We start from the raw sequence: 52461 nt of genomic DNA, 5'->3' as shown, positions 1-52461 counted from the left end.
AATGGAATGGAGTCCTTACAGGAGGCAGGGTGTGAAGAAGTGTAGTCGAGGTAGCTGTGGGAGTCGGTGGGCTTATAATGAATATTAGTAGACAGCCTATCCCCAGAGATGGAGTCAGAAAAGTCGAGGAAGGGAAGGGAAGTGTCAGAGATGGACCATGTAAAGGTGAGAGAAGGGTGGAAATTGGAAGAAAAGTTGATGAAGTTTTCCATTTCGGGGCGGGAGCACGAAACGGCATCGATACAGTCATCAATGTACCGGAAAAAGAGTTGGGGGAGGGGGCCTGAGTAGGACTGGAACAAGGAATGTTTGACATATCCCACAAAAAGACAGGCATAACTAGGACCCATGCGGGTACCCAGAGCAACACCTTTTACTTGAAGGAAGTGAGTGCAGTTGAAGGAGAAGTTGTTCAATGTGAGAACAAGTTCAGCCAGGAGGAGGAGGGGGGTGGTGGATGGGGACTGGTTGGGCCTCGGTTCAAGGAAGAAGTGGAGAGCCCTCAAAGTGTCCTGGTGGGTGATGGAGGTGTAGAGAGATTGGACGTCCATAGTGAAGAAAAGGCGGTTGGGGCCAGGAAACTGGATATTGTCAAAATGACGTAGGGCATCAGAAGAGTCACGGATGTGGGTGAGAAGAGACTGGACCAGGGGAGAAAAGATAGAGTCGAGATAGGAAGAAATAAGTTCAGTGGGGCAGGAACAGGCTGAATCAATGGGTCTGCCGGGACTGTCCTGTTTGTGGATTTTAGGAAGGAAGTAGAAGTGGGCTGTCCGGGGTTGCGGGCCTATGAGGTTGAAAGCTGTAGACGGAAGATCTCCGGAGGTGATGAGGTCAGTGACAGTCCTGTGGACAGTAGCTTGATGTTCGGTGGTAGGGTCATGGTCCAGGCGGAGGTAGGAAGAAATGTCTGAGAGTTGGCGCTGAGCCTCTGCAAGGTAGTCGTCAGTACGTCAAACAACAACAGCACCACCCTTGTCTGCAGGTTTGATGACAATGTCGGGGTTAGACCTGAGAGAACGGAGTACAGTAAGTTCAGAGGGAGACAGGTTAGAGTGAGTAGTGAGGGCAGAGAAATTGAGACGGCCGATGTCTCGCCGACAGTTTTCAACGGAGATCAAGAGTGGGTTACAGGCCAGAGGGAGGGGTCCAGGTGGAGGGAGAATGTTGAAGACGGGTGAATGGGTCTGCTGGTCAGGGGGAGGACTCTTGGTCATAGAAATGAGCCCGGAGGCGAAGGCGACGGAAGAAGAGCTTAACGTTGTGCCGAGCGCAAAATTCATTGAGGTGGGGCATAAAGGGATAAAACTGAGTCCTTTGCTGAGTACAGAACTTTCAGCATCAGAGAGGGGAAGGTCAGAGGGTATAGTGAATACATGGCAAGGGGTCAAATCAGAAGGGATGGGGTCAGAGGGAAGTGAAAGGGAAGAAGGATCTGGAGAGACATTAGTCCCCATCAGCTGCTGGAGTTAGCATTCCTTAATACCTGAAAGGAAGAAAAAAGGTTTTTTGTTAATGCGATAATAAGATGAAGGATGAAATGAAACTGCAGAGTAGAACAGCTTTGAGATAAGGTGAGGCAGTGCTTCTGGAGAGAGGTCCAGTGTATACACGTGGCAGCGCATGGCACTGAGTGTGGATCTTAGGATGCGGCAAGAACAGCAGTCCGAGGAACGTTGTATTTCTCAAAGACGCCTGTAATCCTGGGTGGATTCATAGAAACATAGAAAAATAGCAGGAGTAGGCCATTCGGCCCTTCGAGCTGGCTCCGCCATTCAATACGATCATGGCTGATCATTCAAACTCAGTACCCTGTTCCCGCCTTCTCCCCGTATCCCTTGATCCCTTTAGCCCTAAGAACTGTAATATGAAGGATGAAACTTCAGTTGGAATCCACGTGGAATAAGTCGGAGCCCAGTTGCTGAGGAAAGAGATGTGGCTGTGAAAACGAGTTTTGGTAGACACTTTATCAAACACCAGGGGGGAAATAGAAAGCAATGATGGCGAACAAGATAAAAGAGACAAATGAAAATCCCGTCAGAGAGAAGAGCAGAAATTCTTCAAGGTAGGCATTCCTGGAAGAGAAGTAGCAGTGAATTAAACACTAATTTCTAATTTCTAAGGCACACAACCATGATTCTTGAGACCATAGCAGGAGATATTCCCTCAGCTATACAGGCATCTTCAACATGCTAATATAAAAGCAAAATACTGCAGAGGCTGGAAATCTGAAATAAAAACAAGAAATGCTGGAAATACTCAGCAGGTCTGGCAGCATCTGTGGAGAGAGAAGCAGAGTTAACATTTCGGGTCAGTGACCTTTCATCAGAACTGGCAAAGGTTAGAAATGTAATAGGTTTTAAGCAAATAAAGCCGGGGGTGGGGGCGGGGAGCGGCAAGAGATAACAAGGGAAGGTGTTGATAGGTCAGGGTCACAGAGAATAACTGGCAAGAAGGTCATGGAGCAAAGGCAAACAGTATGTTAATGGTGTGCTGAAAGACATAGCATTAGTGCAGAGAGGGTTTTAATGGACAGAAAAATGAACAGCCCTGGTCCAAAGAACAAACATGAAAAAAACAGTGGGCAGGCACATGGTAAAAAAATGAATGATGAAACAAACTAAAAGAAAAAGAAAAAGCAAAAATAACTGAAAATAAAAAGGGATAAAGTTGCCCAGTTTCCAGACCTGTGGAGAATCTCAGAATAGTATCCACACATTGATGTGCAGCATCATCATGCAGAGGTGGTGTGACCTTGGTACTGCGTGCATGCCCCACACTATCTGTTCTTGTTACCCCTTTTCCATGTATACTTTAAATGCCAGTGAAGTGGCTGGTTAGTTATTTCCGGGGGGAGGTTATTCCAGTCTGTTATGGCGTTTGGTACATAGCTATTCAGATATGCTTCTGTGCGAAATTGGAGAGGCGCAAACCAGTTGGTATTTGCCCTCTGCAGCTGACTGCTTGTTTAACATGTGGTGGAATATCAATAGCAGCATCATACAGTCATAGAGAGATACAGCACTGAAACAGGCCCTTCGGCCCACCAAGTCTGTGCCAACCATCAACCACCCATTTATGCTAACCCTACATTAATCCCATATTCCCTACCACATCCCCACCTTCACTCAATTCTCCGACCATCTACCTATACTAGGGGCAATTTACAATGGCCAATTTACCTATCAACCTGCAAGACTTTGTCTGAAACCCATGCAGACACAGGGAGAACTTGCAAACTCCGCGCAGGCAGTATCCAGAACCGAACCCAGGTCGCTGGAGCTGTGAGGCTGTGGTGCTAACCACTGCGCCACTGTGCTGCCCGTAGTGAACTGCTTTGTAGAACAGCGAAAGCCTACTTTTAGTTGTTGCAGTGTCAGGAGTTCTGCATAGATGTAACACTGGATGTTCTAGCATTGATGTTGAAGACCATGCTGCAGGTCTTTGAATCATTTCCAGTTTGTTTACAAGGTAGGCTTGGTAAGGGTCCTAGAGTGTTGCTGCATATTCCAGTTTGGGACGTACCAAATTTTCAGCATTTTCTGTTTTCATTATCGTTTTGAACTTATACCTCTCAATGGTTAGAAAAAAAATCCAATGTACATTATTGGAATAGATTACAGCGAGAAGGCGGGCTGAAGCCATGGAGGTATGTGCAAACAAGTCTCTGGAGTGTGGCTTGATCCATAGCCTTTTGACACAGAGGTGAGTGCTATCAGCTGAGCTGGTGTGTTTGGCAGGGAGGAGGAGGGTTCTAAAATGACGTCATCGACACGGCTGTCGTCACAATGCATGTGCGTGTGACGTCACAGGACCATTACGTCAGCGTGACGGCGGTTTCCTTTGTGGGAAGTGGGGGAGGGGGGGCCGCCGGACGCAAAGAACAATCAGTGTCAGCGACCGAGGGAGAGGGTAGCGCTCTGTCTCGTATTCAGGTAAACGAGGCTTTGTTACCCAACTCGAGGCCTAGTCAAGTAAGGTTTGAGGCGAAAGGAGCGGCTGGCTGTTGAATTACTGAGAGGAAAATATCGCTGGTTCATTCCGGCTGAGCTGCCCGTCGCCATGGCTGCTGAACACGTCATTTGAAGAGTCGGGTTCTGGACGTTGCTCGGCCGAGGGGCGAGCCGTGGACGCGCTTGTTGAGCCGCTGCCTTCATGCTGCAAGTTGGAGAGCGGCCAGCCCTGTGCGATCCCGCTTCTCGTAATTAGGCCTCGCAGCCTGGGCCGAGGTTGGCGGCCGCCCCGGCTGGAAGTTGAGGCTCAGCGGGTGAATGGGATTAGCCCAGACCAGTTCGTACTGGCTGATTGGAGGGACGGGAAGTCCCGCCCTCCTGAGATGCGTTGATTGGAGGTTGGTACGGGAATGTCTCACATCAGTCAGCTGCGTGGTGCCTGATTGGGTGACGGTGCTGTCAGTATGGCGCTGCTGGTGCCTGGGGCTGAGGGACATTTTCTGGACATTCCCCATTAATGGTTTTTCCTTGTTCTTTGTTTCCTGTTAGGGTTTAAAGTTGTGTTGTCTCTATTGTTTGGTCTGCAACTGTTTAAATATTTTAGTAATCAGGTTATTCCGATTTCTGTCCCTCAAAACAGGAGCTCAGGACGTCAAAAATGTTGATTGTTCAAGTCCGTTGGTGTAGGAGACTAGCTAAACAGATTATTGCTGCCTGTTTTTCTTTGAGCCATTTGTGGTAATTGTTTAATTGTGAAGCCAACAAACAATTGATCGTTTGTAGGGATGAAAGTACAGTTTGCTTTGCAAATTAATTGTAACAATTTTAGCGACGGGAAGAGTATGGAGTTTAAAACTTCTCTCGTGGCTATAGTTTTGGCTTGTTACTGAAGTACTTTTCTGACCTTTTATGTTTTAGGCATTACTAAGTGATTGCATGTGTTGCAATGAATGGCAATTGAATTGCGCTGGCTTTTTGACACTAAAGTGGCTGTCAAGTATAGGTTCCACGAAATTGTTTGTGTTTAGTTACTGACTTTCAGATCTAACATTTTGAGGACTTGGAGTTTAAAAGGATTTTCTCTTGTATTGCCAGCACTGTAATATGTATATACTTATGGTTTTGAACTCCTCTTCCCTCCCTCTACCCCCCGCCACCTACTATGAAAAATAAATACAACTGTCGCACTTCTCAATACTAAATACCAATCCTGATATTTACATCACTGAATAGTTCTGGAGTAAAGTTTAACTAAGTCACTAGCTCAGATATGCACCAAAAGTGTCTGTAACATACTTCAAATATTAATTTCAGGCCATAACTGCTGTCCTGAAGTTTTTATGAATTCTTCCAAGGAAAACAGATGCAGATGGTTCTCTAGTCTTGCAGCTAGTGATGTATTCATTACACTGCTGAGAATTGTAGAAGTCACAGTTAATTAAACCTATGGTTTTGAGATTTTTGAGAACCATTTTGAGTCCTTGAAGATCCAGTAGCACTGTTGTCAGAATTGTTTCATGCATTGGTGAGGATGTCATTGCAGTAGAGAGGGTACAGAGGAGATTTACAAAGATATTTCCCAGGATTTGTGAATTTTAGCTTGGGAAAGATTGGATAGACTGGAGTTGTTTTCTTTGGAACAGAGGAGGCTGAGGGGAGATTTCTTTGAGGTGTATAAAACTGAGGGCCTAGATGGATTAGATAGGATTTCCCTTAGCAAAGAGCACAATAACCAGGGGGCATAGATTTAAAGTAGCTTGCAGAAGGATTAGAGGTGAGTTGAGAAATGTTTTCACCCAGAAGTGGTGATAGTCTGAGAGGGTTTTAGAGCAGCAACACTCATTGCTTTCAAAAAAAAATACTTGGATATGCACTTGAAGTGCTTTAACCTATACCTTTAGGGGAGGCAGTGGCGTAGTGGTAATGTCACTGGACTAGCAATCCAGAATCCCAGGCTAATGCTCTGGGAACATGGGTTTAAATCCCACCATGGCAGCTGGTGGAATTTAAATTCAATGAATATATCTGGAATTAAAAGTCAGTCGTAGGAATGGTGACCATGAAACTATTGTCGATTGTTGTAAAAACCCATCTGGTTCACTAATGTCCTTTAGGGGAGGAAATCTGCCATCCTTACCTGGTCTGGTAGACATTCAACTCCAGACCCACAACAATGTGGTTGACTCGTAATTGCCCTGTGAAATGGCCTAGCAAGCCACTCAGTTGTTAACGGCAACTAGGGATGGGCAACAAATGCTGGCCTTGCCAGCGGCACCCACATCCCATGAAAGAATAAAGAAAAATACGGCTATGTACAAAGAGTTGGAAAGTGGAATTAGGCTGGGTTGCTGTCTTTCATCTGGCACAGACAGAATGGCTCAAATAGTTTCCTTCTGTGTTGAAAAATTTCTGTTTTTACCAATATAAGCTGTTGAAAAGCTTGAATTCAAGCCAGTAAGCAATAATACTTCAGATAGTTGAAGTCTTCACTTAATCGCTACCACTGCTAAAATCAATGTTTCACTTGAGCTGAAACTGCTCCCTGAATCAATCCACATTTGAATGAAGAGTTTGATTGTACAACTACTTGTATTTATATAGCACCTTTAATAATAAAACAACTCAAGGTGCTTCACTGACATTATAAAACAAGATAATGACATCGACCACAAAGAGTAAGGCAGATGACCAAAACCTTGGTAAAAGAGGTATGTTTTAAGAAGCATCTTAATGGAAGAAAGCGAGGTAAGAAGGCAGAAGGGTTTAGGGAGAGAACTCCAGTACTTATAGTCGAGGCAGCTAAAGACATGGTCACCAGTGGTGCAGTGATTAAAATCAGGGATGGTCAAAAGACCAGAACTAAGGAGCACAGCTATTTCAGAGGATTGTGGAACTGGAGGAGATTACATATGTAGGGAGGGTGAAGCTATGGAGAGATTTGAAAACAGGGATGAGTACTTTAGAAAGGAGTAGTGATGTATACTTTTTACAGTATAATATACAGTGCAGCTTATATGAACATTTCACATGCCAGTTATTGCTCTTTACTGAAACCCTAGTGATGAAATTGCAATATTATTGCTGTGTTCAGAAGAAACCTAGTCATGTTGGTGATTATAGTGTTTTGGTTTCGTGACAGTTTCTTTTAGGTCATAGAGCTGATTTACCTTTTAAGAACCCACTTAAAATGATGTCTTGAGCTGCTTTTTTTTGTTTGCAAATTCATTTTTTTTTTGTTCACAGCCATTTAAATGACAGGCAAACAAAATAATTATAGACAGTCTTTTCTGCAAATCAGCAATGTGTAATTTGGTTCCTCTGTGTTTTGGCCTTTCTTTAAAATAGTGTAACTTTCAAGTCAATTTGAGCATTCTCTTAGTTCAATGATTGTACAGGACAAAGAACTTTGGAAACTAGTCTAAAATGGTAACTTTCTGATGGAGCCAACTTACTGTGGTGACGTACACATAAACCTGATTGAAATACTAAGACTGATTAGAGTTTCAATACAAGGCCTTGAAATCTATGTCATAGTTATTTACAGCATAGGAGACCATTCAGCCCATCGAGTCCATGCCAGATAAAGTGAAGTACTAGACTCGTTTCCAAAGTTCTTTTGTCCTATACCATTCCTGCACTAAGAAAATACTCAAATTGACTTGAAAGTTTTCCTATTTTGAAGAAAAGCCAATACACAGAGGGACCAAAATACATACTGCTGGTTTGCAGAAGAGGCTGCTATGTATATGTCTCCAAGAGTTTTGTTCCCCACCTGATAGCAGATAGCTATAACTTTGATGTATAATGTGTCCAAAGCATTGAAGCTTAAATGGGCTATTTGTGCCCAGAAACTTTCCGTGCAAAATTATAACTGGCTCTTGAAGCAACATTGATTCTGAGTAAATAGTATTTTACATCGAGCCTTCAGTATTCAAACGCAGGTTCAAGTAAACATTTTCCCCCTTACTGACCACATTTGATGCAAATACAAGTTTACCATACAATCTCTCCTGCTGCCTGACTGTTTCTGTGCTGCAGATTTGGGGAAGGCGAAGAAAGCCACCTTGTTATGGTTTTCTCCTTTCCTACCTTTTATGGTGCAGAATCTTATTGGAATATAATTCTGTAGGTGCCAGCAGTAATCTTGTATCATGGCAGCCACAACTGAGACTGAGCCAAATATTGCCTGTATGTAGGCTTTCCAACTGCAAAGGCTATGGGCCCTGACAACATTCCGACAATAGTACTGAAGATATGTGCTCCAGAACTAGCCACACCTCTAGACAAACAGTTCCAGTGCAGCTACATCACTGGCATCTACCCGGCAATGTGGTAAATTGCCCGAGTATGTCCTGTACACAAAAAAAAAGGACGCATCAAACCTGACCAGTTACCACCCTATCAGTCCACTCTTGATCATCAGCAAAGTGATGGAAGGGATCATGGACAGTGATATCAAGTGACGCTTGCTCAGCAACAACCTCACTGACGCTCAGTTTGGGTTCTGCCAAGGCCACTCAGCTCCTGACCTCATCACAACCTTGGTCCAAAAGTGGACAAATGAGCTGAACTCCAACGGTGAGGTGAGAGTAACTGCCCTTGACATCCAGGCAGCATTTGACCGAGTATGGCATCAAGGAGTCCTCGCAAAACTCGAGTCAGTGGGAATCGGGGAAAACTCTCCACTGATTGGAGTTATACCGAGCACAAAGGAAGATGGTTGTGGTTGTTGGAGGTCAATCATCTCAGTCCCGGGACGTCACTGCAGGAGTTCCTTAGGGCAGTATTCTCAGCCCAACTATCTTCAACTGCTTCGTCAATGACTTTCCCTCCATCAGAAGGTCAGAAGTGGGGATGTTCGCTGATGATTGCACAACGTTCACCATTCTCAACGACTCATATACTGGAGCAGCCCCTGTCCATATGCAGCAAGACCTGAACGACAGCCAGGCTTGCCTGCTAAGTGGCAAGTAACATTCGTGCCACACAAGTGCGAGGCAATGACCATCTCAAACAAGAGAGAATCTAACCAATCTCTCCTTGACATTCAATAGCACTGCTATCGCTGAATCCCCTACTATCAACGTCCTGGGGGTTACCATTGATCAGAAACTGAACCGGACCAGCCATATAAATGGTGTGGCTACAAGAGCAGGTCAGAGACTGGGAATTTTGTGGCTAGTAACTCACCTTCTGTCTCCCCACTGCCTGTCCACCATCTACAAGTCACAAGTCAGGAGTGTGATGAAATATTCTCCGCTTACTTGGATAGGTGCAGCTTCAACAACACTTAAGAAGCTCGACACCATCCAGGACAAAACAGCCTGCTTGATTGGCACCCCATCCATCACCCTCAATGTTCACTCCCTCCACCAGTGACGCACTGTGACAGCAGTGTGTACCATCTACAAGATGCACTGCAGCAACTGACCAAGGCTCCTTCGACAGCACCTTCCAAACCTGCGACTTCTATCACATAGATGGACAAGGGCAGCAGATGCTTGGGAACACCACCGCCTGCTAGTTCCCCTCCAAGCCACACACCATCCTGACTTGGAACTATATCGCCTGCTGTTCCTTCACTGTCGTTGGGTCAGATCCTGGAACTCCCTTCCTCGCAGCACTGTGGGTGCCTCTACACTCCAAGGACTGCAGCGGTTCAAGAAGACAGCTCACTACCTTCTCGAGTGCAATTAGGGATAAGCAATAAATGCGGGCCTAGCGAGCAATGCCCACATCCCACAAATGAATTTTTTTTTTTAAATTAACTGCATAGCAGTCAGAAATGAGAATCCTGGATTTTTTTTCTTTAAACACTGAAGCGAATTGTCATCCCTTTGCTTCGCAGACCAATATTAAGCCAAGGGCCACCCTATTCTCTATTGACAATACCATTCAATATAGAACCATCAGGGGAGAAGTTATTTACTTTATTCCGGAAAACTTGAAATTACAAAGCTTCTCGCTAGTGACTGTTGCATAGAATAGTTTCTGGTCATTGGTGTTGAAAACTTGGACACCCTATATATCCATATATTAAATGTTCACTAACCATGTGATAGCTTCATTTGGTGACAGAAATGGTCTCCAGAATCTGGGGGTTGGGGATTTTCCACTTGAAATATTTCTGTGAAGACTAAATTATTTTTCAGAAGTGATGTTGAATATTCTGTGTATTAAAACTTATTGGGGTTTGAAATTTTACTTTAAGGGCTTTTGCTTTTGGTAAATGATATTTCAAAGTATTTTTCAGTAATGCTGCTTGTGAATCTGAGGAGGGGGAGAATTAATGAGTTTAACTTGAGCACTGCTCAAATTACTGAATTGGGATTATAGTAAAAGCAAAATACTGTAGACGCTGGAAATCTCAAATAAAACCAGAAATGTTGGAGATACTCAGCAGGTCTGGCAGCATCTGTGGAGAGAGAAGCAGTGTTAATGTTTCAGGTCAGTGACCATCAGAACTGAATTAGGATTGTTCCTTTAATTATACAGAACTTTTGCATTGATGCTGTTGGGGTAGTGAAATCTGTCTTTCATTACGTTATGGACCTGATTCTATGTTCAGAATTGTGCACGCTTGATAGTTTGGTTACCAAATTTTCCCAGAAGGCTGGGGAAGATCATATTGGTCATTGATTTGGAAGTCAGGGATGGCACTTTTAGTCTGTCTGAGAGAAAAGGCACAAGTAAGTATGCTAGTTAAAGCTAGATGAAATGGGTCATGACATTTGTCCTCGAGAATGTTGCCTCTCTTTCTGGGCCTCACTACCATATTTATAATGCAGAATTATTGCTGAAGTTGCAGCTCCCCAAGGCAAATGGAACAGATTAGTTACACAACTTGCTGTTGCTTGCAGTTACATAGATCAAAAAGGGGTCTGTGCTCAGTAAGCTAATCTCAGTGGGGTTCCTTGGCTTCAAATTGGTCAGAATGTGTATGTGTCACACACCTTCCTTAGTTTTACAGAACTTCTGTTATAGAAGCTGGGTCTTGAATGCCATTCGGCAATCCTGTGAAATAAATGGAATATCAGTTAAATAATAAACCACAGATGACGACACTCCATTCTAACATGAGATTATAGAAATTATAACATCTGAATCTTCTGTTTTAGTTGTAGTAACCATTTAATTAGAACAATTGCATCTCTCAGCCGTTTGTATGTAGCAGGTTTGATTGTAAGGAATTATGTCAGATATGACAGAGCTCACAGTGAAACTCCTTCAAGAGCAATCTTCAGTTGGCAAAAATGTGTATTGTTGATATGAATGGACTGAAAGAAATTGCAACAGTGGGGGAAGAAGGGTAGAACATGTCCTTCCAGTCAGTCAATCTGTGCGCGTGTGGAATACTTGTAAGAGTGTAAGCATATTTAATAAACAACCAAATGGGCATAGTAGTTTTGGATTTTATTCCTCTTTGAATTTTTCTTACTGTCAACAAAGGAGCACTTGACATCCAGTTTATGGATCAAGTCAAGTTTAATAAAGGCCAGAGCTAGATGTAAAGTAAGACTTTTTTATTTGTATTCTGTGAAGAAAACTTGTTGCAAGTCATTTTTCCACTTCCCACACCAGCTAATTTCTTTTTTAAATTGGTTTTGAGTGAGTTGTTGATTTGTAGAGTTTTATGTTGCCCACCTTTGACTCTGACCCACCTATGCCAGCCAAGATCTTAAAGCTGCCAAAACTCACTTCCTGTAGCACTTTCAAAACTAGTGGGGGAGAGGAATTGAAAACAAAATGCTGGACATGCTCATCAGGTCTGTCAGTATCTGTGGAGAGAGAAACAGAGTTAATGTTTCAGGCCGATGACCTTCATTGATCTGAAACGTTAACTCTGTTTTTCTCTCTCCACAGATGCTACCAGACCTGCTGAATATTTCCAGCATTTTTTGTTTTTATTTCAGCATTTTCAGTATTTTGCTTTTGTATTATTGAGGAGAGGACCCTCTCAACCCGTGAGTCTGGGTTCAAATCCAGTTCTATTTGCCTCTTTCAAAACATGTTCGTTTTATTGCTTGTAAATTTATTTTAAAAGCTTATGAAATTATTCTGGAAACTGTTAAGTTCTGCTTGTTGTTCATAGCCTTTTATTTTATCCCCTTTTGTGTCATAAAACACTGACTCATAACTAACACTGCGAGGTAGAAACCAACCCAATTATCAATGGACTAGTAGGAGTGTGATATACTTATGGACCACAGAGTCCTGTTCCAGCACCAACCAGTGCTCCCATGTATGCGTAAAGGAACAGTAAGTCCTTTTCATAAAGCATTTCCTTTGGCAGAGGAACAACTTCTGTATTGCACTTTAGTTCAGCAGCCTCAATACGAGCCTTAATAAATGTTTAAATATAAAATTAAGGTAGTTATATTGCAGTGTATATCAAATTAAGACTTTGAAATAAGCCCCACCATTCTAGGTACAATTGGATGAACCATAAAACTGGGAAAGGTGCAATAAGAAACTAACGTGTTTAATTTCTGCATAAACCCTTAGCATCTTGTATCCATTTGGAAATACCTCTTCATGGACAGCAGTACTATGTTTAGTGATTAAAGTTGTTTTAGAATTAACATGATTCCTAATCTTCCCCCTTGTTCCCATCTACACAAGCACTGCAACACTCATGAAAATCTTGAGCTTCTATGTAATAATTGTGTTGCCAATAGTAATTCTTAAAGCCAGGGTCACTTAATCCAAACTATCGTGCAAACTTGAAATGAATCTATTATAAATTTACTATATTTGTATATATGGCATTCATATTTTGTTTTGTTTTAACGCATGGTTGCTGAGTAATTAAAACTTAAATAGGACTGCATTTTATATAGGGATAAAATGCTATTAAATGGGAATGAAATTGGAATTCCCTACTCGAAAAGGCACAGGTTTATCTGGAATCATTGATCGTCTTGTGTCTTGATTTACCTGACTTCTTGCTTTTTGCCTTCAGATTATTTTGTGTCTAATTTTTCCCATTTAACAAGTACCATAGTGTGAAAAATAAGCAGAATTTACTGTTATTTTCTAATCTAATGTGTCTTTCTAATGCACGACAATAAGTAAAAATTGCAGATTGCATCCTGCAGGTCAGGCAGTATCTATGGAAAGAGGAAGGCAGGGTTAAAATTTCATGTTGAAGACCCATTGTCAGAGGGCAGTTCAAGTCCTGGCACAGGCACTGTTTAAGAAAATAATGCTCTTAAAACAACTTTAATTGATGTCTGTGTGTTCTTTAGTAAACTTTGTGATTTGTTTCAAGTAAACTCCACATTTAACTTGCATTCATTCTGCAAACTTCCATTTATGTACAAAGTACAGTAATGAACCTAATTAGTTACACTTTATTCTGGGTGGCTCAGTCACAGCACTTACTATGTACATGATTAAATATATTGGTTCTCTTGACTTCTATAACATTATATATTCTGCTGAGATGATAAATATGCAATTAGATGCTTTCTTCGCTTGCAGAACTGAGGGGTTTTTCAGTCTAACTTTTGACCAGATTCAATGGTGGAAAGTGTCCAATAGCAAAGTGATTTTAAGTGTTCATATTACAAAAACTGCAAATTCTCTATTTTCAGTCTGTTTGGCTCTGTGGTAACACTTGCCTCGTAGTTGGCAGTGCAGGTCATTCTCAATTCAGGGCTTGAGCACATAATGGAAGTGCAGTACTGAGGGAGTGTTGCCTTAAGTACAGTTATGAAAAAAGTCCAATGGCACTATTAAAAGAATGGGGCTGTTACAGTCAGTATTTATCATTCAACCAGCACCACCAGCATTAACTTGTTATTTGTTGCCATTTAATATTTGAAGAATGTTGCTGTGTGCATATTAGCTGATGTGTTTGCCTGCATTTCAAAAGTAATTTTGTTGACCATGACGTGCTTTAAGGTAACCTGATAATGCACAAAGTGCTTATATAAATACAAGTTAGTCCTTTTGAGCTAAACTACTTTTTCAGTCCTCTAACATTTTGAGTCCTCTAACTTGTGCAGTCTCCAAGTTTTCGTAAAAGTCGGTACAAGCTGGTATCTCTTGAATACAGTAAATGCTTTTCCTTTTTTCTTCCCACTCTAAGTGTTTCTTTCTGCAGTCTAACCTTGAAAGGAAGAACAATTGCCATGGTACTTCACAATCATTTGTGTGTGGGAGAGAGAAATGAACAGCAGTGAGTTGCATGAGAAATGCCAAAATTTTGTTTTCCAGGACTTTAGATAGTGCCCAATTCATGCCTTGAACTTAGTTTTATGTTGATTCCCTTCACATCCCTTGATTGCATACAATTGGTATCCTTAAGGGTGAAGTTGATAGTTCATGCACTTCAGATCTATGTTTGTTTAGTAGTGCAGTAAGTTAATGAGATTAGATCTGCCAAGTTAAGTCCTTAAAAGCTGCTGAGTTGTAACTTTGCAATTTTAAAATTCTGCCTGCGAAGTGTTGAAATATTGGCCTGAATTTTGAGGTAATAACAATGGCAAAACTCGGTGTTTGCCGTTGTTACTCCTCTGAGACTGATGGCGACTTCTAGAGTCCACACGTGCGTAGTTAAATGTAGAAATCCAGAAGTTGCTGCCAGTGATTCTGCGCTTCTCAATAGGGTGCACCATGGAAAACCATCTGTGTGTCTCCCCTCCCCACTGCCACCATCCCCACCAAAGACTACAATCAAATAGAGATGGCTGACAAGAACTTGCCATTTTACACTTAGTCTTGCTGTAAAAACCCTTGAGAAAGCAACATCTTTTTGAGTGAGGTGTAACTGGGTTTTTAACAGCATAGTAACTTCATAATTACTGATGGTGAAACGTCTCTGGCCCTGGAAAATTAATATATTTGTAGAATGTGAATGTCAAATTTCTCCATTATGATACCACATTTTAAATTTTTTCAAGTTTGATATTTCAGCTTTTACTTTATTTATTTTGCTCGGAAAAATTTAATTGAAAATAATGGATAATCAGTGTATTTTACTTCCTGATTTGCTATCTATGGGAATACTTCAATGTGATTGGCTGTCTACCCTGCTTGATTACATCACTGGTGCTGGATGTCTGGAGATCCCCTCGATTAGGTGCCAGATTAAAACTAACATCGGGGACGGGGGAACCCACGCCGCAGAGATTGCTAGGTCTTTGTGGGCAGCTTTAGTAGAGGTTAGCGCTGAGCGCCATAACATCACCACTAACCACAAAGTCTGGGCCAACAAGTTAAACCGAGGTTTGAATGAGCTGATTCTTGAGATTGATTGTGATTGAACAGTGGAATGGTAGTCACATATGCTGTACCAGAGAATAGACACTACAGTTCTTTGATTTTAGCTTTGCCATAGAGGGAGGATACTGAATTCAGTTGAGAGTTGCTTATTTTGGGGATATGAGCATTGCTGGCAAGGCCTATCCCTAGCTGCCCTTGATTAGGTGGGCTTTCTTGATCCATGACAGTCTGTGTGAAGGTGCTCCCTGAGTGGTGTTGGGTAGGAAGCTTCAGGATTTTGATCCAGTTACAGGGAAGGAACAGTGACTATATGCCCAAGTTGGGATTGTGTGTGACTTGGAGTGAAACTTGAGAGGTGGTAATGTTCCCATGCACTTTCTGCCCTTGTCCTGCTGGATGGTGGAGGCCGTGGGTTTGGGAGTTGCTGTCAAAAATACTCCTTGAAAAATGTGAAGGGGCAATCAGAAGGCAAATGATTCCGCCTACTATCCACAGACTAAGAGCAAACACTAGCAGATTTTTAAAAAATGGTCACTGTGCCTGCTGCTAAGATTATGACGGTCCTTCATACCTGTGGGATTTTGCGGTCAGCAGCACAGCAATGACACTGACCGCTAATATTGAATAAAACTCTGCACTAACCTACTGTGATCCCCGTGGCGACAGTTTCGGTTGCCTTGAGGGAGAATTCCCTCCTGGCAACGCTGTGTAGCACAGGTAAAAACGGCAGGCAGTTGTGGCATAACTTAGTCACTGCACCACAAAAACTGTACAAATCAGGCTGCTGTAGTAAAAGGGCATTGGAAAATCAGATTTAGTCAGCATGGTTAATTTTACAAAATTAAATTCAAATATTTTTGAGAAGTACAATAATTTTGATTATATGTCTGAAATCATTTTATCCCTTATGGTTTAATAAAACTGTTATTTGATAATGTTAATCATCTTTTGTGCTTCCCATGACATTTGTTAACTTTATGCAGTTTCAGTTTGGGTTAAGGTTAATGCCTTTACCCGCATATAAAGAAAGACTACACATGAATAGAAGATACTAGTAATTGTTGCCTCATGAACTTTTGTCTCAGTTGCCCACCTTGCACTTTAAGATTGCTTATTCAGAAGGCATTCTTCTCATCTCACTTAAGGCTAATGCTGTTGTTCTCTTTGCCAGAATTGACTTTGAGTATGTTGCTTTTGTGGCGTCAGTATACTTTTTACACTGAGCGGGCGGGGTGGTGATGGGAGGAGGTGAAGGGATGGTGAAACTGGTCATATGTGTTTCACTGTTGAACAAGCTACTGGGTCACCCCTGGGGTGTTCAGATTTAACTTGCTAGTAATCTCTCTGCCTGTTACTAATTTTGTAAATTTTAGTATCAAAAGCAAAACTTTTTTCTGTTCCCCTTCCACATAAACAGTCACACACAACATCTTCCCAAAGTTTTTGCCTTTGTTCCAGATGTTCTCATCCTGATTTGATACGAAGCATTAAAGACCAGTGATGTGGTGCATCACGTCAGTATAGTCTGCTGTTAATTCAAAACAGATTTTTGCCCTCCCAAAAATTATCCAGTACTTGAAATTTAGCAATTTTAATAAGACAGCACAAGAGGATGTTTTTGCATGATTTCTATTTGACTTAACAGATAGGTAAAATTAAATTTTGAATTGAGAAAATAAATTATGATTATGTCCTTGTGACATCGTAAAGTACTTCGCAGACAATGAACTGCTTTTAAAGTGTAGTCCCTGTTGTAATGAAGACGAATGTGGCTGCCAATTTGTGCACATAAATATCCCATCAACAGCAATAGGATAAATACCCAGAAAGACTGTTTAGTAGTGTTGGTTGCAGGATAAATGTTGTCCAAGAGGAGTAAACTACTCTAGTGTGTTTTGCCAGGGAGTTTTCAGGTGAAGATTCCTAGCATGGAGGGTCTGAGATTTCTGGTGTTAACTAGTTGCAGGCCAGATTATTTTCACTGTAGAAAGAAGATAATGAGGATGACCACCATGGGCACTCCCTCGTCCATATCCTAGCGACGTAAAAATAAATTCTCAAAACAGGGAGCAACTTGGCTATTTCTGAGAAAGGGGTGTTGGTGCACAGTTTAGACAGGAGAAAATGTTGAACCTTCTGAAAATGCGGTATTTATGGAGAGTAAATTTGTATCCCAAGGAGTTTTTGTATGACCCAGAGTACTACTTAGCCCTTGACTGTGCACAGTCCAAAACAAAAATTCAAAAGAGCTTTAAATGTTTCTCCCCAGCGCTGTGAAATTCAGCAAGGGCAAAATTGTCACTGTGAATATTTTTGAAGAATTTATGCACCTATTAAAGCTGATATCTTGTTGGGATTGGTACATTTAGCAGTAAATTGGTGCAACGGAGTGTTACTGGATCATGTTGTCAGTTGGCAGCCCATAGCGTACCTGTTTCTTTGTGCACTATGTAAATGATTTTCTGAGAATGGATTGTGTGTAGCACCACTGTGCTGCTGTATTAATAATTTTCTAAAATTGCTTGGAGCAAAGGTGCAGTAAGACTCACCACTTTCTCAAGGGCAATTAGGGATGGGCAATATATGCTGGCCTTGCCAGGGACCCACAGCCCATGAATGAATAAACAAAAAGCACATTTAACGAACTTCTGAAACCATTAAGCCCTGAAGCTTTTTGTGAGTATTGATGCTGTTCAGCTGTGGGGTCCATCTATCTCTCCACTCTGTCCAGGCAGAAAGCACCAGATAGCAAATGTGAGCAGAAGCATCGCACCCTAATTGCCTCAGCTGAGAGCAGCTAATTTGGTACAGACCAATGATTGAACTTGGAATTTTCTCTATTGCTCAATCCTGTACTATGGTGGATTTCCCCACTGAGCAAATGAATAAACTTCCAGTATCTTGGTGTTATGGTTTTGGGAGTGAAACATATGAATTGGATTTTGACTGACACTTGTATGTTATATGGAACTCATTAGTGACATTCTTGAATAGCATATTTCTCTAGATTTCTAATAGATTTCTCTTTTATCCCGAGGGAGATGAAGATTTTGGAATGAGTCTGAAATTAGATGGTAATAATGAAATGGTTTAATTATAATTTTTTTTGTCACATGCTGCTATTGCAGTCTATTTGATCTGTGTTCTCTCTAATTTCAGATTGTACAGTGGGCACATTTAAAACAGGATGGCCCAGGAGACAAATCAAACGCAGGTGCCCATGCTGTGTACCACGGGCTGTGGTTTCTATGGCAACCCACGAACCAATGGAATGTGTTCAGTTTGCTACAAAGAGTATGTTCAGAGACAGCAGAACAGTGGCAGGATAAGCCCACCAAGTAAGTCAGGAAGCTTCAGCATGGAATTCCATGAGAAACTTCTCCAAATGGGGTGGGGGAACAGTATGCTTTTCCAGTAATTTTACTTGATGCATTTGTGGTAAGCCAAGGAGAAAAATATATTGATATTTTCTGTCAAGATAATGGTGAGGCTGATGGCATATATATATATATATATCTCTCTCTCTCTCTCTCTCTCTCTCTCATCATCATTGAAATGTGTTGAATGGTATGAAGTTGCTATATTTGTGCAGTAAATATGAACTAAACTCGCCATAGAAAGTCGTCTTGTCCATTTCATTTTAAGTACCCCTTAAACGGAGTAATGTGTTAATACTGCCATGCAAAAGCTCTGACACTGAAAATTAACCAAGTGCAGACAGAGCCTCCTTCCTTTAGGTTTTAATTACTGTTGGAGATTCTAAAAATGTAAAATTTAAAAGTAAGTTTTAGTTTACTTTTCCTTTGTGTGTCTCTCCCCTCAATTCAATCGTTCTTCCCCTTTTTAATTTCTCTCTGTACATAATTTGATATTGAATTCACCAGTTCTAACTTCCTATTCAGTCACTGCCCTGTTAATTTTACAATCCTTCAATCTAATTTGGTTAAGGGGATGCAGTTGCTTACCCTGTTTATTCATATCCCAGATGCCCAGTTTCCCTCACTGTGACATTGTCAGCTTGCTCTTTCAGCAACTTGCCACATTAAAAAAAGAAATTTAAAACCTGACCTGGCATGTGTGAGCCTAACTAACAGCAGGTGCAGTTTGTTGCTCTGCCAAAGCAAATTATGGGCCATTATACCTCCCTGAACCTAACAATGCTGATTTCTGCTGGAGGGACATTGCACGAATGAACTAGTGAATCTGTTCTGTTTGCAACTGATTTCACAGCCTGAACCAGATATTCAAATTGAGTGTAACTGGCACAAAAGCATTCAGTCTGTAAAACAATAGCTACTGGAAGGCTTGTTTTGGAGCATTAAAATTGGCTGTACTCAAATTTGACCAAAAAGGTTCTGCTTTGTATACTTATGTATGATGGGGGAAATGTTTTGCCATGTTTTGGGATGAAGTAAAGAGTTGGGCTCATACACTAGAATGAGCCTTAAAGATTGAATGTACTATTCAAGGTAGACTTTTTCTGCCATTTCAGTTGTGCTAATTTTTCTTGAATTGCCAGAACAAAGGTTAGAAATTCATCACCCTCTTTTGATGCTGTAGTTAGAACATGCTCTATTTGGCTGCTATTTGTCAGTTGCTGACAGTACTCGGCATGTCACTGGACTCTGTTCCTTTCCGCTCTTCCGTCCAGGTGCAGGTTGATTGCTATACTTCTGAAACTGTGGCTAAATCCAGCTGCACCTCTTTAACCTTCTCAGCCTGGAAGACTAGGAGCAGTCGTCAACCTGTCAAAGCATTGCAAACATAGTGTTAACAGTATTTAATCTGCTGTCTTGCATGTTTCCTTTCATGTAAAAGTGAGTGTAACTGAAAAGCGGACTGAACATTGAGTTCAATAACTTCAGAGCATGACTGGCCTTTTTTTAACTTATTTTTTAACCACGTGCCTGCTTTTCATGTAGTCAGAGCTGCTCATTATTCTGCTATTAACAGTCTCGCTGGACTAATGCTTTGTCTTTCACCACAAGCATTAGCACATGTCCCAGGACAGCTTTGTTATTTAATCTCGCCTGCCTGTCAAACACCTTCCCCTTTGTTCTCTTCCCCCACCCTCCTCCCCTTCACTTGCTTACAACCTAATTCTTTTCTAATCTTTGCCAGTTCTGATGAAAGGTCACAGACCTGAAATGTTAACTTTGCTTCTCTCTCTCCACAGATGCTGCCAGACCTGCTAAGTATTTCCAGCGCTTTTTGTTTTTGTTTCAGATTTCCAGCATCTGCAGTATTTTGCTTTTATATATTGTCAGAGTTCTGCAGCACAAGAACCTTGTTTTGTGGAGAGAGGGGAAAGAGAATGTTATGACTTATGTGACAACTTCCCAATGTATGTGAAATTGTTAATGTTCTTGAAGATAGGGCTTGTCTGAGAAGTGGAGAAGGAATGGTATCTTGTCTATAAATGCACATACATATGCATGTTGACTCCTGAAAATAGTACTGTTAAGAAATAGTGGATACTATTTTGATGAGCTTTCATCTTCTAGCAGAAAAAAAAGATATGGTAACAGAGTTAACCTTGCTATATAAGCAAACTATTTATTGGAGCTAAATAGTTGTGATGTTCAGGTTCATGATAAAAGTATTCCTGGGATTGAATTACTGCAATCAGTTTATTTTATAAGCTGGGAATTCTCTAGGCAGTGTTGAAGGTTTAAAATTTTTGTTTTAATTGTTCTTAATGATCCAGGGAGCTGGAAATTTGTCAGAAACAGCAACTTGTCTGCCTGATTGATTATGTAGAAATCTGCCCCTACAGTCTTGACAAGCTTTGCTTAAAAACTTGGAAGCTTTAGTTCTTAAAGCTTCTTGGGCCTGGGCAACTGATAAAGGTTTACTGTGAGTTGGTCAAAAAACTCAGGCTGAGAGGTTAAAGAGCTGAAGTTACTTTTTTTTTAGATATAGGTTATGAGATGCACATTTGATTGACACTACTTCGCAGGACTTTTTTTTTCTCCTTTTTAATACATCTTGCTAATTTTCTCATTCCTGCTGACAGTGGTGACTGGGTATGCTTGGACTGTATGCATTAACAGGATATTTGACTACCTGGAAAGAAGAGAATGATGCAAGAGTATCTCAGCCATGCCAAATTCTGACTTCACCCCAATATTTATACAGGCATATATTTTATACAGGGATTGTTGGATATCAATAAGGAATCCTGGCTAGTTTTTCCCTTGTTTAATCCAGGGTTGCTGATGCCAGTTGTAGGACCCCTAATGCTACTTCCGCTAACTCAACTGTTACGGTCACGCAAAGAGCAGTTATGAACTATAAAACTGATGAATTAACTTTCCCAAAAAAAGATGCACTTTTGCTACCAGACAAAATGGAGGAAGAGGTCAGGTGACTTCTCCTGTACTGCAAATATATATAATGACTGCTGGAGACTGAATCCATTGCAATGTCTGGACCAGCCTTGAAAGCAGTACAAATGTTAATTAGCCCCATTCAGTGTTCCTGGCTACCTTTTTCAACCAGTTGGACTAACGATGACCTTTGCAGCCAAAGCATCTTCAGGCCAAACTGGATAATAAATGTGACCAAAAACCACTTTAATGAAATGAGCAACATTTAAACACCATTGTCTAACAATGGCTGCATATTCGAGACATTGTGTGAAAACACCAGGAGAGAGCAGCTATGGTCACCTGACAGAAATTGAGCCTGATCAGGTTTCTTTTGTGAAAAAAAAGACTTTTCTATGCAGAAAGCTAGAGACCAGACCAGAGACAAGAAAGCCAGGAGGCTGAGAGGCAGAAACGAAAAGGTGACCTTGGAAAACTTCCCATGTGAGAGATCGCAACAGGATGTTCATCAACGGACTATAACTAAGATTTAACCAAAGAAGTCTGCAGCCAAGCATCCGTTCACCTGAAATTCTCCAAAGCTTGGCTCCGGTGAACCAGGAGTAAAGGAAGAACAAGCTTGCACCATTTAAATTTTCCTCCTGGGAAAACTAACAAGGTTTTACAACGAACCTTTAAAAAAACACCATACCTAAATGCATGCTATCTTTTTTAATCTCTCTTTTTTCGTATCTGTGTGTGCTTTTTGGGTTTTTGTTTAATAAACATCTATCTGGCATTTATGTTTATTGACCATTTAAAAGGCTCAAGGAATTAAAATATAATTCTAATAAAAACACTACCTGCAGTCAGTTGAGAGGTGAAACGGAAATCACCCCACCATTTCCTCCCTGTCCATAACACAACAGATACCACGTCAAATCTGGAAACTTGCTCGTCTGTACGGCCAGTTATGTGCTGGATAAATTCATTTCATTGAAAGAGACTTGTAAATCAATGGATATGGCTTTCAAAGATTTAGCCATTAACAGTTAACAGAGGTGTAAAAAAAAAAGCACCAATTTTCACTTTTGTCAACGTAACTATGTTGAGTGGGACGGGGTGAAGGGTATATTGTTACAAGAGGTTTTATTTTTGCACTAAAATCTTAGACTTCTGTGTGTTTTTAAAAGCTGAACATGGATTTTTCAATGGACTTAGACACCTGCAAATAGCTGGAATTTTTGGATGTTGACTTTGTATACAAAAGTAGAAAGAGTAAGCAGTTTCGAGGAAGCCAGTCAGGGGTTTTGACCTCCTAAGAGCAACGAGCAACACTTTGAATGACACGGGCAAATTTGTCTGGTCACGTGTTCAACTCAGGAAGGCCTTTTGCTTTTACTTTGGACTTTTAAAAACCAGTCAGTTGAACAAAGAGCAGGCATTTGAAACTTAGACCTGACCTGCCTGGAGACTAGAGAAAGATCTCTCTCTGTAAAGGAAACCTGCATCTCTTGAAAATAAATACTGCATTTGAAAGGAGGTAGATTCCTATTGCCTCCTGTCTCTGAAGAATTCCTAGATCCAGTGTGTTTCCTGTTGTCTCCTGTGTTGGGAAAACCTGGAGCCTGAACAAAGCTTCTGCTGCTGTGTTGCTGCTGAGAGTCCTGAGCAGACCTTTTGCTACACCCCTGCTAAAAGACCTATGTGATGCATGCTGTAGTCGAATTGCCTTGAACACCTACCCATCCAAGACTGTTCATCAACCTTGCCTGGAGATACTTCGGGTGACATCTGACTATTCGACTCTGGAACACCTCACCCAACTGAAGATTTCCTACCGGAACGTGCCGAACTGATTTTTAAAAAATTATTCCTTCTATTTCTAAGAAACAGCTGTAAACCAAAATCCTTTTCCCCCAGTTAACCTTTTTTTAGTATGTATGAGGGCTAAGGAACTAAGGAGCTTTTCATATATACAAATTTATCTCATTATTAGTTAAGACTTCTTATTTCTTTTCTAATAAATAGTTAATGTTTAAAGAAACCTGGTTTGGTGTGCTATGTTCTGGGGGACAAATAGTGTGTCTAATTTGGCTATTCTTCAGTAGGTGGGAAAATTTGTTGAAATGCTGTGACCTGTGGAGTAGTAGGTCTGAATTAACAATGCATTTTTTCTGCCTTGGTCGTAACTCTTTTAAAATAAATTGCTAGATCGGATTTCCAATTTGCAGTATAGAAGTTTAGTAAATGTTTATTTGTTGTATTCCTTCAGTATGTAGCGTTGCTTATGTTCTCTGCACGAGGGAGGGCAAGATGTATATGTAATGCCTCACCCATTATAAGAAGTTGCTGTATTTTCTGTGTTTTGTTTGACTTGAATGAGTTTGCATTAATACTTCCTTTTGCCCAACAGCAACTAGTGGGATCAGTAGTAACAGCAGTTCAAGCACAGAGTCCATCCCTGTTCAGTGCACAGAAGGAAACCCTGAAATGTCTGCAGATGTCTCTGTGAATGTCACATCTGCCAAAACTAGGTATGTCTACTATTCGTGAGATTAATAGGGTTGACCTAGTAGGATTAGGAGGGACATAAATGTGACAATTCTAGAAGTCGTTTTTTTTTTTTTTTAAACCATTCCAGTTCTCTCTCACTTACTCCCGCCAGAAAGTATTGCATGGTCCCAGGGTGTGGTTTCCCTGCCTCCCTTCAACACATCATGCAGTGTGTAGCCTAGATTTTCCATCCCAAGTGTGGAACATAGGTGCTTATTTTAGCATCTTGCTCCCAACTATTCCTACAGGTTGGGAAGCAAACCTGCACCCTTCTGGTCTATATGTTTCAATCACATGCTAGTTAAAATTCAGACCGATGCAATTGGTGTAGGGGTGGATTAAGATTGAAGCTTTCCTTTGATCTGGGAGTGCTTATTAGTGCTCACATTGTAATTCCTCTACCGTCCCTAAGATTATTACAAGAAATTTTTCCAAAAAACTAAACTCTGTCCCTTGCTACTGACTCTATCCCTCTTCCTGGCAACATTCTAAGATTAAGCCTGTCTGCTCACAACCTTGGTGTCTCTTTTGACCCCGAGGTGAGCTTCTAACCTCATTCGTGCCATCACTAAGACTGCCTATTTCTATCTCTGTACATTGCTTGACTTCGCCCCTGTTTCAGTTTATCTGCTGCTGGAATCCTCATTCATGCCTTCGTTACCTGGACTTGACTATTTCAATGCACTCCTGGGGCTGGTCTCCTATATTCTACCCTCGAGGTCATCCAAATCTCTGCTGTCTGTCTTTATTCACACCAGATCCCATTCCCCTATCACCCTTGTGCTTCCTGACCTACATTGGCTCCTGGTCAAACAACATTTTGATTTTAAAATTCTCATCCTTGTTTCCAAATCCCTCCATGGCCTTGCCCCTCCTGTTTCTGTAATCTCCTCCAGTCCCACAACCCTCCAAGATATCTTCATTCCTCTAATTCTGGCCTCTTGTGTATCCCCAATTTTAATCGCTGTACCATTGGTTGTGCTAGGCCTTAAGCTCTGGAATACCCTCCCTGTACCTCCTTGCCTCTACCTCACTTTTCTCCTCTAAGACATTCTTTAAAACCTACCTCGTCGATCGAGCTTTTGGTCATCTCTCCTAACATTTTACGTGGCTCAGCGTCATATTTTGTTTTATAATGCTCCTATGTGAAACACCTTGGGACGTTTTTTTTTAGAATATTACAGCGCAGTACAGGCCCTTCGGCCCTCGATGTTGCGCCGACCTGTGAAACCATCTGACCTACACTATTCCATTTTCATCCATATGTCTATCCAATGACCACTTAAATGCCCTTAAAGTTGGCGAGCCTACTACTGCTGCAGGCAGGGCGTTCCACGCCCCTACTACTCTCTGAGTAAAGAAACTACCTCTGACATCTGTCCTATATCTATCACCCCTCAACTTAAAGCTATGTCCCCTCGTGTTTGCCATCACCATCCGAGGAAAAAGACTCTCACTATCCACCCTATCTAACCCTCTGATTATCTTATATGTCTCTATTAAGTCACCTCTCCTCCTCCTTCTCTCCAACGAAAACAACCTCAAGTCCCTCAGCCTTTCCTCATAAGACCTTCCCTCCATACCAAGCAACATCCTAGTAAATCTCCTCTGCACCCTTTCCAAAGCTTCCACATCCTTCCTATAATTCGGTGACCAGAACTGCACACAATACTCCAGGTGCGGTCTCACCAGAGTTTTGTACAGCTGCAGCATGACCTCGTGGCTCCGAAACTCAATCCCCCTACTAATAAAAGCTAACACACCATATGCCTTCTTAACAGCCCTATTAACCTGGGTAGCAACCTTCAGGGATTTATGTACCTGGACACCAAGATCTCTCTGTTCATCTACACTACCAAGAATCTTCCCATTAGCCCAGTACTCTGCATTCCTGTTACTCCTTCCAAAGTGAATCACCTCACACTTTTCCGCATTAAACTCCATTTGCCATCTCTCAGCCCAGCTCTGCAGCCTATCTATGTCCCTCTGTACCCTACAACATCCTTCGGCACTATCCACAACTCCACCGACCTTAGTGTCATCCGCAAATTTACTAACCCACCCTTCTACACCCTCTTCCTGGTCATTTATAAAAATGACAAACAGCAGTGGCCCCAAAACAGATCCTTGCGGTACACCACTAGTAACTAAACTCCAGGATGAACATTTGCCATCAATCACCACCCTCTGTCTTCTTTCAGCTAGCCAATTTCTGATCCAAAGCTCTAAATCACCTTCAACCCCATACTTCCGTATTTTCTGCAATAGCCTACCGTGGGGAACCTTATCAAACGCCTTACTGAAATCCATATACACCACATCCACTGCTTTACCCTCATCCACCTGTTTGGTCACCTTCTCGAAAAACTCAATAAGGTTTGTGAGGCACGACCTACCCTTCACAAAACCGTGCTGACTATCGCTAATGAACTTATTCTTTTCTAGATGATTATAAATCCTGTCTCTTTTCCAACATTTTACCCACAACCGAAGTAAGGCTCACAGGTCTATAATTACCAGGGCTGTAAGACCTGTGTCTTACAGGCTGTAAGACCTGTGTCTAAGACATTGTGTTGCCCACTCTGTCCATACAGTTTTATTACGTTAAAGGTGATGTATAATTTGTTGTACACTAAAGTCTGTAGATTAATGAGTGTCTGGCAGTAACTTAATGGGAGGTATGCTGATTTTCGTGGAAGAGTCCGTGGTGGATAGTACTGGGTACGGAAAAAGCCTTTCATTGTTAGTCATGATCTGTAGATGGTATGTTGCCATACAGTTCAGATCTGCACTTGATGACATTTAGAATTCTGTTTATGATAACCCTCTTCTAGCACTCCAGTAACGCAGCAGATGACTGCAATGAGCATCTCCCAAGATGAATCGAGCACTGAGACTGAGGGAGCTGTAAAGGTTGAAGTCGTCACAGCATCAGGTTGGTTTCTATCTTCTGCAGTAGAATTGTTCATTGCTTTGAGTACAAAGATGAGCAGGGAAAGAATACCTCAAAGGGCTGTGAAAGCTCAAACACTAGATATCTGGATACTAATGACATCAAGGGATGATGGGGATAGCATGGGAAAGTGGCGTTAAGGTAGACGATCAGCCATGATCTCTAATTGAAAGGCGGAGCAGGCTTGACTGGCCGAATGGGCTACTCCTGCTCCTATGTTCCCAATAAACTGAGAGTATCGAGAGGTGGAAGTAAGGGTGCATGTGTTTTTGTTTAAAAGAAAATCATTAGGCATTTATGGAAAAGATTTACAAAAGGCAACATTCATAGTTTTATACTGATTATGGTGTTCAAACAGGTAGATTTAATACCACTCAACACTGTTGACGTGAAAAATGAGATAGGAGCCCTCAGAGCAATTTAACGAATTACACAAGATTTCATGTTTTAAGACTTATTTATAACAACAAAAATAAATCCCCGGTAACTAAATAGGACTTTAAGTAGCTGACACCCCAAATTACAGAAAAGGGTATTTTCTTTACTTATTAAAATAATTGAAAACCTCACCACACTTGCATGTTACACCGTCTTTTTTGACGGTGAAATCCTTTGTGGTTAAAAATCCCAAACTCCTTGCATTCGCAATGGGTTGGATCTCCCGGACCTTTTTCAAAAATCAATATCCTCTTCGCTCACTACTGTAAGCACTTCTGACCTGAATGAACAAGAATAAGGTGATTCCTGGTGATCCTCCTGGTCTTCTACCTTTCCTCAAGCTTCAGCTTTCAAAACCGGTTCAAGTCTTAGCGGCCTTTTGCTGTCACAGGCTTCCGAGAGCAGGTGTCCCCTCTCTCCCTCTCTCTCTTTTTCTCTCTCCCTCTCCCTTGAGGCTGCAATTGCTGGTTGTCTTCCTTACAGCCTGCTCTCAAGTTTCAATCACTGGGTTCCCTTCTTACAGCCTGCCTTGAGGCCGCAACCGCTGGTTTCCTGTCTTACCTGGACTCAAAAGTCAATAGCTTATTGTCTCATTCCAATATGCAATGTCCAGAAGTCTGGTTTCACAGAGCCGCCTGGGTGAGCCATTATTCCCAGGTATTAATAGCTGCTAGGTACGTTTGCACCTTCAGAATAACTGACTCCTTTGTTATGACCAGAAAGTCTGGGAGGGTGAAACCCATTGTTCTTCAGGTGTTACCCCTGAAGTCTATTTTGTCAAAAAAAAGACTGATCTGTTCTTTGTTGTCCTGGTAACCAAGACTTCTATCTTGTCCTTTCGCAGAATGGATGTGAGGTCACCTGACCTTCCGAACTCCATCGTAAACTTGTTTAAAAGTCTCAATTTTTTTAAAAAAAACAGTCATGTTATAAAGTCCAGAGTTCTCAACAGTAGGAATAGGAGTAGGCCATGCAGCCCCTCAAGCTTGTTCAGCCATTCAGTTAGATCATGGTTGATTTGTACTTTAACTCCATCTACTCACCTTAGTTTTGTAGCCTTGGCTAACAAAATATTACCTATTTCAGTTTTGAAATTTTCAATAGTCCTAGCCTCAGCAGTTTTTTGGGGGAGAGTATTCCAGATTTTCACTACCGTTTATGTGGAGAAATGCTTCCTGACATCACCCCTAAATGGCCTAGCTCTAATTTCAGTGTTATGCCCCCTTGCTTTGGACACCCTCACCAGAGGAAATAGTTTTTGTCTGTCAACTCCTTTGATAATCTGAAACATCTCAATTAGACTATCCCTAATCATCTGTTTTCAAGGGAATAAAAGCTTAGTCTATGCAACCTGTCCTCATAACCGGTTTAGCCCTGGAATCATTCTGGTAAGCAGCAGTTTATTTTTAATCTTGGAATAGCCAAATCTACTTTTATTTTGTAGTTCTGATTCTGGGAACCTGCATTTTATACTGTTTGACCTTTTGTCTACAAGTGTACTGCTGGTTTATGGAGTTAATCTCGGCACACTGAACTTCCTGAATTTCTGCAAGCAGTATTCTGAATTTTCTTTTTTTTAATTCATTCATGGGATGTAGGCATCCCTGGCTAAGCCAGCATTTATTGCCCATCCCTAATTGCCCTTGAGAAGGTGGTGGTGAGCTGCCTTCTTGAACTGCTGCAGTCCATGTGGGATGGTACACCCACAGTACTGTTAGGAAGAGTGTTCCAGGATTTTGACCCAGTGACTGTGAAGGAACGGCGGTATACTTCCAAGTCAGGCGTGTGACTTGGAGGGGAACTTACAGGTGGTGATGTTCCCATGCATCTGCTGTCCTTGTCCTTCTAGATGATAGAGGTCGTGGGTTTGGAAGGTGCTGTCTAAGGAGTCTTGGTGCGTTGCTGCAGTGCATCTTGTAGATGGTATACACTGCAGCCTCAGTGGAAGGAGTGAATGTTTGTGAATGGGGTGCCAGTCAAGTGGCTGCTTTATCCTGGATGGTGTCAAGCTTCTTGAGTGTTGGAGCTGTACCCATCCAGGCAAGTGGAGATCTATCACGCTGCTGACTTGTGCCTTGTTGATGGTGAACAGACTTTGGGGAGTCAGGAGGTGAGTTACTCACTGCAGGATTCCTAGCCTCTGACCTGCTCTTGTAGCCACGGTATTTATATGGCTACTCCAGTTCAGTTTCTCGTCATTAGTAACCCCCAGGATGATAGTGAGGGATTCAGCGATAGTAATGCCATTGAATGTCAAGGGGAGATGATTAGATTCTCTCTTGTTGGAGATGGCCATTGCCTGGCACTTGTGTGGCACAAATGTGACTTGCTACTTGTCAGCCCAAGCCTGGATATTGTCCAGGTCTAGCTGCATTTCTGCACAAACTGCTTCAGTATCTGAGGAGTCGCGAGTGGTGCTGAACATTGTGCAATCATCTGCGAGTATCCCCACTTCTGACCTTATGATTGAAGGAAGGTCATTGATAAAACAGCTGAAGATGGTTGGGCCTAGGACGCTGCCCTGAGGAACTCCTGCGGTGATGTCCTGGAGCCGAGATGATTGACCTCCAACAGCCACAACCATCTTCCTTTGCGCTAGGTACGACTCCAACCAGTGGAGAGTTTTTTTGTCTTGTTTTTTTGCGTACAGGACATACCTGAGCTTTTCTACATTGCCTGGTCGATGCCAGTGTTGTAGCTGTACTGGAACTATTTGACCAGGGGTGCAGCAAGTTTAGTTTAGTTTAGAGATACAGCACTGAAACAGGCCCTTCGGCCTACCGAGTCTGTGCCGACCATCAACCAACCATTTATACTAATCCTACACTAATCCCATATTCCTACCACATCCCCACCTGTCCCTATATTTCCCTACCACCTACCTATACTAGGAGCAATTTATAATGGCCAATTTACCTACCAACCTGCAAGTCTTTTGGCTTGTGGGAGGAAACCGGAGCACCCGGAGAAAACCCACGCAGACACAGGGAGAACTTGCAAACTCCACACAGGCAGTACCCAGAATTGAACCCGGGTCGCTGGAGCTGTGAGGCTGCGGTGCTAACCACTACGCCACTGTGCCGCCCTGGAGTTCTGGAGCACAGGTCTTCAGTACTGTTGCTGGAAAGTTGTCAGGGCCCATAGCCTTTTCAGTATCCAATGCCTTCAGTTGTTTCTTGATATCACGTTGAGTGAATCAAATTGGCTGAAGACTGGCATCTGTGATGCTAGGGACTTCAGGAGGAAGCTGAGATGGATCATCCACTCGGCACTTGTGGCTGTAGATTGTTGCAAATGCTTCAACCTTATCTTTTATACTGATGTGCTGGGCTCCCCCATCATTGAGGATGGGGATATTTGTGGAGCCACCTCCTCCAGTTGTTGAATTGTCCACCACCATTCACAACTGAATGTGGCAGGACTGCAGAGCTTGGATCTGATCCGTTGGTTGTGGTATTGCTTAGCTTTGTCTATCGCATGCTGCTTATCCTGTTTGGCATGCAAGTAGTCCTGTGTTGTAGCTTCACCAGGTTGACACTTCATTTTGAGGTTTGCCTGGTGTTGCTCTTGGCATGTCTTCCTGCACTCTTCATTGATCCAGGGTTGATCCCCCGGCTCAATGGTAATGGTAGAGTGGGGGATATGCTGTGCCATGAGGTTACAGATTGTGGTTGAATACAATTCTGCAGCTGCTGATCGCTCAGAGCGCCTCATAGATGCCCAGTTTTGCATTGCTAGATCTGTTTGAAATCTATCTCATTTAGCACGGTGGTAGCGCCACACAACACGATGAAGGGTGTCTTCAATGTGAAGACAGGAATTAGTCTCCACAAGGACTGTGTGGTGGTGACTCCTACCAATGTTGTCATGGACAGATGCATCTGCAGCAGACAGATTGGTGAGGACGAGGTCAAGTATGTTTTTCCCTCTTGTTACTTCCCTTACCATCTGCTGCAGACCCACTCTAGCAACTATGTCCTTTTAGGACTGGGCCAGCTCGGTCAGTAGTGGTGCTGCTGAGCCACTCTTGGTAATGGACATTGAAGTCCCCCACCCAGAGTACATTCTGTGCCCTTGCCACCCTCTGCTTCCTCCAAGTGGTGGTCAACATGGAGGAGCACTGATTCATCAGCTGAGGGGGGGCGGTAGGTGGTAATCAGCAGAAGATTTCCTTGCCCATGTTTGACCTGGTGCCATGCGACTTCATGGAGGCCTGAGTTGATGTTGAGGACTCCCAGGGCAACTCCCTCCTGATTGTGTACCACTGTGCCGCCACCTCTGGTGGGTCTGTCCTGCTGGTGCGACCGGACATGCATCGATGGTGATGGCGGTGTCTGGGATATTGTAAGGTGTGATTTTGTGAGTATGACTATGTCAGACTGTTGCTTGACTAGTCTGTGAGACAGCTCTCCCAACTTTGGCACAAGCCCCAGATGTTAGTAAGGAGGACTTTGCAAGGTCGACAGGGCTGGGTTTGCTTACGTCATTTCCTGTGCCTAGGTCCATCTGGTTTCATTCCTTATTGAGTTTGTAGCAGTTTGATGCAACTGACTTGCTAGGCCAATTCAGAGAACAAGTAAGAGTCAACCACAGTGCTGTGTCTGGAGTCACATGTATGCCAAACCAGGTAAGGACAGCAGATTTCCTTCCCTAAAGGACATTATGGAACCAATGGGTTTTTACGACAATGGTTTTATGGCCATCATTAGACAAGCTTTTAATTTCAAATTTATTAATTGAATTCACATTCCACCTTCTGTCGTGGTGGGATTCGAACCCATGTCCCCAGAGCAATACCCTGGGTCTCTTGGTTACTAGTCCAGTAACAATACCACTACGCAACTGCCTCCCCTAATTACTTTCAATATGATGCATTTTGTGTAAAATTGCTTTGTTTTAACTTGTTTGTTATAGAATTTTAATTTTATATGTCAGAACCTGTATTCCACCTTCTCCTTAAAAGATCCCAAGAAATGGAGCAGGAGTAGGTCACTTGGCCCCTCGAGCCTGTTCCACCATTCAATAAGATCATGGGTGATCTGATTGTGGCCTTAACTCCTTGCCGTACCCAATCTCCCCACCACCCACCTCACAACCCCCATGCCACCCAACAACCCTGTCAACTCGGCCTTGAATGTATTCAATGACCCAGCCTCCACTGCTCTCTCGGAAGACAATTCTAAAAATTAACGACACTCAGAAGAAATTCCTGCTTATCTCCATTTCTATCTCAGCCATAAATGGGAGACACCTAATTCTGAAATTCAGCCCCCTAGTTCTAAATTCCTCCATTATTTCAGTATGTACCCTGTCGTGCTCCCTCAAATTCTTATGTTTCAATAAAATTACCTCTCATTCTTCTTAACTCCAATGAGTACAGGCCCAACCTGCTCAAGCTTTCCTCATAAGACGACCCCTTCATCCCAGGAATTAGCCTAGTGAACCTTTTTTGAACTGCTTCTGATGCTTCCCTAAGGAAGGAGACCAAAACTGTACACAGTACTTGAGGTGCAATCTCGCCAATGTCCCGAACAGTTGCAGCAAGACATTCCTACTTTTATACTCCATCCCCTTTGCAATAAATGCGAATATTCAATATGCCTTCCTAATTACTTCTGTATCTGCATACTAACTTTTTGTGATTCATGCACTAGGACGCCCAGATCCCTCTACTGCAGCATTCTGCATTCTCTCTCCGTTTAAATAATCTGCTTTTCTATTCTTCCTACCAAAGTGGACAACCTCACATATTTTTCCCATATTATATTCCATCTGCCAAATTTCTGCCTGTTCACTTAACCTATCTATATTATTTTGCAGACTTTTTGTCCTCCTCACAACTTGCTTTCCTACCTACCTTTGTATCATCAACAAATTTGACTACAATGCACTCGGCCGCTGCATCCATCATTAATATAGATCGTAAATAGTTGAGGCCGTAGCACTGATCCCTTTAACACTCCACTAGTTACAGTATGCCAACCTGAAAATGCCCCATTTATCCTGACTGTCTGCTTCCTATTAGTTAGCCAGTCCTCTATCCATGCTAATACATTACCCCCAACGCTATGAGCTCTTGCCTGTTTTTATGCGACATCTTACCAACTGCCTTTTGGAAATCCAAATATACATCTGTTGGCTTTCCTTTATTCGCCCTGCTTGTTACATCCTGAAAGAACCTGAATAAATTTGTCAAACACCATTTGCCTTTCACAAAACTATGCTGACTCTGCCTAATTGTATTTTGGTTTTCTAAATGTCTTGCTACTACTTCCTTAGTAATGAATTTTAGCATTTTCCCAATATCCGATGTTAGGCTAACTGTCCTGTAGTTTCCTGCTTTCTGCCTCCCTCCTTTCTTGAATAGAGGTGTTAAATAATGGTTTTCTAATCTGCTGGGACCTTTCCAGAATCTAGGAAATTTTGGAAGATTACAACCAATGCATCCACGGTCTCTGCGGCCATTTCTTTTAAGACGCTAGGATACAGACCATTGGTCCAGGGGACTTGTCAGCCTTCAGTCCGATTAGTTTGCCTAGTGCTTTTTTTCTATAGGAGCTTTTACTGTCCTTGTATTTCTTGCTAGTTTACTCTGACTTTTTTTTTTAGCCATCCTTTGGTTTCTAAAATTTTCCTCATCTTCTGGCCTACCAATAATCTCTGCAGCATTTAACACCTTTTCTACCTCAGAGCTACCCCACTTCCTTTTCTTTTTCTTCCTATCCTTCCAAAATGTCAAATACCCTTGAATATTCAATTCCTAGCCTTGGTCACCTTGCAACTATGTCTCTGTAATGGCTATCATATACACTTTTTTTTTCTATTTGTGTCATCAATTCATCCACCTTGTTAAAAATGCTGCGTGCATTAAGATAAAGAGCCTTTAATCCTGTCTGTTACTATTTTTCTCTACACTGAGTTTGTTTGCTGGTGCACTCACGAATCTTCACTCTGTCCCTTTCACACTCCGGTTATTATTACCCATGTCGCTACCCTGCACTATTGCCTTGTCCTTTCTCTTTAACTCTGCAAATCTCCCCTTGCGTGAGCCTCTTCTCTTCTCCCCACCCCCCCCCCCCCCCTCCCCCCCCCGGGCAAACTATTTAGTTTAAAGCCCTCTCTACAGTCCTTGTCATACGATTCGCCAGAACACTGGTCTCAGCATGGTTCGGGTGAAGGACATTCCAATGGTACAGCTCCCTCTTTCCCCAGTACTGGTGCCATGAATTACATGTAATTATGATGTAAGTATTTGTCATCAGAACAAACTTAAATCTCTTGGATGTTATTTTCTAGCTGCTGTGAACTTGGAAACTGCAGAAAGTTCCACAGAAGCAGAGGAAAAGGTTTCAGAAAAGTCAAAACCCAAAAAGAATAGATGTTTCACTTGCAGGAAGAAGGTTGGATTGACTGGTAAGGATAACGTAACTATGTAAATGCAGTGTAATCTTGGGTAACAAGGTAGTGTACCTGATTTGGTTCTTTTGTCAAGATTTTAAACTGTTAAAGATCTATATTTCTATTATGTAAAATATGCCTCAGGGTAGGACACTAATTAATATGTGCAGTGGTTAGCGCCGCAGCCTCACAGCTCCAAGTACCCGGGTTCGATTCTGGGTACTGCCTGTGCGGAGTTTGTAAGTTCTCCCTGTGGCCGCGTGGGTTTTCGCTGGGTGCTCCAGTTTCCTCCCACAGCCAAAGACTTGCAGGTTAATAGGTAAATTGGCCATTGTAAATTGCCCCTAGGAATATGGGATTACTGTAGGGTTAATATAAATGGGTGGTTGTTGGTCGGCACAGACTTGGTGGGCCGAAGGGCCTGTTTCATTGCTGTATCTCTAAATAAAATAAATAAATGACTTGATTCATGTATTGCAATGAAGCGGTTTCTATACAGTGTTCAGAGAGAAAAAGATGCAATTCCATTCTGGTCTCCACATTTGAAATCTTCATACAAAAAAGCTCCCTTACAAAATTTTGAATCCTGTGGAAACAAGTTTTTGTTATCTGAATGTGTTCTTCCTTTCAGACTATGGTTGAAGAATTTCATGGAGTACTCTCTCACCCCAGCCTTTGTTCATGCTATTTTTGGCTGCAGCCCTTTGAATCTTTAACGGCTACCTAAAACCTTCTAGGATGTCCCTTTTGCCCTATAGTGTAGATACCCCTTGAAGTAAATACTCTCTTCAACAAAAGTCATTCTTGAAATCAAGTCATTTCCAACCTCAGATTTAGCTTAGCCCAGCCCTCAGTCCAACACAGTGAAGTAGCTTTATATATAAGGCACATTAGATGCCCAATTTTTTTAGGGTAAAAAAAATTTCTTGCAACAAACGTTAATCTTTGAGTGCATATATGGCATATGGAAACTTCTTCAGTTTTTAAAAATATTTCCAACATGATTAGAGGGGGAAAAAATTGCAGTATTTTTTTTCTGGGTGAATGCTCTTTCTCCTACCACAAAAATCTTTTAATGTTCAAGCCTAAAATAAGAAATTGCATATCTATATTTCTATACCCCTCATTTTAGATTTCAGTGCCAAGCAAAATTCACAGTGAAAAACGTTAAAGACGCTGTTATTCAGAATGAGATACTTTAAGGTATCTCTTCAAGCCTTGCAGCCAGAAGTGTTTTCACCAAGATGTCTGACTTCCAGTAGGCAACTAATGAAGTGTGATGCTGGGTATTGATCTGCGAGTACAATGGAGATGGTACTGAAATTCATAAAATCAATGCCTGCGAATTTTCAAAGGATCCTGGAGGTTAAAGATAAATTTTAGATTCAAACTGAGCTTCCAAAGCAAATTCAAAACAGTCTGTAAATAGCTTTTAGGATTGGTGACTGTGTTCAGTGTCACTTTAAAATGAAGCCAAATACTGTTTTGGAATGTGAGCTTTTATAAGAACTGATGCCCAGCTTCCTACTGTTCTGAAGCAGTTTCAAAGAACAATATGATATCCTTATGGAAAATACATACCATTGCTATTCCATAAATCTAGGACTTAAAAATAAATATTTTATAGATAAAATGTAAACATTGACTTGTATTAGTGCGAGCTCAGGTTTACCATAAATATGTACTTAAAATATGATTGTATATGGAACTAGCTTCTCCTGTATTGGCTAATGTATTGTCAGGAACACCTAAGATAGTACAAGTTAGCTGAACATTCAAATTTGTACCATACTACTTTGAAGTTAGATTTTGTAGATGCAATGATCTGCGTCTACGCAAGTTTATAATCTTGGATTTTTCTCCTTTTCTTTTTTTTTTCTTCCAGCCCTCCCTTTCTTTCTCCTCGCACCCTTCACCCCCCCCCCCCATTTCCCCAGACCAGTAGCCTCCAGCTGCTGCTACCAATTGTTAGTTCAGTCATCCAATAAGTTAGTATTCAACCTCATTCTACCCTCAGTCCTTTTCGTATCCCATCACCAATGCGCGTCAAATCATACTTTTGCAATGTTGAATTGAACTGCTTTTCTTTAAGGTTTTCTCTCCGCACTCTCTCCCAACAGGATTTGATTGTCGTTGTGGAAATCTTTTCTGTGGACTTCATCGCTACTCTGACAAACACAACTGTCCTTACGATTACAAGGCCGAAGCAGCAGAGAAGATCAGGAAAGAGAATCCCATTGTGGTGGCTGAAAAAATTCAGAAATTATGAACTGCTATATTGTAGCAAGACTTTCATGTGGGAAAATCCAACATGGTATCTTGAAGAGCCCGGCTTAAGACAAAACCTGTTTTTGTGCAAACAAATAGGCATGAGATTGGCAGATGGTTTAGTCAATGGCTTGCTGCTGATGGAAATTTGCCTTGTGGTACAATGAAGAAACTATATTATCAAGTATAGAAACTTAACCAGCAAAGGAACAAGGCGAACTGTACCACAAGAGCAGTCCTTTTTCAGCAGTGGCCTTTTGACTGTGCCTTCTGTCTTAATAATCTACTGAGATCAAGTCTGCAGGGAACCAGGCCAGTGTACCCACTTATGTGCCTGTAGGTACTTATGCCCCTTTACAGAAATCTGAGTAATGACCTCATTGGCATACTCCTTTTTTAATGAGCTGTGAACTTGTTCTGTGTGTTTGATCTGGGTGATATGTACCTCTTTTCCCCTCAGGTAATTACCGATGTATTGCCGGCATCTGGAGTTGTGCAATACTTTTGAGACTGAATGATGGACTTAAAAGCTACCATGGTACACAAGAGAAGAGAAGATGTTGAAATCAATCTAATAAACTAATTTCATTTAATTCTGAAAATTTTCAAAGCTAAAAATAGCAACTATTGTACACTATCCTGTGTATCATGGCTGCTTTCTGAGTTTAAACAAAGGTGCATTCACACAGGTAAGTATAGATATGCTATTCATAACACAATTTCTAAAAAGGTATTTTTTTATGGGTCTTTAGGGCAAGCAGGAAGTTAGCCAAAGGGGTCATTACCAGACAAGTTAGAGGGACAGTATCTCTTTTAGGTCTGTTTGCTGTGTCCTGGATTTACTGTGATGGATTATATCAACACAACACAACCTACCTTTTCAACATGAACATATTTGTGGAAATATCCACGCTATGGCTTTAAAACAAAAGAGAAGAAAAATCCAGCCTGACAAATGACCTTTTTTTTTTGCAGTATTATTGAAATGGCCTTTATTAAATTTTGATTTTGGTTCTATGGGAGACAGATTTATTTTAAATTGAGCCAAAATCAGAGCAAGGAAAAGTGATTCTGTCTCTAATGGGATGTGACACTGGTTCGGGTGTGGTCCGGTTCGCTGCACACTTCAAGCTGAGCTACATGCAAATAAATTGCAGTGTTGCAGTCTTTTACCAGTTTTCTTTTCTCCTTTTAATAGCTATTTCAGCTTTGATAGTTACTCACTTTGTAACAATGTACAGTTTAAACTTGTAAATTGGTAAGGGATGTGGGTGGAAGACATATATTGATGATTGAGTGCTTTGGGTGCTAGTTGTGTGCTTTTCTTTCCCTCCATTATTTTCCTCCTTTCTCCTTTTAATGAAAGTATGATATAAAATGATAATATATTGTAGTTTGCTTGGATTGTGTGTTTAGTTATGTTAGTTTAGCTCTGGATTTCTGAGGTTTTGACCAGATGTTGTGCACATGCTCTAACTGTAGCCTTTTACTGTGTATTGCACCAAACCAAGAGACTGATCTGTTGGCATTGTATCTGCTGTTGCTCGTTCTTCTTGGTCCAGGCATAAATTATGGGGGAAATAAATTGTATTGCTAACCCAACCACCAACATGATTCATCAAAATCTGATTTCATGGAATCCCATTAAGAATATGGTTGGTCAAATTCATTGTGCGCTTAAAGGGGAAGTACATTCTTGTGAAGTGGCAGTAATCAGTATAATCCAATATATCATGATGGATAGCAGGGCATCCTAAATGGGAAAAGCAACCCAGAATTCATACTGGGTGGGAAGAACCTCAGCAAAAAAAATGGGACATATTAGTCAGTGTACAAATTAGGATTATGAGGCGATTGAGTAGAATATACTTCTGTTTTAAGCTTCACAAAGTCCATATTGTAGCAATTTGAAAAAGTAACCTTCCCTCAAAGTTTTTGTGGTTTGGTCAGATTCCCTCCTTCACAAATCTTAAGCCTAACTTGAATTTTATTGAATCAAATGCATAAAATGACTTTTCATTTTGTTGGCCTTTCTGCGTTGGATTTTCATTGCATACGGGAAGAATGCAAATCTAAATCTGTTGTGTTCTAATAGTTACCAGCAATATAAGTAGGTGAAACAACTTTTGAAAACAAACGATAGCTCCTATGCAATTGAAATATGTACTCCAAACAAAATGACTTATTTTAAACTGCCAAAATGCAACCAATAAAGAGCAGCTTCTTACAAAGTTGGTTAATGTTAAATGTATTTACAGTATTGTAGGTATGCATTAAATCTGATCAGTATTGCTCCTCCCCTCTTCCAAACTGCAAACTTTTCAGTCTCATGGAATTGCTGTAAAATGTCATCAGTTTAATCTTCATCTAGGTTTTAATGATATACAAACTTGAGGGGATCATCTTGGACACTTTTTTTTGTCACCTTTTATTTCGAGCCACCTCCTCTTTCATCTCCACTAACCCCAAGATACTCCTACAGAGCTTTGTGACCTGATTTTGAGGGCACAAGTTTTTGATGGGGTGGGTAAAAAAACACAATCCCAGTATGCCACTGTTGACATCTACCTACAGTTGCGGTTTTACTTGTGTTGGAAATTAAGTACCAGTATGTTGTATCTCAAGTTTTGAAAAATTTACATACCCAGCAACATTTGTAAAAGAATTTATGAAGATGGAATATTTCAAAGAATGTTCATTTTCGGGATGGAGGCAGAATATCAAACCAGACCAACTCTACGGAATATTAAAAGTATGCAAACCAACTACCATGTTTTATTATAAAAACGTAGTCCTTTAAGATCAGTATGAAGAGACTGGTTGTCAGTCTTGAGGCACTCTTTATACAAGTTTAAAAAGAGTAAGATTTAACAAGGTGTTTTTTTTTTTCGGACTGCATAATTTCAGAATTTTCTTCCCCCCCCCCACCCCCCAAACGCCCTTAATTTGGTGTTTCATTGTGCATTGTGAACGAAAATAATAGATATCCACTTGATGATCGCATTTTTGAATATTCTATTTTTCTTTATGCTCAGTTTTCAGAATTCAGTTTCCCACTTCAATATTCTTAACTAGACTTGCCATTATCAAAGGGACTTGGGTTATATATGCCCCCTCTGAAGATTTTGCCCATGCACAAAATGTATGTGGTCTATGAAAAGATTAATTTCAAAAGATAGTTGATCAAAGTACCAGTGCAGTTAATTCACAAAACCTGCTGATTTAACTGGGGTGCTATTAAGGAAAAAGACTTCCAATTACAGTCTTACTCCTGTTAATTCAAAGTTTGTTTTTCCTCAAAAAATTGAATGTTCCAGTAATATGAATTAAGCATTTTTATAAAACAGCACAAAAGGTTTTGTTTAGCACAATTTCAGTTTGAATGAGCATAAGTTGAATTAAGAGTCCGAGACTCTGTATAGCACCTTACTGTGGCTCTCAAACATCCCGAAGTGCTTTATGTGCAATCAAATACTTTGGGATGATTGGCCTGCATGGAAGTGAGTTTCCACACTGCACAATGCCCAAAAACAGCAGTTGGATGTATAATCATTTTTTTTTCGGGGTGGGGGTGGTATCATTTGAGAGTGGAGTATTGGCCAGGACACCGGAATAGATTCCTGGTCGTCTTCAAAAAGTGTGGGATTTTTGATATCCAACCGAACTGGAGATTAGAAGACAGCAGCTCCAACAGTGCAGCATTCCCTTGCTTCACTGAAGTGTTGGCCTAAATTATGTGCTGAAGTCCTGGAATGGGTTTGGTATGAATATAAGAATTATTTTGGTGTCGCAAACATTGGCCAGAAATTTCTCCATTTGAATAGGCTTATCTTCCTGGCTTTGTTCTTGTTAAATTATTGTTATAACCGATTAAATATGACCTGGCAATGTATAAAAGTTCAGCAAGCTAGGCAATATCATGAAATTGCTAAAAAGTTATAACTGACCTTAGCTTCATTTGTCTTTTTTTGGAGGCACAATATTGGTGCACACTTGTTTTTTTTTGTCCAGTTGAAACTACCTAAAAGTGCTATGTACTATTTATCTGCTGGGTGTTTTGGTATTAGAGTATGCTGTGGCATTCACTTGCAAAATATAGATTTGCCCTGATTGTTTCATTTCACACAGGCTATTTTATATACAGACAGTTCAGTTCTTTGACCCCATGCTTGTTTGCATGCAATTATATCAGAACCTCCAAAGATTCCTAAATAATCCACATTTACTTGGACAAAAACTTGCGCCTTCACTATTGACATTGTGTTTGTTCTTATCTCTACTGTTAGAAAGCATTTTATTTCCCTTATGGTTAAGTGAATGTTACCATTTTCTTCTCATCAACCTCCAGGTTTTTTTTCTCCCCTTTTCTGGCCATGCACCTCCTGCAGGCAGGACGCTTTCTCCGAGACAATCTGTGCCACTCTTCAGCTGGCTGTTGAGAAGAGCATGGGAATGGTCTGGTATTGCAAGGGCTTTCAAGTTGGAGCCAGTGAAGACTTACCCTTCAGAATAATGGACTTTACAACCTCATGGTGTCATGCTGTACGTTTAGTTTTTTCTTTTATGCCTATCTGTCTTGTCATACACAAGCAGACTTCTACAATGCAGTCTTAAGTGACATGAATTATGCAATTGTGTCTAGCAAAGAAGCCAATTTTTTGACTTAATCTTTTTTTGTAAGCTTTATGAAATTGCAGAAGTTGCTGAACTTTTCATACACTTGTGTGTTCAACTTGCTTACTGGTGCTGATTAGAGTAAGAATAGTATTTGGAAAATGAGGCTTGTTCCTATGCATGTAATTAGGACTTAGGGCAATGTATTTTAAGTTGCATTGTAGAAATTCTTTTGGCGTTGTTTAGGAAAAGCAAAGTATGCAGCGTTGATTAGTCTTTTACATTTAAATGCAAGATATAATGGGTCGTCTGTCTTTGCAGCTTGGCACAAGTAAAGATGGAGTTTGACCAATGAAAAGATGATCCAGTTGCAAAATTTGAGACTTGGGTTAAATTTTATTTTCCAGTAATCAATCTGCCATTAATGGCTGATACTGGCATCATAGTGAGATCTTTACCCTAGTTTACTTAACTGTTCCATACTGCCGATTCATACGATATTATAGATATATAGAAGTCGAAACTGTGAAATATATGGTTACCTGATTGTCGAGATTGAAAGGTGCTGTTTTGTCAAGCATGTGCGCAAGTACTTACTCAAAATGCAGTACCCTGGATGTTTTAATTTTTTTTAAATGCATGTTGAACTCGTACCATGGTTGAATTTGATTTTTTTAAAATATGATCTAGTTATTTTGAGTAAGGGATGTATAAGCACATACTTGTCCATTAGACTCAAGTTGAGAGTGTGAAATTTACAATGTGTAAATTGAAACTTGTGTTCTGCATAGTTACCAAAACACTCTTGGAAAATTGAGATTGTATGAATTCTTGAAATTTTCAGCTTTAATTCTTGAATTTTCTCTTAAATCCCTGATTTATGTACATGCTGCATTAATGTGTGGTGTGGCTAATTTTGCCTGCAAAAGTGCTATCCATATTGCTTAGTACATAATCTGAGGGAAATGTTAAAATTGATGAATAGTTTTCATGTATTTCAGCAATTCAGCATTTTCTAAACTCCCACCTGCATAGATCTTTATTACTGCTGCTTAGTATTTCTCACTTTCTAATATTGAGTCTAGAGGATCTTCTCTGTAAATTGATGAAAGGCCTAGTTTCTAAGTAGAATTTATTTGCAGCTGCTCCACAGCAGGAAAGAAAACATCAGTGGGAATTAATTGATGTGCAGAAACACACAATACATCCCCAAGAGCCTTCAAAGGCTGAAGTTCAGGTGTCGTACTAGAGCCTCTGAAATATTTAGTTGTATGGGTTTTTCTGTATACTGTTCAAAATGATCAGTAGTGAAGTCAGGACTATACATTCGCTAGCATTTTGATCTGAGACTGCAATGAAGTCAACTAGCTGTTTTTTTTTAATCTACCCCATTTCTTTCTTTCCCCTTTGCTGTGAAAATTGTGGTGGATTTGGCCACTTAAATAATTGTGGCATGTTTATTCCTTTTAAAAACTTGCCTGACTCAAAGGCCCTTTATACTCTTTGTTCAAAGGGCTTGAGGCTGGAAAGTAAACTGCTTCAAGCATTTGACTCTAATTGAGACAAAATTACGCTAAGAATGCTGTAAATGCACAAAACTGCATGCTGGCTAGTTAGATTCCTAATTAAACAATATCCAGACAATTTTTCAAAGGGTAGGTGTTTATTTGTGATGAGTCATATTCTAGAAGCATGGCAAGTGATGCGCTATAAATAAATGTTTTAAACTGAACAAAGCTTCCGTAACCATCTTTACCATAGAAATGGGTCTATATATTTATTGGTGAAAATGTGATACTGCTTCTGCTAAAACTGGCTGCTGATGCCACTGGTTGCGGGGAAGTATCACTACATATTTTCCAACTCAAAACTAAGCAACATGGATAGTTTAAAAATTATTGAAAAAGGAATGGTTTCATGAGTGACCTAATAAAATACTATTTTCAACATGCAGTTTCATACCCAGCAAAATGCAGGCTTCTGGTTTTAATTGCTGCATGCACTTCATTTACTTTAGTTCTATTTTACAGTATATTGACTGCGTTTATTGTACATTAATTGTCACTAAACTCTAGGATTTTGAATTTGTACAGAGCACACTTTATTATATTCAAGTAATACATATGTTTTAGCTTGTGTTTGGAAAATGTTGTAATGTGTAAATAAACTGTTGTACAGATACAAGAACTATGTTAATTCCTTTTTTTTCCCTTTGTCTCTAATTTCTTGTAAAATTTTTTTTCACTTGTCTATGGCCATAATATATTGAAAAACTAAATAGATTGTAGCATCATGCAGATCTAAGGATCCAATCTACCCTATGCAATTATCAAATCCTTCCCAAAATAACCACCTCCCCTTTGATCAGAACTCGAGTGAATTGTACCAGGTCCCTTTTTAATTATTTATACACAATGAATAATGTTTGCAATCATGTGGGTGTAACTGAAACCAAAGGCTGCGGTTGGACAGGAGCCTGTGATCCTGGTGACACAGAAACTGTTCACTGACTATAACTGGAAACCAGTACAACAAACCTTGCATTACCCACATGATTTTGTTGGAAAGCCATTTCGTGGGTGTTGTTGCAAATGTAATTTTTAAATTATTATTTCATGGGATGTAGGCATCACTGGAAAGGCAAGCATTTGTTGCCCATCCCTAATTGCCCTTGAGAAGGTGGTGGTGAGCTGCCTTCTTGAACTGGTGCAGGTATACCCAGAGTGCTGTTAGGAAGCGAGTTCCAGGATTTTGACCCAGCAACAGTGAAGGAACGGTGATATTTTTCCAAGTTGGGATGGTGTGTGGCTTGGAGGGGAACTTTCAGATGGTGGTGTTTCCATAGGTTTTCTGCCCTTGTCCTTCTAGGTGAAAGGTTGTGGGTTTGGAAGGTGCTGTTGAAGGAGTCGTGGTGAGTTTCTGCAGTACATCTTGTAGATGGTGCACACAGCTGCCACTGTGCGTTGGTGGTGGAGGGAATGAAGAAAGTGGTGGATAGGGTACCAATCAAGCAAGCTACTTTGGCCTAGATGGTGTTGAGCATTCTGAGTGTTGGAGCTGCATTCATCCAGGCAAGTGGAGAGTATTCTGCCACACTCCTGACTTGTGCCTTGTAGATGGAGGACAGGCTTTGGGTAATCAGTGATTTTAAATATTTATTGAGTTATCTATCTGTACGAGTGCTTAATAAACTAAATTACTAAATTACAAAATAGTTGTTTTGGACACCCCCCCCCCCCCCCCCCCCCTCCAATAGTTTTGATTTTAATTATACTTTATGGAATTCATATGAATCTAATTCCTGGACAAAAGCAGATTTTGATTACTGCCAACATTTCTGCCAGGAAGTATGTAAGTTCCTATAATAGGATGTTGCTGTATGCAAAATGTCTGTATAAATGCAACTGGTTATGCAGCAGTAGTCTGAGCAACCAAATGTACTTCTGGTAGCATAATACTGGATAATCTTGCACTCTGGTCTAATTCAAAATTTGATAAAATGTTCCATTGATATAAAATTTGGATTGTGCAGCTCCAGAATTCTGTCTGCTTCACAGTTGAATATCTCAATTGTTGATTACTCATGCTGTAATATTCAATTCTTTCATGCATAAAACTAGCTAACAAGTACAGCTTTTAAAAGCAGATGACTCAATTTACTTAAAACCTGAAGCTTAGCATTGATAAATTTGACACTAGGCATCCCTTTTAACTGCTTGAAGAACTGGATAATTTCAAATATCCTGGAATTGGCAGCATCCTTTTGAGTTTTGGGGCTTGGGTTCTAATGTTGCTGAAGGGCAAGGATAGATCTTTGAGGGACTCCAGTGGTAACAATACAGAATTGGAAGAGAAGCTACTGCAGGAGATTCCCTGGCCATGACTGAATAGAAAAGAATGAAACCAGCTGAGGATTATGGGGGAAATGACCAGACTGGGAGAGAGTAAGGGTTTCACTGCTTCAGAAGCAGAGGTGAGGATATGATTAACAGCTTAACATCTGTTATGGAAAAATGTTAGCTTGTATTAAAGACGTTATAGCAGGGCACTTAGAAAAACTCAAGGTAATCGGGCAGTCAACATGGTTTTGTGAAACGGCAATCATGTCTAACCAATTTATTGGAGTTCTTGGTAATTGGTCAGGCCTCGGCGAGGCAAGGGAGGGCGTGTTGGGTTCTGGGGGTGGTTGGGGAAGTGGGGGTGGCCCTCCGGGCATCCTGTGCCCAATTGCAGGCCCCCCCACCCGCGCCCCCCCCCCCCCCACCCCGGAAACTGAGAAGTCACCTGCTTTACCCAGGCGGCTTTTCCCGGCTCCAGGACACCCGCTTGCCACGCGTAAAATCCGCGTGGAGGTGGGCGAAAGCTGTTAAGTGGCCACTTAAGGGCCTTGATTGGACTGGGGCAGGCAGGCCGTTTTTCAACCCCGCCCTATGTAAGTGGGGGGGGGGGCGGAGGCTGGAACAGGTCGGGAAAACCTCCCAGAGCCTCCCGCTCCATTTTACGCCACCTCCCTCATCCCCCTTCCAGCTCGGGGTGGCGTAAAATTAAGGGGCCATCCATTTAAGAAAGAGATGAGAAATTTTTTTTGAGGGTTGAGTGTCTTTGGGACTCTTTTCCTCAAAAGGTGATGGAAGCAGAGTCTTTGAATGTTTTCAAGACAGAGGTAGATGGATTCTTGATAATGTTACAACAGAGGTTGGAGGAGTGCACTGTCTTTCTCTAGTTCTACTTCTCCACAGGCCACAACATATATTTAAATGTTTATCCAGTTACCGATACGGCGGATTTATATACACTTTTTATTTCAGAATAGAATTCACGAATTAGGTTTCTTTAATAATGTTGTTTATTAATTATAAAACAAGACCAGAAGTAAAGATGCAAAGCATCAACACACATTGAAATTTGAAAGTTCCCATCTAAAATTAGCCACTGATTTAAAGAAAAGAGGTTTTCTTTGCAGAGAGCTCTTTACAAAAGAAGACAAAAAAAAACTTCTTAATTCTTGAAGGGAAAGGAGATATGAAATGATATCAATTTTCCCTTCAATTCTGGCATCCCAAATATGTGTAGACAGCCATCACTGGGATCTTTTTGGAGCAATTCTCTTCAGGCAACTTCGAGGGGTAGTCTGGCAGGCTTTCCAGGAGTAATGCGGCATCAGGGGTTTCAGCTATCACACTGGATTCTGGAGAAAGGATGAGCTGGTGTCTTCTCTCTTAGCAGGCTGACTTCCAACTGATTCAAACGATATCCGAAACAAAACCGACTCTTGACCACCATAAATCTTTACATGTCACTTCTCTGTAAACAACTCGCCCTAGTTACCAAGGTTCCTGCTGCTTACTTAGCTGAAGATGTGACTTCCAGTAAATGTGTTTCTAAACCTAATCCCAAAGTCCTTCCAGTGACTTTTTTTTTAAAAAAACAAAGTCCAGCTTCAATGTGATCTATAGTCGTCCAAAGGAATCCATTTGCGCAATTTTAAAACACGGGTCCTCACAAAATATTTTAAAAATGGAAGTGCTTACATAACCTTTCACTCGCTTGCTTATTATCAATGGTAGGCGGGAATGTGGAGTTGAGGTTACAATCAGATCAACCATGATCTTGTTGAATGGCGGAGCATGCTTGAGAGGTCAAGTGGCCTACTCCTGCTCCGAATTTGTATGTTCGTAAGTATTGTGGTAAACAGCAGCAATTGGTAAATAGCTGGGAGTTTGAAAGTGCCGTTGCAGACTTGGAGGTTTTTGTCGAAGGAAGTGGAGTTGATGGGGGAAGGTGGTTGAGTGGTGAGTGAAACAAGGGCTGGAATTTTACATTCTTGTGGTGGCCCCGCCCACTGGCCAAAAAAGTCAGGGGAGAGCTCACCTCCGCCAGGGTTGAAAGCTATTTTGCATAGCCCAGGCCCGTATTTGGCCTCCGTTGGGATTTCTGCCCATCTGAGGCAGGAAGTCCTGCTTCCAAAAGCTGCTGGCTAATCAGTGGGCTGGCAGCTCCTCAGTCCCAGCAGCACCGTTGGGAGCAGTGGCCACTGCTGGGATTGCACGCAGCCAGAAGAGGAAGATGGACATCGCCCTTCAAAAAGATAATTGGCCTGGGGCGGGCAGGCTGTTTGCCACCTCCTCTGCTGCTGGTAAAATAGTAGTGGAGGTGAGTAAGTGGCAGGAATGATTCACCCAGCCTCCCACTCAATTATACGCCTGCAGCCCCACCCACATCCCCCACCACCACCCTGCCGCCCCAACAACTCCCAGTCCATTACTGGAGTGGGGTGGGGATGTAAAACTCCAACCCAGGTAGCTTTGCCTGTGATCAAAACTAAGGGGTTACAGAGACTGAGATGACAAAGTTCAGGGGTGGTGGTGATACAGTAGGACTTCCTCCAAGGTTAAAGGAAAATATTGGACAAGGTCTGCCCTGCTAGAGCAGAGCTGTGAATATGATGGGACAGTGCCCAAATTTTTCCATCAATGAATATCTCCCATCACAGGCCACAAAAATTTGTATTATCTCTTTTTTTTTATAAAAGTCCTTAAATGTTTGGTTACTAACTGATCTTCATTGACATTATTTATGGCCAAAACACCTTCCTCATCTTCTGGCATGGACACGATGGGCTAAATAGCGGCCTCCTGTGCCATATACATTTCGATGTTTCCAATTGTTTTGGCTATTTCTCCTTCCCCCAATGGACCTTTCACATTCTTCACTTCTCACTCCCTCCTTGCACAAGGTCTGGAATTAGACTTTAGATTCTGATGCTGTGGTGGCTGTGAATATAATCCTTTTAGTTTTCTTTTCCTTCCTGCAGCCCTGCACCATCGCCCATCCCTCTCAATACCCCAGTATAAAGGAAATTGAGCTGGAGATGAATGAGAGATTGGGGTACTAACAACATGTGAACATACAAACTAGGAGCAGGAGTAGTCTATTCGGCCCCTCGAGACTGCCTGCTCTGCCATTCTATAAGATCATGGCTGATCTGTTTGTTGACACAACTCCTCTTCCTTGCCTACCCCTGAAACCCTTTGTCAAGAATTAGTCTATCTCTTGTTTTGTGAGGACTCATGTTTTAAAATTGTGGAAATAGTTTCATTTGGAGGACTAAAGCGATTCCATTCTTTTTTTAAAAAAAGCTTACTGGAAGGACATCGGGACTTTGTTTAAAAACACTTACAGGAAGTCACATGTCTTCAGCTAAGTAAACAGCAGGTGCCTTCTCATGGGAGTTGCTTACAGAGAAGTGACATGTCAAGATTTAGGGTGGTCAAGAGTTGGTTTTGGTTTAGATATTGTTTTGAGTCAGTTGAGTTTGCAGCCTACTGAGAGAAACACCCAGCTCATTTTTTCTCCACCTCTCGGAGAAACCCTGAAAATCCAGTGTGTGATAGCTGAAACTCCTGATGCCACATTTCTCCTGGAAAGCCTGCCCGACTAATCCTCGATGTTGCCTGAAGAGAACTGCTCCAAAAAGATTCCTGTGACCGGTGTCTACGCATATTTTGGACACCAGAAAAGGGGCACAACTGATATCATTCCATGTCTTATCCTTTTCCTTCAAGAATTAACAAGTACTTGGCAAAAGTATTTTGTCTTTTTTTTGTAAAGTGATCTCTGCAGAGAAAACCTCTTTTCTTTAACCTGTGTGTGTGGATAAGTTAGAACGAAACTTTTATATTTTAATCTGTGTTAATGTGTTGTATCTACTGAAATATGTCATGTTTTATAATAAGTTGATAATTTTGTTGTTTATTAAAGAAACCTGGTTGGTGGATTTTATTCTGAAATAAAAATATAATTGGCCGTATCAGTAACTTGGTAAACATTTAAATATATCTTGTGACCTGTGGAGAAGTGGAACTAGAGAAAGACAGTGCACTGCTCCCGCCTCACTCATAACACTGCCTTAAAAACTTTCAATGACTCTGTCTTCATTGTTCTCTGGGGAAGAGTGTTCCACAGACTCACTCCTCATCTCTGTCTTAAATGGGAGACCCCTTATTTTTAAACTGTGCCCCCTAGTTTTCGTGTCTCCCACAAGGGGAAATATCCTTTCAACATCCACTGTGTCAAATCCCCTCAGTATCTTGCATGTTTCAATAAGATTACCATTCATCATTCTAAACTGCAATGAATACAGACCCAACCGTTCTTCATGAGATAACCCTCTCATCCCAGGAATCAGTCAAGTGAACCTTCTCTGAACTGCTTCCAATGCAATTATAGCCTTTTGTTACGACCAGGTGAGAAAGGGGTCTAGGGTTCCCTCTTAGCCTTCACCTAGTCTGACCGCAACAGGGTTTAATTTCAAACACACTTTTTTTTTTAGCTACCCCTTAATGAACCCTTGTTCACTAACTTCTAATTATAAGGCAAAGTAACTAGCCAAACAGGTTTTCTTAGGTTTAAAGAAAAAAGGTTGAACTTTATTAAACTTAAACTCTAATTCGGTTAATACCTACAGATACACAACGCGCCCATGCAAGCATGCGTACGTGAAACACACATGCAGATAGAGACACAGAAGAGCAGAAGAAATAAAGTGGAAGAGTTTGAGACAATATCTGAAGATGGTTTTGGGTTGCTGTTTTTCGAACTCGCTGTAAAGTCCTTGATTGTAGTGCGTCCAGAGGCTTGTGAGAAAGAGATGGGAGCAGACAGGAGAGGTCGTCTCACTCCAAGAGCAAACAGTCTTTTTCAGTACAAACTCTTAGTACAATTCAGAAAAACCCAGGTTGCCAAGTAGGTTAGTCATGCGACTATAATAAAAGCAAAGTACTGCGGATGCTGGAAATCTGAAATAAAAACAAGAAATGCTGGAACCACTCAGCAGGTCTGGCAGCATCTGTGAAAAGAGAAGCAGAGTTAACATTTTGGGTCAGTGACCCTTTTTCTTCGGAACTGACAAATATTAGAAAAGTCACAGGTTATAAGCAAGTGAGGTGGGGGTGGGGCAAGAGATAACAAAGGAGGTCTAGTTTGGACCAGGCCACATAGCTGACCAAAAGGTCACAGAGCAAAGGCAAACAATATGTTAATGGTGTGTTGAAAGACAAAGCATTAGTACAGATTAGGTGTGAATACACTGAATATTGAACAGCAGCAAGTGCAAACCTGAAAAAAAAGTGGGTAAGCAAACTGAACAAACTAAGATGAAATGAAATAAATGCAAAAAAAAGATTGTAAAAAATGAATGTAAAAAAAAGGAAGAAAAAATAACTAAAAATGAAAGTAAAATGGGGGGCTGTCATGCTCTGAAATTATTGAACTCAATGTTCAGTCCGGCAGGCTGTAGTGTGCCTAATCGGTAGATGAGATGCTGTTCCTTGAGCTTGCGTTAATGTTCACTGGAACACTGCAGCAATCCCAGGACAGAGATATGAGCATGAGAGCAGGGGGGAGTGTTGAAATGGCAAGCAACCGGAAGCTCAGGGTCCTGCTTGCGGACTGAGCGGAGATGTTCCGCAAAGCGGTCACCCAGTCTACGCTTGGTCTCCCCAATGTAGAGGAGACCACACTGTGAGCAGCGAATACAGTATACTATATTGAAAGAAGTACAAGTAAACCGCTGCTTCACCTGAAAGGAGTGTTTGGGGCCTGGGATAGTGAGGAGAGAGGAGGTAAATGGGCAGGTATTACACCTCCTGCGATTGCAGGGGAAGGTGCCCTGGGACGGGGACGAGGTGGTGGGGTTAATGGAGGAGTGACCAGGGTGTTGCGGAGGGAACGATCCCTTCGGAATGCTGACAGGGGAAGGGAGGGGAAGATGCGACTGGTAGTGGCATCACGCTGGAGGTGGCGGAAATGGCGGAGGATGATCCTTTGGATATGGAGGCTGATGGAGTGAAAAGTGAGGACAAGGGGAACCCTGTCACGGTTCTGGGAGGGAGGGGAAGGGGTGAGGGTAGAGGTGCGGGGAATGGGCCGGACACGGTTGAGGGCCCTGTCAACCACAGTGGGGGGAAATCCTCGGTTGAGGAAAATGGAGGTCATATCAGAAGCACCGTCATGGAAGGTAGCATCATCAGAGCAGATGCGTCGGAGACGGAGAAACTGGGAGAATGGAATGGAGTCCTTACAGGAGGTAGGGTGTGAAGAAGTGTAGTCGAGGTAGCTGTGGGAGTCGGTGGGCTTATAATGGATATTAGTAGACAACTTATCCCCAGAGATGAAGACAGAGAAGTCAAGGAAGGGAAGTGTCAGAGATGGACCATGTAAAGGTGAGAGAAGGGTGGAAATTGGAAGCAAAGTTGCTAAAGCTTTCCAGTTCGGGGCGGGAGCAGGAAACAGCACCGATACAGTCATCAATGTATCGGAAAAAGAGTTGGGGGAGGGGGCCTGAGTAGGACTGGAACAAAGAATGCTCGACATATCCCACAAAAAGACAGGCATAACTAGGACCCATGCGGGTACCCATAGCGACACCTTTTACTTGAAGGAAGTGCGTGGAGTTGAAGGAGAAGTTGTTCAATGTGAGAACAAGTTCAGCCAGGCGGAGGAGGGTGGTGGTGGATGGGGACTGGTTGGGCCTCTGTTGCAGGAAGAAGCGGAGAGCCCTCAAACCATCCTGGTGGGGGATGGAGGTGTAGAGAGATTGGACGTCCATAGTGAAGAGGAGGCGGTTGGGACCAGGAAACTGGAAATTGTCAAAATGACATAGGGCGTCAGAAGAGTCACGGATGTAGGTGGGAAGAGACTGGACCAGCGGAGAAAAGATAGAGTCCAGATAGGAAGAAATAAG

At 41.6% G+C, this 52461-nt stretch overlaps 1 protein-coding gene across 5 annotated transcripts; it reads left to right on the top strand.

The window, feature by feature from the left end:
* Nucleotides 1-3820: 3820 nt before the first annotated feature.
* LOC137351640 (AN1-type zinc finger protein 5-like) lies at nt 3821-43864 on the top strand. Of its 5 annotated transcripts, none has more exons than XM_068016293.1 (7): nt 3821-3935; nt 18230-18256; nt 18342-18520; nt 23907-24027; nt 26881-26981; nt 34734-34850; nt 36956-43864. In XM_068016293.1, exons 3-7 carry the CDS (start codon nt 18370-18372, stop codon nt 37102-37104), a joined length of 639 nt encoding a protein of 212 aa, XP_067872394.1. In that variant the 5' UTR covers nt 3821-3935; nt 18230-18256; nt 18342-18369; the 3' UTR covers nt 37105-43864. The 5 variants fall into 5 exon arrangements, 4 of the variants coding, with proteins under 4 accessions (XP_067872394.1, XP_067872395.1, XP_067872393.1 ...); XM_068016294.1 differs by having other exon boundaries at nt 18224-18256; XR_010969541.1 differs by lacking the exon at nt 18230-18256 and having other exon boundaries at nt 3822-3935; nt 36956-39855; nt 41452-43862.
* The last annotated feature ends 8597 nt before the right edge of the window (nt 43865-52461 follow it).

This window comes from Heterodontus francisci, chromosome 36 (assembly GCF_036365525.1).
Source record: "Heterodontus francisci isolate sHetFra1 chromosome 36, sHetFra1.hap1, whole genome shotgun sequence".
NCBI lineage: Eukaryota > Metazoa > Chordata > Chondrichthyes > Heterodontiformes > Heterodontidae > Heterodontus > Heterodontus francisci.
The sequence above is the reverse complement of the archived record's forward strand: the minus strand, read 5'-3'. Positions and strand labels throughout refer to the sequence as shown.

What these genes read in the sequence shown, in the direction of transcription:
- LOC137351640 (XM_068016293.1), top strand. Translation starts at nt 18,370, where the DNA reads ATGGCCCAGGAGACAAATCAAACGCAGGTGCCCATGCTGTGTACCACG. An exon ending in TGGCAGGATAAGCCCACCAA is followed by an intron (nt 18,521 to 23,906) that starts GTAAGTCAGGAA and finishes TTTGCCCAACAG; the next exon opens with CAACTAGTGGGATCAGTAGT. An exon ending in GTCACATCTGCCAAAACTAG is followed by an intron (nt 24,028 to 26,880) that starts GTATGTCTACTA and finishes ACCCTCTTCTAG; the next exon opens with CACTCCAGTAACGCAGCAGA.